The 72,089-nt window shown below is 41.3% G+C and overlaps 3 protein-coding genes across 3 annotated transcripts; 1 reads left to right on the top strand and 2 right to left on the bottom strand.

Annotated features, from left to right (window-relative positions):
- Positions 1-18,979: 18,979 nt before the first annotated feature.
- LOC117511740 (sterile alpha motif domain-containing protein 3-like) lies at positions 18,980-21,767 on the bottom strand. Its single transcript, XM_034171644.1, has 7 exons — positions 21,635-21,767; positions 21,468-21,555; positions 20,887-21,042; positions 20,601-20,807; positions 20,359-20,530; positions 19,360-19,439; positions 18,980-19,090 (listed from the first exon to the last, which is right to left on the bottom strand). Exons 2-7 carry the CDS (start codon positions 21,516-21,518, stop codon positions 19,001-19,003), a joined length of 756 nt encoding a protein of 251 aa, XP_034027535.1. The 5' UTR covers positions 21,519-21,555; positions 21,635-21,767; the 3' UTR covers positions 18,980-19,000.
- Positions 21,768-23,668: 1,901 nt separating this feature from the next.
- LOC117511739 lies at positions 23,669-34,616 on the bottom strand. The gene is made up of 4 exons (XM_034171642.1): positions 34,479-34,616; positions 29,768-30,779; positions 29,343-29,430; positions 23,669-23,791 (listed from the first exon to the last, which is right to left on the bottom strand). The coding sequence occupies exons 2-4, from the start codon at positions 30,493-30,495 to the stop codon at positions 23,732-23,734; spliced, it is 876 nt and encodes a 291-aa protein (XP_034027533.1). The 5' UTR covers positions 30,496-30,779; positions 34,479-34,616; the 3' UTR covers positions 23,669-23,731.
- Positions 34,617-39,513: 4,897 nt separating this feature from the next.
- cbln4 (cerebellin 4 precursor) lies at positions 39,514-63,127 on the top strand. Its single transcript, XM_034173406.1, has 3 exons — positions 39,514-39,995; positions 45,454-45,570; positions 62,789-63,127. The coding sequence occupies exons 1-3, from the start codon at positions 39,729-39,731 to the stop codon at positions 62,984-62,986; spliced, it is 582 nt and encodes a 193-aa protein (XP_034029297.1). The 5' UTR covers positions 39,514-39,728; the 3' UTR covers positions 62,987-63,127.
- Positions 63,128-72,089: the final 8,962 nt, after the last annotated feature.

The raw sequence follows: 72,089 nt of genomic DNA, 5'->3' as shown, positions 1-72,089 counted from the left end.
CGATGTGTTAGGCTCTTTGCAGTGTGAGCTCACTTGGGCCAGGGGTTAACTCAGTGGTCTCCCTGGTGATCCCAAAGGCTTCAGGCAGCTCGTTTTACCGACAGGATGGCTGCTTGCAGTCAGGTCTGCCATAATCAGCTTGTTGGACCCCAGAGGTGGAAGGCGTTTGTTGAAAATGGGTTCTGGTAGCTTTTAAAAAGTTTGTTGGAGCCAGATTAAAAATCTTTGTGAATTTAGAAAAAAGGTGCAAACTTTAATAGCAGCATTGTAAAATACAGAAAACGAAAGTCGCTTTTCTGTAATTTCGCTATTATTTTGAAAAGTTCAGATCAGAAGTTCTCTTAAAAATCTAAAGTCTTGACGAACTTTAAAAACTTGTTAAACGTTATCAAAGGATAATAACGAATAGAGCAATGAATGAAGCCACGTGGTAGCTTAGCTTATGCTAGCTTGGGGCCTTGTTGACCCCCCCCCCCCCTAAAAAATTAAGCGTTTAAGAACGTAAGAGAGAGAAGAAGAGGCAGAGCGAGAGATGCGAGAGAGAGAGAGAGAGCAGAAACTCTGTTCTAACTTTTTAAAGGGGACTTATGTCATTAAACTCCGCCCAATCAGGGTGTGTAACTGTACAGAAATCTTCATGTGCTCAGAAAGGCAGACAAAGAAATGATTCAATTGTTTAAACAGATTAACTATTTTGGCATGCTATTTGTTCTAAGACAATTTTGTGATGATTATAACGTTATTAAAGGCTTATACACATCCTTTGGATAAACACAATAGTCCACTGTTATCAAAACATGGATAAGTCAGAAACATCACATTTAACACACATCAGTTACAAGGAACACATGTCAATTAAATGGAATACATGCAAAGCATTTACTTGAAAAAGCAACACAGACAACATTAGAAGTTTTATATATGAATAAAAGAATACTGATGCAATTTTTTTATTTTAAGCAAATCTCTTGTTCTTCACTTAGACCTAAAGATAATAGCTGGTTGTCAAGGCTCAAAGTGTATGACCATGTCTTATCATGGGATAGATCCTCTTGCACTGTCTGGAGAGGTTCTGGCCTTGACGTGACGCCATAAAGGTGGTTTCTCTCAGCCTGGGGAAGTTCAGATTCTGATGTGAAGCATTTATAATGCCATGTAATTCACAGTGACCAAAATGTAACCGATAAGCAAAGGCTCCTTTGAAGAATTTTGAGTTACAGTTCTGTTGTGATGTAAAGCCACAGTGGAGGCCCTCTGGGGAGGTGTCCAAAGCTTATCTCCAGATGGGCCCAGGAATTTCTAGTTAGGAGTGAAAGGCTGTCTTTGTTCTTAGCTCAAAACCTCAGGTTTTTGTTGAGAAAGCATTAATGTATTTATTTAATTACGGCGAAGCGAGGCCATGTGCTACACCCTTGTACTGGGTTGAACCTTCTTGTGTCTTCAGAATGGCCTTAAGTAGCATTATTTCCACATGGCACTGGTTCCACAAAGTGCTGGAAACATTCTTTGGGGTTGTTGGCCCATATTAATGGGATAAAGACTTGGGTTACCAATATGTAGACTTGACTTCAATTCCCGGTCAAGCTGCCTATGTCCTTGGACAAGACCCTTCATCTACATTGTCCCAGTTCCCCCAGCTGAAAGTGGGTAGAGCCTTTGGCAGGTGAAGTAACCTACATCGGAGAGACACGTCCTCAAGAGGAGTCATAGGCTCTCATCCAGCCTAAAGGTGTCATTATAGGCCACAATCATATATATATATATATATATATATATATATATATAAAATGGAACTCATACATATTTTGGTGGATTCAGCAATAATCAGTGACAGTCGTATGCAAGCAGATATAAAATAGTGATTTATACAATTTTTGTCTATTTAAAAAAATTGGGCCTGATTTGGATGGAAATTGGGCTCAAAAATTGACAATGGGAGACCACCCTTACACAACTGAATGAGCATATTTTATTCTGTGTCTGCATCTTTTAAAGTGCAATGTAAAATAAATAATAATAATAATAGACTTCACAATCAAGTTGCTTATGCTTTGCTGCTAATACAGGACCCTGGTGATCACTGTTACCTGTTTGCGTTACTGGTGCCTTTATAGCAGCTTGAACCAGTCCTGCAATTTATCTCTCTCCTCTGCCATCAACAAGGTACTTTCATCCAGAGAACCTCCACCCACTGGATGCATCTTGATTTTTTTGACCATTCCTCCTGGATCAGCCTTTCTGAAACAGTGGTCCGCGGACAACTGGTGGTCGGTGAGGGACCGCTTGTGGTCTGTGAGCATATTGCTTAAGTGATGCTGACAGATCACAGTTGATCTGTGATCTGTATGAACTGATCCTCATGGTTAGGAATGCATGTGAACCAAAAATTAATTGCAAAGTTCATACAAGTGTGATTTCATGCAATGATGACTTGTTTTTAAAGTACGAGGTCTGTCCGTAAAGTATAGGTCCTTTTTATTTTTTTCAAAAACTATATGGATTTCATTCATATGTTTTTACGTCAGACATGCTTGAACCCTCGTGCGCATGCGTGAGTTTTTCCACGCCTGTCGGTGACGTCATTCGCCTGTGAGCACTCCTTGTGGGAGGAGTCGTCCAGCCCCTCGTCGGAATTCCTTTGTCTGAGAAGTTGCTGAGAGACTGGCGCTTTGTTTGATCAAAACGTTTTCTAAACCTGTGAGACACATCGAAGTGGACACGGTTCGAAAAATTAAGCTGGTTTTCAGTGAAAATTTTAACAGCTGATGAGAGATTTTTGAGGTGATTCTGTCGCTTTAAGGACTTTTCACGGTGCGAGACGTCGTGCAGCGCTCTCAGGCAGCGTCATCAGCCTGTTTCAAGCTTAAAACCTCCACATTTCAGGCTCTGTTGATCCAGGACGTCGTGAGAGAACAGAGAAGTTTCAGAAGAAGTCGGTTTCAGCATTTTATCCGGATATTCCACTGTTAAAGGAGATTTTTTTAATGAAAGACGTGCGGGCGGATTGCAGCATCGGCTCGCAGCCGCCGCGACGCTCCGTCACAGGAAAAACACCTCTGCTGGAAGCCTTAAGGACAAGTTGGAACATCTCCAGCTGATAAACAATTTCTCATATACTCACTCCACTGAAAGCTGTTATGTGTCGGACGCAGCCCGGAGAACCGACCAGCGTTTGAAGGACCCAGTATAAAATAAGCAGAGCACGGTACAAAAGATAACAGAGTTTAATGAACATAACAGTGCTGTGAAAAATATAAAAGTGTGCGGTCTGGCGTGGTGGATTGCGGTGCGCTCCCAGCAGCGCTAACGGTCCGGAGCCAGAACTGGTTCGGACCCAAGGACCCCGCCAACACCCCCCAGGTGGCCGCGACAAACCGAGTCTGTGAAAGAAGGAATCATTATGCGAGTCCACACTCAACACACAGAGAGAACGCTCAAAGGTGCACAAACAGCAAACACTTCCTGGCTTAATTACTAATCAGCTTCCCACCCTGCAGGCATGGAACATCCAGTTCACAAACTCACTGCAGCGGAAGCTGATTTAAACGACCAACATACAGCTCAATATAATAAGGTGTGAGGGACACCACATTTACTGACTGTATAAATGTTAGTCACAAAATCTAACGTACCTCAGGAAGTGTGCTGACGAGCGTGAGACCTCACCCCCTCCTCTTTCACAGACCATGCATCAAACCTGGACGTTCTCTGCATCCGCTGATGATGAGATGGCTCCCGAGACGACAATCTCACCCGTCTGGTCACAAGGTCGAGTCTCTGGCAAATACACACTGTGTACTCCAGTCTTAAATGCCACCATGTTCCAATCCATGTAGATGCACCACAGCTGTGAGTCCTGACGAGCGGCAGGTGATCAGCCTCAGGTGATCAGGGTGAGGTCCTGATAAACTCAGCTACACAGCCACTCAGTCCCAAATGCAAGCCACCTGGAAGGAAAAACAAAAGACAGAAACAAAAAGGCAGCCAGGCCCCCCAGCCATACAACAGAAAGCCATCAAAAGCCAACTGGATTTTAACAAATGGTTATCAACACGGAGGTGTTTTTCCTGTGCCGCCGCGCCGCGTCGGCTGCGTCCCGACGCGCGGACCCGCCCGCACGTCTTTCATTAAAAAAATCTCCTTTAACAGTGGAATATCCGGATAAAATGCTGAAACCGACTTCTTCTGAAACTTCTCTGTTCTCTCACGACGTCCTGGATCAATAGAGCCTGAAATGTGGAGCTTTTAAGCTTGAAACAGGCTGATGATGCCGCCTGAGAGCGCTGCGCGATGTCTCGCACCGTGAAAAGTCCTTAAAGCGACAGAATCTGTTATGTGTCGGACGCAGCTCGGAGAACCGACTAGCGTTTGAAGGACCCAGTATGAAATAAGCAGAGCACGGTACAAAGGCTAACTGAATTTAATACATAACAGTGATAATATAACAACAAAAGGTGCGGCCTGGCGTGGTGCGCTCCCAGCAGCGCTAACGGTCCGGAGCCAGAAGTTGTTTCGGACCCAAGGACCCCGCCGACACCCCCCAGGTGGCCGCAACAACCGAGTCTGTGAAAGAAGGAACCATTATGTGAGTCCACACTCAACACACAGAACACTTAAAGGTGTACAAACAGCAAACACTTCCTGGCTTGATTACTGATCAGCTTCCCAACCTGCAGGCATGGAACATCCAGTTCACAAAACTCCACCGCAGTGAAAGCTGATACATGACTAACATACAGCTCAATACAATAAGGTGTGAGGGACACCACATTTACTGACTGTATAACTGTTAGTCACAAAATCTAACGTACCTCAGGAAGTGTGCTGACGAGCGTGAGACCTCACCCCCTCCTCTTTCACAGACTGTGCATCAAACCTGGACGTTCTCAGCATCCGCTGCTGATGAGATGGCTCCCAAGACGACGATCTCACCCGTCTGGTCACAAGGTCGAGTCTCTGGCCAATACACACTGTGCAGTCCAGTCTTAAATGCCAACATGTTCCAATCCATCCAGATGCACCACAGCTGTGAGTCCTGACGAGTCGCAGGTGATCAGGGTGAGGTCCTGACAGCCTCAGCAACACAGCCACTCAGTCCCAAACGCACGCCACCTGGGAGGAAAACCAAAAAACAGAAACAAACCGGCAGCCAGGCCCCCCCAGCCATATAACAGAATCACCTCAAAATCTCTCATCAGCCGTTAAAATTTTCACTGAAAACCAGCTTAATTTTTCGAACCGTGTCCACTTCGATGTGTCTCACAGGTTTAGAAAAAATTTTGATCAAACAAAGCGCCAGTCTCTCAGCAACTTCTCAGACAAAGGAATTCCGACGAGGGGCTGGACGACTCCTCCCACAAGGAGTGCTCACAGGCGAATGACGTCACCGACAGGCGTGGAAAAACTCACGCATGTGCACGAGGGTTCAAGCATGTCTGACGTAAAAAGAAATCCATATAGTTTTTGAAAAAAATAAAAGGACCTATACTTTGACAGCCCTCGTAAATTCTGATTGGTACACCAGGAGCAGCACACACTGAACAGAAAGAGTATGTGGTGTAAAACGTGTGCCAATTCCCAAAGCGGGTTAGAGCTGCATGTCCTCGTGGCAGATGTAGCAGTGTTGAAGACGATGCTAATGCACAGAACGACAATGTTACTTAGTTTTGTATCTGCAAAACCGATCAGTGCCAAAAACGGGTTTGGCTTGTTTTTGGGATCACTGAAGTTTGTTTTGGCAGAAATCAGCTGTGAAACTGTGAGACTGAAGCGTGGCACTAACACCCACTGCTCTCTGCTGGCAGAGGAACAAAACAGACAAACAGGTGTGAGTCTGGCGCTCTTTGGGTCTGTGTTTTTACTTTGAACCTCCACACACTAAATTATCATTTGGCACCTCAGGAAGAGCTCTAAGGCCGTCATTATAGAAGTGTTGTTTTCTCCTGAGTGTTTGCTTTACAGCTTTGGTATGTCTGATACTGTCATGGGAGATTGCACAAACTTACAAGTACTTGTAACTGTGGTGTTACTGAGCTTTCAATGCAAACAACACTGATTTAATTGAATCTGCACATGTAGAGAAAAGCAAGAGTCATTAGCAGGAAGGATGCAAAACATTAAATGATTCCTGCCCATCTTATTTTGATACTTCTAAATAAAAACAGACACTGTGCAAATGTTTTCCCACTTTGTGTGTGTGCTGTATTGTTGCATCTTCCACATTGACAATCTTTGGATTGCATCAACTGGGCTCTTTAATTCTTTTTAACTAATTCTCCAGTTTTGGGGGGTGTTGTGCAAAAATACCAGTTGAATTTATGTTTTTTCCGGCCACGTGTTTTTATTTAAAACTCTGTTTGTAAAACTACAAGCTCCAGAAACCTTGATATAGTTCCTGTTTCTTAGCTCACTTTTCCATTGAGTAAAGCTTTTTTTTTTTTTTAAGATGTTGCATTTATTTAACATTCTTGTGACTCACCGATATTTGTGAGCGTTGAGTCTTTCAACTGATTAACAAATTGCTGTCAGGAAGCTCTAAGTGTGAAGGTTTTGAACATTAATATGAGTGATAATGCGATAAGGGATCTTGTCAGAGTTGCATAAAGAACATTTGAAAAAAAACTGAAACTTCTGTGACTCCAATGAGTTGACCCAGACAAACTCATAAATCACCCCTAAATGTATGGAATGTACCGTATTTTCCAGACTATAAGTTGGACCATAGTATTAGTCGCAACTGTCCAAAAAATGCATCACGAAGAGGAAAAAATATATTGACGTCTCACTGGTCTGAAAATTGGCCCAGGAGACTGCAGACCTCCTTGTCCACCATGTCGTGCGTCTGCATGGGATTCCATCCAACATCGTCTCTGACCATGGTCCCCAGTTCTCCTCACAAGTCTGGAGGAGTTTCTGCAGAGAACTGGGGGCCACAGTAAGCCTCTTGTCCGGATATCATCCCCAAACGAACGGACAGGCAGAACGGGCGAACCAGGAGTTAGAACAAGCTCTCCGCTGCGTGACCTCTGCGCACCCGACGGCCTGGAGCAACCATCTGGCCTGGATCGAGTACGCCCACAACAGCCAAGTATCCTCTGCAACCGTCCTCTCCCCGTTTTAAGTGTGCTTGGGGTACCAGCCCCCACTGTTTCCTATGGTGAAGGGAGAGGTCGGTGTCCCCTCAGTCCAGGCCCACCTTCGTGGATGCTGTTGGGTGTGGTGCACCGCCCGCTCTGCCCTGCTGAAGGCCCGGACGAGGGCCAAGGCCCATGCAGACCGCAGGCGTTCTCCGGCTCCTGCATATCAGCCCAGGCAGGAGGTGTGGCTTTCATCCAAGGACATCCCCCTCCAAGTGGAATCCCCCAAGTTGAAGGACCGCTACATTGGACCCTTTTGAATCCTTAAAGTCCTCAGTCCAGCCGCAGTGAAGCTTCAACTCCCAGCTTCACTGTGGACTCACCCGGTATTCCATGTTTCCAGAATCAAACCTCGCCACACCTCACCCCTCTGCACTCCCGGGCCAGCGCCGCCTCCTGCCCGGATCATCGACGGGGAGCCTGCCTGGACTGGTCGCAGGCTCCTGGATGTCCATCGTAGGGGCCGGGGGTTCCAGTATCTGGTGGACTGGGAGGGGTATGGACCTGAATAACGCTCCTGGGTGAAGAGGAGCTTCATCCTGGACCCGGCCCTCCTGGCCGACTTCTACACCTGGCACCCCGACAAGCCAGGAGGCGCCCGTTGGGGGGGGGGGGGGGGGTCCTGTTGTGTGGGCCGCTGAAGAGGAGGTACTGCTGGACCACCACCAGAGGGCGCCCTGCCTGAAGTGCAGGCTTCAGGCACAAGAGGGCGCTGCCGCCCTGCAGAAGCAACAGGGAGTGACAGCTGTCACCCATCATCATCTCCAGCTGTCACTCACCACCACCATAAAAGCCGGGCAGCATCTCCACCTCGCTGCCGAGTTATCGACTACCGCTTAAGGTAAACCTCTCAGCCGTGATTATGCCAAAACGCACGTAATTTTCTGAGTCTTTGCAGGAGTACCTGAGGATCCTACTTGCAGCTGGACGCTGAGTTTGGGAAGCGTGATGAGTGACGGACTTCATTCCGCACGTCAAACTAAGAGAAGTAGCTCTCAGGCTCTGCACGAACTGTGTTACTGTGTTTGAGGTGGAGGTGTTTTTCCCACCTAAAGAACTGTGCTTGCTGACTGTTTACTGGGTGTGTGTACACACACACACACACACACACACACACACACACACACACACACACACACACACACACACACACACACACACACACCATTAACTGTTTCTGCCTCCTGCCAGCAGTACCAAGTCTGACAGCTGGAGACAGTGGCCACCTGAGGACTCAGGACTTGGCGGCTCCGGTGTGCTTCAGATCCGCTGGCAGTGGAAATCGTGTGGGACCCGGCTCTTCTCTGGACAGACGTCTTCTATCCTTGAGCCTGCCCACACGTCACCTTTGTACATTGATTGAATACAAATTCTGTGATTATCTGTATTTCGTTGTGCACTTTCACAACAGTAAATTGTTGTTTTTTGGCTCATCCATTGTCCGTTCATTTACGCCCCCTGTTGTGGGTCCGTGTCCCTACACTTTCCCAACACTATCTATCTATCTATCTATGTCTCTCTGTCTGTCTGTCTAAGGTTAGACCTTTCTTGTGGCAGCTTTGTTGTGATTTGGCACTATACAAATGAAATTAAAATTTAATTAAAAAGTGTAAAAAAAACAAACAAACAAAAAAGCAAAAAACAAACTGGATGCTACACCATTGTCTCCCGCAGACAGACAGATGCCAGGAGGATCTATCTATCTAGCTATACATACATCAACACATCTACTCACCAACTCATTCATACGTCTATCTTCCATCACATCCATCCCTTTATCCATTCATTATCACTCCATCCATCTACACTCATATCAATGCACCAATCCATTCATCCATTCACACATATATTCCTCCATTATCCATTCATCTATCTAGCCATCCATCCATACACATACATCTATTCTAAAACTTATTCATACACCTATCATCCATCCATATGGGGACAAGCTATGTATATATAATTATCTACACATCCATCCATCATTGAGTCATCTTTCCATTTACACACCTATCCACATATCTATCCATGAGTACCTTCATCCATCAGTCCGTTATACATCTATCATTAACCCATTCATCCACTTGCACATCTGTCCATCCATCATCCATTCATCCAACTATCCATTATTGATCACTTATCCAGATGTGCAGCATGGTGTTAAAATTGCACTTCATCAGAAAACATCTTCTTCCAGTGATCAACATTTCCTCTGCGACTGCGTCTAACTTATCGCTGATTATAATGCAACACAGGGGCAGTGAAAAAGTCTACATAAGGACTGGCTAAAAAAACAGTGTGGTGCCATTTGAAGATTACCAAAGCTGCTCCTGAGGAGGAACGGGGCCATCGACAAGACCAGTCTGCAGAATGAGTAGTCTTCTTTCTCACTTGACTACTAATTAAATTCCTTCCAGACATATTTTTAAAAATCAGCAGTTGGTCTGAATTTCTTCTTTTGAGTTTTCATTTTGTCCTTTCCAGCTCCTCTATAGGGTGCACTGAAGTAACTGCTCAGTGAAGCCTATTTACTGGATCTGACACAGTTTGTGCTGATTGACCAGCTGTGCTGTGCTGCACGGTTGGGTAGGTTACTTCCAAAATGTAATACATTATAGATTAATAGTTATTACTATTATTTCAAAGTAATTTGTTACATTACAGTATTACTGTCTCTGAATTGTAATGTCTTACATGACACCAGCATTACGTTTGAGTTACTTGCACAAAAATAACTGCAGACGTAGGACTTGGTGCGAAAATGTAATTTAGTGCAGCTCATTATTCATCCAGTGGAAAGTGATGTGGTGTAGCATAATTACTGTGGGCCCTTAAGGCTATTAACAACAATATGATTAATATAATTGGTACAGTGAATGTTCAAGTGCAATACAAGTAACAACCACAGGATCAAAGTCTGATAAAATAATGATAGAGATCATGTGAATATTTAAAGTTTTGGCCAATTCATATTAAACACAAGAGCCATAGAGCGCGCTATAATGTAACCTATATGCAATATGTACACAATCTTTTTCTTTTCATTTCTTCTTTGAATCCAAAATGTTCACAGCTCAAAACTGGTATGCACAAAGCTGGCATGATAGACATAACTTGTGCTTTATCAAAATTTATACAGCGCACTTGGTGCATTAGCCGTCAGCCTCAACAGATATAGGTCAGTTATTTTAGTCCAACTTCATAAAAATGAACATACAATAATGCAGTTTGAATCATGTTGATCTTGGTACAGGATTGGTTTTGACTGAGCCCACTGAATGGAGCTTGCACAGCTGAGTTGGCTGAAACTCCACAGCTATGGCCAGAAGATGTTGTACAATCACATGCTTTCATGGTAATAATTAACACTTAAAAAAAGCCCTTCCGGGATCACGTCACAGGGAAATTATATATATATATATATCTCTATCAGAGGTGGAAGAAGTACTGAAGTTTTGTACTTAAGTAAAAGTAGAAGTACCCTACAAAATATTTACTCAAGTAGTACACCAAAAATGCACTTAAGTAAAAGTACTAACTTTTAAATTTACTTTTGAGTACAAAAGTACAAGTACTTGCACAATGGGCTGTTTCTCCGTGTCTGCTGTGCCATTATGATACTTAATTACATACCTGCAGAACCGCCAATGTCACTTCTAAATGCTCACAGGCAATAAACAGTATGTGTACTGAAAAGATTGGTGTGGATATTGTGTGTGATTGGCAATACAGTGCATAGTCTTACTTATAATTCTGTGAATGACAACACATTTACTAGTTTACCACTAACGGATATATTAACTTAAGTAATTTCCTTGCCATCATATTCTCCAACACTGCTCTGTTAAGAGCAGTAAAAGGAAAACAACAGCAACTTATGACAAGTGCTATGCCTTTTAATTTTTTAATCAACAACATTCTGTTACCACATCCAGCAGCATGCACAACAAATATGGCCTAATGTATAGTATGTTGAAGGAGAGAAACTATCTGTGTCTATGTTGGTGTCTTGCGTGGTGCAAGAGTAAGAAAAGTAAAGACCATACACACATGCTGAATTATCAGAAACTGTATTGGAAAGGAAGGCCATTCACAAAACCAACATTTCTGGATTTAACCAGTCACCCTTGTGTCTAGTTATATAAAAAAAAAAAAAAAAAAAAAAGATTATGAGTGTGTGTGCATTTACGTGTTATTTAGATGCGATTAATAACTTACTTTGATACATAAATGTATGGCAGGACACTCCATTTAGTTTGACCAAATTAGTTAAGTTCCACTGTTTTCCCCAGTACTTTATAGCTAAGGTGGCCACCTTGACAACTAACACCTACCACCTTGACAAGGTCCCTGAAAATTGGAAGATTTTGTATTACATATGTTATTACTGCACAACATAGCCTTTCCAATAATGATAGTCACGTTTCTGATGAAGGCGAACCCCAACCCACCTTGACTAAGAACTTTTATGATCATAATAATCAAATCAAATCAATTTTATTTATATAGCGCCAAATCACAACAAACAGTTGCCCCAAGGCGCTTTATATTGTAAGGCAAGGCCATACAATAATTACGGAAAAACCCCAACGGTCAAAACGACCCCCTGTGAGAAAGCACTTGGCGACAGTGGGAAGGAAAAACTCCCTTTTAACAGGAAGAAACCTTCAGCAGAACCAGGCTCAGGGAGGGGCAGTCTTCTGCTGGGACTGGTTGGGGCTGAGGAAGAGAACCAGGAAAAAGACATGCTGTGGAGGGGAGCAGAGATCAATCACTAATGATTAAATGCAGAGTGGTGCATACAGAGCAAAAAGAGAAAGAAACACTCAGTGCATCATGGGAATCCCCCAGCAGTCTAAGTCTATAGCAGCATAACTAGGGGATGGTTCAGGGTCACCTGATCCAGCCCTAACTATAAGCTTTAGCAAAAAGGAAAGTTTTAAGCCTAATCTTAAAAGTAGAGAGGGTGTCTATCTCCCTGATCTGAATTGGGAGCTGGTTCCACAGGAGAGGAGCCTGAAAGCTGAAGGCTCTGCCTCCCATTCTACTCTTACAAACACTACACTCTCAGAAATAAGGGTATATTATGAGACCATTTATGTACTCATAGGTACAAATCTGGAACATTGTAACTTATATGGTTCATTATTGGACCTTAGGATACATAATTTAGCTTTTTGGGAGTAAAAATGGTACAACATACATTTTAAAATTCAAAAAGAACATAAATGTACCATTTAGGTCAAAATGGTACAAAAAAGTACCCCACATGGTTCAAATTTGAGCATAGAGGGTACAAAAATGTCACCAAGTTGGAACTATTTTGAATTAATGTGCATTAATACATGAATAGCAGTACCAATGAGGAAGGATACTGTCTGTTGTGCTACGGTCTTCTAATCACTTTCCCGGGTGAGGACACTGGATTTGGATATCCTTATGGAGGCCACTGTTTTACGTGCTCTTTCCACCGAAGAGCTTTTGGGAAAAATTATTCAGTCCGGGATAGCTGTGTCCGAGGAGGAAGCCAAACGATTCAGCGGTAAGTTTGAACAAATTGTGGACTAAAAGTTTTATTCTTTTGTAAATTACACTGCATGAAAAGTGACTCAAATGTCGTTTAAACCATGGCTGGTGTATGCCCGTGTCTGGGTCAAGTTATTATTATTTTTTATGTGGATTTTATGTATAATGGACGTGAAAAGTTACGTTAGCATTAGCTTCTGTTTGCGCGGGCACTAGCCATCTTTGGGCGGGAGGCTACACACTGAATACAGGGCCTTTCACACTGAATACGTCAGACGCGTCAAATGCATCAAAAAAGCATTATTTTCAATGAGACGCGTTGCTTTTAAGATGTGCCGCGTCAAAAGCCGAGCTAAACCGACGCTTCTTATGGGAGCGCGCATCGCCTTCTGTCAGCAGGCTGACGCAGTCAAGGTTCAATCCAACTTCCAACACTCTGGGCTGTGACGTAGCTTCGCACTGTCCAATAGGAACGACGCGTCGGGCCAAAACACGGAAGACTAGTGACAGAAACCACTGATCTATAAAAAACGGATCGGTAACCACTGATCTCTACAACACGGATTGGTAACCACTGATCTATAAAAAAAAACAGATCGGTAACCACTGATCTCTATAACACAGATTGGTGCAGAAACCACTGATCTATACAAAACAAACCTGTCGCAGGACTGCTCATTTTATAGAGCAGTTTTCTGAAGAAAAATCCTTGGAAATGTTTTTTGTTGTTGTTAACTCAGAATTTCTGATTACTGTTTAAAAAAAGTTTAGAACACTTGTACTTAAAATAGCTAAATAAATTAATAAATGGTTCTTTAGAAACCTTTCATCAGTAAATTAAAACCACCTTTTATTTCAGATGAGATAATTTCTTGTTTAACACAAGGAACCTTGGACATTTATTTTTAGACAAATAAAATAGCATGGAAACTTTTTAAGTCTGGTAGATAATTTATATCTCATTCCAACCAAAAAACAGACACTGTAAATAAATAGTTAAATACAAATGTTTATTATAAATGCAACAGGAAATAATTTAACAGTGTGATTGTAAAGTAGGATTTCTGTGACAAACCTCATGATGAATTTTTTTATAGTCATTTCAACTTGTAATTTTGTCAAAATATGTAATTGCCTTTAATGTCATCAGGACAGAGTCATGTCTAAAATATGAGTTTGAGCACAATAAGTGGAGAGCTTCTACAACACTTGTCCAAAATGTCTTTTGACTTGTGTTGCTGAAAAGCAGAGATGTTTTCTTTCGACTGGACTTCGTGGTGTTCAGCTCATCAATGGAAGTTTGGTTGTCTGCACAGCAAATGTTCCTGATTGGGACAAATAAAAATATTTCTTTAAATATAAAGAAACACTAAACGGTTAATATATAAAAAAAGGGGGGGAAAACGCCCGAAAAAATAAGTTATTTCAAGTTGAGCTTTTGTGGTCTCTGAAAAAAGCTGTAGCTTTATTTGGTAAAAATAAGAGACTGAATCATTTACAAATTAAAGTGTTCACTCAGATCAACTGTGCTAAAAGGCTACGCTATCGTTAGACGATCATTAAACCTTCACAGCAGTTCAGTAAACGTCACGTTTTATTTTTACATTATTCTCACCTCGATAAAGCTGCAGAGCTAAACTCTGTTGAGCAAACTGGGACTTCGCATATATCCAAAAAGTGGGAGATTTTGGACTGAGTGGGTTTGCTCCATCACCCCGGCTGCCTGCCTCGATCTGCCCAGTGATGATGTCTGAAGGCCGGCTTCTCCGTGTGGGTTGGCTCGCTGTCGCGGTTTGATAGATATCCCACCAAGTCGTCAGTCCTCCCTCGGTCGGAGTCACTCCGAAAAGTAGCTGGGGGGGAAAAAAAAAGCTTCTCCCATCAGGGTGATGGGAGAATTTTTTGTGGTTCAGGCGACGCAAATTCAAGATGGCGATCGCTGAACTTTTTTCAGGCTGTGGAAACAGCCAGAGTGTGACATAGCAATCTCCGCCCCCTTGCCGCTTCTGAAGCGAAGCGTCTTGACGTCATGACGCATTGGAAACGCATCTGGCGGATAGGGAAGCGTTGACGGATTGGCCTGCAGTATTCAGTGTGAAAGGCCCATAAGCTAGCGTCAAATCCTGCTCAGCTGCAATACAGTGCTTTAGTGGCTCAAAATAGTGCGATGCTTTTGCATCTCCATCAGTCAGCAAGCCTCCTCATATACAAATACATTTTAAATATATCTTCTTTATTTCATTTGCATGCTTGAGTCGAGCCGTGAAAACAGCCAGTGTGGGTCTAACCCAAGTCCACTCCTGCAGCACCGCTTTGCGCTTATGAGAGGAGCTGACAACAGCTTGCTTACAGTCCACTCTCTAATGCTTTGACGTTTTGGTGGAATGTTGCTGCTAGTTTGGTCAAATGAATGATTTGGGATAAGATGGCTATTTTTGTGGTGTTTTTGTAAGTAAACAACTGCTAGCTTATACATATTTGAAATGCCAATTAAATTAGAACTTTGTGGTTTCTGAAATAAAATGCAGTCTAAACTGAAATTTTACTCACTGCATTGCCTATGAGTTGCTAACTTTGTGTGATCTCTTTTTTTTTTTGTAGAAAATGAGGTGGATGGAGAGACTGTTCCAACCAGTCCCAGCAGAAGACTGCCCCTCCCTGAGCCTGGTTCTGCTGGAGGTTTCTTCCTGTTAAAAGGGAGTTTTTCCTTCCCACTGTAGCCAAGTGCTTGCTCACAGGGGGTCGTTTTGACCGTTGGGGTTTTACATAATTATTGTATGGCCTTGCCTTACAATATAAAGCGCCTTGGGGCAACTGTTTGTTGTGATTTGGCGCTATATAAAAAAATTGATTGATTGATTGACTGTTGACTGTGGCTTGACAGAAAATATGATTGCTTTTTTGTTTCAAGGTTCTTTCAAAAAACAACTTATATTCAAACAGTTTGTAAACAGTCTTAAGGAGACCGTTTTTACACTCACACTTGAACCTGTACCACCACAGGATTTGCAACAATCACCATCTGGGACATCCAGGTATGAGCACATTCTACTTTATGATCACTTTGTAACTATTTCAGGGTATATGCCTGATCTTATAAAGTATTAAAGGTTGTTAAATTAAACTATCTAAATTTCAGGCCCCTAAAGTGTGTGTGTGTATGTATGTGTATATATATATATATATATATTTACATTTTCATTGGTAACAATTGTGGAGTATTAACGTTTTGTTAGAAGACACATATTAATCAGACCTAATTACAATTAACTGATGTTATTGAAATATGACTTTTTGATTCCCCCCCCCTCCAAAATGGGCTTAACATTCGGTCCATAAAGGATAAATAGAGGAGGAAATGTAGACTTAGTTCATTCAAAGACTGGCGCCAAAAGCCATGATGTTACAATCCAACTGTAAAAAACTTGTGAAAATAATAAAACTAATTAAATTAAAGTCTGTTCTTTACTAAAGTAAATTAGAACAATGAAGCAGTGGGACTTATTGTGTGGAGAAAAGATTATGTTGTTTTGCCCCTGTCTTAAAGTAACCCTAATGATGTACTTGTTATTATTACACTGATTGCACAACTTTGTTTTTGTAGCCACTAACGACTGGGAGTGAAGCATGCTGGGGTCATTCTGAACTGGGAGTGAAGAGCTGGGGTTATTATGTTTTTGCAAGAGGAAATACCTTTTTGATGCCTGTTGATTAAGGAATTATGTGCGCCAGAGAGTTTGAGATGGCCACTCACCCTCCCTTCGCGCACACACTAGAAAAGAGGGGGCAGAGCCATGCTCCGATAGAGTCTGCTGCAGGTTTCGTACGAACGCCCAGCTGGTTGACAAGCGCACTCTACCGAAAGGTGTTGGCTCTCCACCTTAAAGGCGTCACGGTAAGAGAGAAAGAGATATTTTATGCGCTGCAACCACTTGTGTTTGATGTAACTGCTTTTGTGGGAATAAATATACGCCTGTTTGTTCTAGCAAAATGCAGTCTGTGTGATCATTTCTGTGTGCCGATCTGACCGAACCTTGTTTCAAAACACTTATCAATTCTGCATTTTTGAACAGGAAGTAACTAGTTTTTAGCGAGTTTGGGATCGAAGGTTGTAACTTCACTGTTAACATGGAAATTCGCCATGTTTGTGGTGCAAGACAACATTTTTCATAGACTAACATTGGCTAAAAACAATATAAAAAGTAGATAAAAGAGCTGAGGAACAACTCCGTTAGCTTCCAGGTCACTATTGGTAAATATATGTAAAACACTGTGGTGTCAAAATGTGTTTATGTGAACGATAACTCGTGTTAAATCTAAAGTGGCTTATTATTGAGGAATGCGCGAGAAATCCCAGAAATCGTAGCGTTGCAATGACCCAATCCCAAGCTCTATTATTTCTCGATCATTAATGGACTTCACAATGAACAAACTGTAAGATATAGGTCGATGTTTTACTTTAGTATTGGAAGAACACGAAAAATGCACAATAGGATCCCTTAAATGTTACATTAGTATTAAAAAAAAAAGTCTTAAAGGTATTGCATTTCTCTTGAGGCTGCTGCATACACACAATGAATTTCTCATTTACTCAATTACAGATTGCCAACAAATTTTGAAATCTCATCATTCCCTGCAAATCTACAGACCAAACTCAGTAACAAAGAACCATGTCATAGGAACTCAAAAGACAGACACACAATTGTGTGAGCTTTACCAATAACCAATTTCATAACCAATGGAATCACACCTTCTAACAAGTCATGCATGATATCTGGTGGAAATGCTGTGGTTGTGTCAAAATAATCAAGGGCTTCAAAAGGAGATGGCTGATTAATACCATATGTTGCTCTGTCATCAGAAGTTCTCAAAAGAAAGTCTTCTCTGAACATTTCTTTGATGTTTCTATGTGTTGCCATGCAGTATCTGCATATTCTTCCAGAGTTAAATGACATTTTAAATCCTCCAAGCATATGTGCAGACAAATTGTCACAAGATATAGTTGCAAGACCAGCAAAAAATGTGTGTTCCTTTTGATCAACTGATACAGTAAATCCATGACTTGCTAGTCGTTTTAGATCATCAAGCAAAGGTTTCAAAACAATGTCCCAACCACATTTTTTCACAAATGAATAGCGTACCAACAGAGCCAAATGAATATGCCGTTGAAGTGACCAATATTTTTTGTCCAAATTGCCAGTTGTATAATACAAGCCACACAGTTTGTTTTTCTTTTTGCTCCTAAAGGGTTCACCACTTCAAATTCATCTTCATAGAAATGCAAACGCAGAGCATTTGGATGATCCTTTAAAAAATGGTGCTCTTTGAAAATATTCCCATCACAATAGTCAGACAGAAAATTAGAATCTGGTGTATGGCTGGAAAAAATAACATCCTTAATCTCCTCATTTGAACAGTAGTTTTTGAGGACCTTATGAATTGGCACGTATGAACAGCTACCTATTACTTTTCCTTTGTCATCTGTTAGTTTCTAATCCACCGGCTCTGTCATTTGTAGTGCATTTTTGCAGTGTTCAGTAATGCAGTACGGGGATTGGATTGCCTCTGTTGCTTTTTTGAAAAAATCATCCGACTGGATCACTCTAGCCAACTCAGGAATTTCAGAAATATTAAAACCGTTACTTTCCAAATGATGGGTTATAAAAGCATCATAGTTTCCTTGAAAAAAACAAAAAAGGAAGTTAACATCCTCAACAATCTCCTTTTGTACGGACACAGGAAGGTTTTTTTCTCGACATTTTAAAACGAAATTAAACAAATTGTTTTTAAAGTCTTTTGAAAGTGCATCAATCGAAGGTGCAGTTTTTGCAGCAGATGGGAAATGTTCATTTAAATCTTCAACAACTGATGATACCTCAATGTCCCTCTCAGTAGAGTCATTTCCAGCAAAGTCCTCCTCAGCACAGTTATTTTCAGGGTCACCATTACAATGCTTGCGATATACGTGTCGTCTAAATGATTCAAATATTTTGAAAGAGGAACAACAGTTATTAATCCACATGAAATTTGGAAGTTGGGCTCATGGGCATGGATTAGTCCAATGTTAGGATTAATTTAGTTAGTGTGAATACTCTGCGGGAACACTTTGGACATTGATATGGCTGTGGCATCAATAAAGAAGATTTATTTTGCGGCTAACAGTTATTGGCCAAAGCTTGGTCCCCTTCCCAGTGATATTTTCGCATATATCGTTGAAGGAAATTTAAAGTGTTCTTGAGGCTGCGTGGATAATGAATGTTGAAAATGAAGTATACACAGAATACAGCCATGACTCCATCCTCAATGCCAGAACAACGGCACACCTCAACGCTGTCCACTTAACCACATTTGGGACTCTGATGGTGAATGTCTTTTTTCCAGTCTTCTTCCAGCAGCTGAATAGTAGGATATGGATGTACTGGGTCTTGCTGTAAAAGAAAATATCAAAAGTTATGTTATATACCGTATTATATCATTTTATGACTGACTAGGTCTTAAGATGTCGATTTTTATCTTTACATGTTTCAGCTGTCATCAGATGAAACATGTAAAGATAAATAAAGTTCAGGTAAGTCGAAGAAGGTACTCAAATGAGTGGTGAAGCATCTTCACATTTGAAATTTAAGCCCAGTTGACACAATTCAATGTATTTCTTTTATATATTAAAAATATCACTGAGGAAACATTTACTACATACCTCTCCAAGAGTAATGAAATGATCAATCTTCTCTTTGAAAAATATTGGCATGAAAATGGCAGTTGCTCGTAGATTGATATCTGTGGAAAAATATATATTACATTAACAACGATAAAGCTGGTATCAGAGCACCAGGACATTACGTTGCTATATGTTGCTGACACTGCTCCTTATATTCATGAACTTTTGAAACAGTTTAAAAATAACTTGTTCAATTACATTTTAAATTGTCCAAAGAACAATTTCCTTTCTGTTTCTGTACAAAAGCAGATTGTTGAGGATGTTCACTTTGTTTTTTTCAAGGAGAGCTATGATGCTTTTCATTTTGTCATTTGGAAAATAATGGTTTTGATTTCTGAAATCCCTTAGTTGGCTAAATGGATCCAGTCAGAAGATTTTTTTTTTTTCTCCAAAGAAGCAACAAAGGCAATCCAATCCTCTACTACTAGTGCATTACTGAACACTGCAAAAATGTCAAAGTCTGATGAATATAAACTAATAGTTGGTTCAGGGAGTTCCTGACACTTTGATTGAGAATGCTTTGCCACCAAGCATCATACTGAGTGAAAATGTCAAGTATTGTTTAGTAACAATATTTTGACAACAAAAGAACCTACAAAAAAAAAAAAAAAAAATCATAATTGAATTTGTATAATGTATATTTTTAACCACTGGCTGTATCCCATTGTAAAATTATTTTCTATAACCATGATCTTTCATATAACCAAAAGCTCTTGGTTATATGTAATTAATTTCTATTTGTGATTATATTTGATTGAAGCATAATCACATAAGTAAAATGATTACCTCACCAAATTAAAGGAGTGTACCTCATATAGTTTATGGAATCCTCTTAGATCTCTGATGGCACTTCAGCTACTTTCTTCTATACCACTTAACTTGTTAGCATTTCTTTAAATTGATAGCAATTAATCGATTAACCAGTTAATCATGAGCACCCTTACTCCCTACTTCCCACTGCACGCCACTGAGTCATACCTTGTGCATTTTCAGTCAGTGCTTCATCTTTGGCATCCTGGTAGTGATCAAAGATTGAAGTCTTCCCTCTTGTGTGCTCAAGTACTTTTGCACTGATGAATTTTAACTCGTCTTTAAACTTCTTTGATAAGTTTCCCACTTCTGGATGGATACGCTCCAACTCATCAGCCAGCTACACAGAAGTTGTAGAAGTCAATGATTAAAGAGCAAACTAAAAGTGATAATGTACAGACAACACTTACTCCATTTGTGGTTCTTAAAAAGGGATACTTTGTCAAAATGTCCTCCACAGACATTCCTTCAGCAATCTCTTTTTGACGCCATGCAAATGTTTGTTGCATGCGATCTTGAACTACTGCATGATCAGGAATCATCTTTTGGTACTGGCTATTTAGAATCTTCACGTGAGCATCAATGGATGTTGCATCTTCTGTAAGTGTGACTGGTTCCTAAAAGTTAAGGAGAAACAAATTTATAAAACACAACATAATACTTAAGTGAAAAGATAGGCATGCATTGAATACTGACCATGTGTTGTCGCTTTGTGGTTCCAGATGCAGAGTTACAGGACTTCTTTGAATTTTGATGACCAAACTTCCTCTTGAACTGTTGAACCTCATCACATTGGACCAAAGGCTCCCGCTCCATTTTAAACTTATTTTTTAATGACGCGTGCCATGTGTGCTAGTTGAGAAAGAGAGAGAATGCTTTTATTTACAGTGCATATATAATCATCCAAAACAATTACGGCCACTTCTTCATAGGAAGCCCCTTTAGTAAACCCTCTACAATTTATGAAATCAGTTGTTTCTTGATTTGTCGCTTTTTGCTGTCAGCAAATCATCAACCATTTTTTGCTCACGTAAATTTACACCAGTCAATAGGGTATGCATCTTTGCAGCATAATTTGGCTTTAAAATCATGATGCCTGTGCTAGCCTTGCAAGTTTTTAGAATATAATAATTATTTAAAGCCCTCTTAATTTATCAAAACCCAAATGAAAATTGTATTTTGTTTTTATTGTGCAGATTTCAACCTCCAAATTACATAATTCTGGATGCAGTGTAGCATTATTTCATTTATAACAGTAACTGAAACAAAACACTTACATAACCATTTCCTTCAATGTCCTTCAGGAAAGGATATTTCACGATGAGCATTTTTACTACCTGTACATACTCTGAATTTCAGGGATACCTACAATGAAAAGATCCAAATATAAACATTAACACTTTGCCCTTAGCCCAACATTTGTGACCACAATGTACATACTTACAGTGTGAATTGTGCCATAGCCTCATACAAAACTCTCACAATTGTGTGTCTGTCTTTTGAGTTCCTATGACATGGTTCTTTGTTACTGAGTTTGGTCTGTAGATTTGCAGGGAATGATGGGATTTCAAAATTTGTTGGCAATCTGTAATTGAGTAAATGAGAAATAAATTCATCGTGTGTATGCAGCAGCCTCAAGAGAAATGCAATACCTTTAAGACTTTTTTTTTTAAAACTAATGTAACATTTAAGGGATCCTATTGTGCATTTTTCGTGTTCTTCCAATACTAAAGTAAAACATCGACCTATATCTTACAGTTTGTTCATTGTGAAGTCCATTAATGATCGAGAAATAATAGAGCTTGGGATTGGGTCATTGCAACGCTACGATTTCTGGGATTTCTCGCGCATTCCTCAATAATAAGCCACTTTAGATTTAACACGAGTTATCGTTCACATAAACACATTTTGACACCACAGTGTTTTACATATATTTACCAATAGTGACCTGGGAGCTAACGGAGTTGTTCCTCAGCTCTTTTATCTACTTTTTATATTGTTTTTAGCCAATGTTAGTCTATGAAAAATGTTGTCTTGCACCACAAACATGGCGAATTTCCATGTTAACAGTGAAGTTACAACCTTCGATCCCAAACTCGCTAAAAACTAGTTACTTCCTGTTCAAAAATGCAGAATTGATAAGTGTTTTGAAACAAGGTTCGGTCAGATCGGCACACAGAAATGATCACACAGACTGCATTTTGCTAGAACAAACAGGCGTATATTTATTCCCACAAAAGCAGTTACATCAAACACAAGTGGTTGCAGCGCATAAAATATCTCTTTCTCTCTTACCGTGACGCCTTTAAGGTGGAGAGCCAACACCTTTCGGTAGAGTGCGCTTGTCAACCAGCTGGGCGTTCGTACGAAACCTGCAGCAGACTCTATCGGAGCATGGCTCTGCCCCCTCTTTTCTAGTGTGTGCGCGAAGGGAGGGTGAGTGGCCATCTCAAACTCTCTGGCGCACATAATTCCTTTAATCAACAGGCATCAAAAAGGTATTTCCTCTTGCAAAAACATAATAACCCCAGCTCTTCACTCCCAGTTCAGAATGACCCCAGCATGCTTCACTCCCAGTCGTTAGTGGCTACAAAAACAAAGTTGTGCAATCAGTGTAATAATAACAAGTACATCATTAGGGTTACTTTAAGACAGGGGCAAAACAACATAATCTTTTCTCCACACAATAAGTCCCACTGCTTCATTGTTCTAATTTACTTTAGTAAAGAACAGACTTTAATTTAATTAGTTTTATTATTTTCACAAGTTTTTTACAGTTGGATTGTAACATCATGGCTTTTGGCGCCAGTCTTTGAATGAAGTCTACATTTCCTCCTCTATTTATCCTTTATGGACCGAATGTTAAGCCCATTTTGGAGGGGGGGGGGGGGGGGGGGGGGAATCAAAAAGTCATATTTCAATAACATCAGTTATTTGTAATTAGGTCCGATTAATATGTGTCTTCTAAGAAAACGTTAATACTCCACAATTGTTACCAATGAAAATGTATATATATATATATATATATATATACACACATACATACACACACACACTTTAGGGGCCTGAAATTTAGATAGTTTAATTTAACAACCTTTAATACTTTATAAGATCAGGCATATACCCTGAAATAGTTACAAAGTGATCATAAAGTAGAATGTGCTCATACCTGGATGTCCCAGATGGTGATTGTTGCAAATCCTGTGGTGGTACAGGTTCAAGTGTGAGTGTAAAAACGGTCTCCTTAAGACTGTTTACAAACTGTTTGAATATAAGTTGTTTTTTGAAAGAACCTTGAAACAAAAAAGCAATCATATTTCTGTCAAGCCACAGTCAACAGTCAATCAATCAATCAATTTTTTTATATAGCGCCAAATCACAACAAACAGTTGCCCCAAGGCGCTTTATATTGTAAGGCAAGGCCATACAATAATTATGTAAAACCCCAACGGTCAAAACGACCCCCTGTGAGCAAGCACTTGGCTACAGTGGGAAGGAAAAACTCCCTTTTAACAGGAAGAAACCTCCAGCAGAACCAGGCTCAGGGAGGGCAGTCTTCTGCTGGGACTGGTTGGAACAGTCTCTCCATCCACCTCATTTTCTACAAAAAAAAAAGAGATCACACAAAGTTAGCAACTCATAGGCAATGCAGTGAGTAAAATTTCAGTTTAGACTGCATTTTATTTCAGAAACCACAAAGTTCTAATTTAATTGGCATTTCAAATATGTATAAGCTAGCAGTTGTTTACTTACAAAAACACCACAAAAATAGCCATCTTATCCCAAATCATTCATTTGACCAAACTAGCAGCAACATTCCACCAAAACGTCAAAGCATTAGAGAGTGGACTGTAAGCAAGCTGTTGTCAGCTCCTCTCATAAGCGCAAAGCGGTGCTGCAGGAGTGGACTTGGGTTAGACCCACACTGGCTGTTTTCACGGCTCGACTCAAGCATGCAAATGAAATAAAGAAGATATATTTAAAATGTATTTGTATATGAGGAGGCTTGCTGACTGATGGAGATGCAAAAGCATCGCACTATTTTGAGCCACTAAAGCACTGTATTGCAGCTGAGCAGGATTTGACGCTAGCTTATGGGCCTTTCACACTGAATACTGCAGGCCTTTTCGGAGTGACGCCGACCGAGGGAGGACTGACGACTTGGTGGGATATCTATCAAACCGCGACAGCAAGCCAACCCACACGGAGAAGCCGGCCTTCAGACATCATCACTGGGCAGATCGAGGCAGGCAGCCGGGGTGATGGAGCAAACCCACTCAGTCCAAAATTTCCCACTTTTTGGATATATGCGAAGTCCCAGTTTGGCCAACGGAGTTTAGTTCTGCAGCTTTATCGAGGTGAGAATAATGTAAAAATAAAACGTGATGTTTACTGAACTGCTGTGAAGGTTTAATGATCGTCTAACGATAGCGTAGCCTTTTAGCACAGTTGATCTGAGTGAACACTTTAATTTGTAAATGATTCAGTCTCTTATTTTTACCAAATAAAGCTACAGCTTTTTTCAGAGACCACAAAAGCTCAACTTGAAATAACTTATTTTTTCGGGCGTTTTTCCCCCCCTTTTTTTTTTTATATATTAACCGTTTAGTGTTTCTTTATATTTAAAGAAATATTTTTATTTGTCCCAATCAGGAACATTTGCTGTGCAGACAACCAAACTTCCATTGATGAGCTGAACACCACGAAGTCCAGTCGAAAGAAAACATCTCTGCTTTTCAGCAACACCACCAGAGTTCAAAGCTGCAGAAGAGACCTTCATCTGGTCCAGAGAATCTAGCATAACATCACCTGCTTCTAAATAAAAGGCTGTTTCAACAGCAACTATTTTATGATTTTTTAAAAAGCTGTTTCATTTTATATTTTAACAATAAATGAACGGATCATTAAAAATGTCCACGAATCAAAGTCAAAAGACATTTTGGACAAGTGCTGTAGAAGCTCTCCACTTATTGTGCTCAAATTCATATTTTAGACATGACTCTGTCCTGATGACTTTAAAGGCAATTACATATTTTGACAAAATTACAAGTTGAAATGACTATAAAAAAATTCATCATGAGGTTTATGTCACAGAAATCCTACTTTACAATCAGTGTTAAATTATTTCCTGTTGCATTTATAATAAACATTTGTATTTAACTATTTATTTAGTGTGTTTTTTGGTTGAAATGAGATATAAATTATCTACCAGACTTAAAAAATGTACAAGTTTCCATGTTATTTTATTTGTCTAAAAATAAATAAATGTACTGATGAAAGGTTTCTAAAGAACCATTTATTAATTTATTTAGCTATTTTAAGTACAAGTGTTCTAAACTTTTTTTAAACAGTAATCAGAAATTCTGAGTTAACAAAAACAAAAACATTTCCAAGGATTTTTCTTCAAAACTGCTTTATAAAATGAGCAGTCCTGTGACAGGTTTGTTTTGTATAGATCAGTGGTTTCTGCACCAATCCGTGTTGTAGAGATCAGTGGTTACCGATCTGTTTTCTTATAGATCAGTGGTTACCAATCCGTGTTGTAGAGATCAGTGGTTACCGATCCGTTTTTTATAGATCAGTGGTTTCTGTCACTAGTCTTCCGTGTTTTGGCCCGACGCGTCGTTCCTATTGGACAGCGCGAAGCTACATCACAGCCCAGAGTGTCGGAAGTTGGATTGAACCTTGACTGCGTCAGCCTGCCGACAGGAGGCGATGCGCGCTCCCGTAAGCAGCGTCGGTTTAGCTCGGCTTTTGACGCGACGCATCTAAAAAGCAATGCGTCTCATTGAAAATAATGCTTTTTAGACCGATTTTTGATGCATTTGACGTATTCAGTGTGAAAGGCCCTGTATTCAGTGTGTAGCCTCCCGCCCAAAGATAACTAGTGCCCGCGCAAACAGAAGCTAATGCTAACCTAACTTTTCACGTCCATTATACATAAAATCCACATAAAAAATAACAACAATAACTTGACCCAGACACGGGCATACACCAGCCACGGTTTAAACGACATTTGAGTCACTTTTCATGCAGTGTAATTTACAAAAGAATAAAACTTTTAGTCCACAATTTGTTCAAACTTACCGCTGAATCGTTTGGCTTCCTCCTCGGACACATCTATCCCGGACTGAATAATTTTTCCCAAAAGCTCTTTGGTGGAAAGAGCACATAAAACAGTGGCCTCCATAAGGATATCCAAATCCAGTGTCCTCACCCGGGAAAGTGATTAGAAGACCGTAGTACAACAGACAATGTCCTTCCTCATTGGTACTGCTATTCATGTATTAATGCGCATTAATTCAAAATAGTTCCAACTTGGTGACATTTTTGTACCCTCTATGCTCAAATCTGAACCATGTGGGGTACTTTTTTGTACCCTTTTGACCTAAATGGTACATTTATGTTCTTTTTGAATTTTAAAATGTATGTTGTACCATTTTTACTCCCAAAAAGCTCAATTATGTATCCTAAGGTCCAATAATGAACCATATAAGTTACAATGTTCCAGATTTGTACCTATGAGTACATAAATGGTCTCATAATATACCCTTATTTCTGAAAGTGTACCCCTAAGAGGACAAATCCGTACCTTCATTTCTGAGAGTGTAGGAACTACAAGTACGCCTGCAGTCTGAGAGCGAAGCGCTCTATTGGGGTGATATGGTACTATGAGGTCCCTAAGATAAGATGGGACCTGATTATTCAAAACCTTATAAGTAAGAAGAAGAATTTTAAATTCTATGCTAGAATTAACAGGAAGCCAATAAAGAGAGGCCAATATGGGTGAGATATGCTCTCTCCTTCTAGTCCCCATCAGTACTCTAGCTGCAGCATTTTGAATTAACTGAAGGCTTTTCAGGGAACTTTTAGGACAACCTGATAATAATGAATTACAATAGTCCAGCCTAGAGGAATAAATGCATGAATTAGTTTTTTCAGCATCACTCTGAGACAAGACCTTTCTAATTTTAGAGATATTGCGCAAATGCAAAAAAGCAGTCCTACATATTTGTTTAATATGCGCATTGAATGACATATCCTGATCAAAATGACTCCAAGACTTCTCACAGTATTACTAGAGGTCAGGGTAATGCCATCCAGAGTAAGGATCTGGTAGACACCATGTTTCTAAGATTTGGGGCCAAGTACAATAACTTCAGTTTTATCTGAGTTTAAAAGCAGGAAATTAGAGGTCATCCATGTCTTTATGTCTGTAAGACAATCCTGCAGTTTAGCTAATTGGTGTGTGTCCTCTGGCTTCATGGATAGATAAAGCTGGGTATCATCTGCATAACAATGAAAATTTAAGCAATGCTGTCTAATAATACTGCCTAGGGAAGCATGTATAAAGTGAATAAAATTGGTCCTAGCACAGAACCTTGTGGAACTCCATAATTAACCTTAGTCTGTGAAGAAGATTCCCCATTTACATGAACAAATTGTAATCTATTAGATAAATATGATTCAAACCACCGCAGCGCAGTGCCTTTAATACCTATGGCATGCTCTAATCTCTGTAATAAAATTGCATGAAGCTTGAAGGCGGTGCAGTTTCTCCGCCAGAATGGTGATTGTTGGCACCAGCCATCCCATGTGGATACCCTTATGAAACAAACATAAGGATTTCTTGGAGTCATTTTTGATCAGGATATGTCATTCAAAGCGCATATTAAACAAATATGTAGGACTGCCTTTTTGCATTTACGCAATATCTCTAAAATCAGAAAGGTCTTGTCTCAGAGTGATGCTGAAAAATTAATTCATGCATTTATTTCCTCTAGGCTGGACTATGTAATTCATTATTATCAGGTTGTCCTAAAAGTTCCCTAAAAAGCCTTCAGTTGGTTCAAGAATGCTGCAGCTAGAGTACTGACGGGGACTAGCAGGAGAGAGCATATCTCACCCGTGTTGGCCTCTCTTCATTGGCTTCCTGTTAATTCTAGAATAGAATTTAAAATTCTTCTTCTTACTTATAAGGTTTTGAATAATCAGGTCCCATCTTATCTTAGGGACCTCGTAGTACCATATTACCCCATTAGAGCGCTTCGCTCTCAGACTGCAGGCTTACTGTGAGTTCCTAGGGTTTGTAAGAGTAGAATGGGAGGCAGAGCCTTCAGCTTTCAGGCTCCTCTCCTGTGGAACCAGCTCCAATTCAGATCAGGGAGACAGACACCCTCTCTACTTTTAAGATTAGGCTTAAAACTTTCCTTTTCGCTAAGGCTTATAGTTAGGGCTGGATCAGGTGACCCTGGACCATCCCTTGGTTATGCTGCTTTAGACGTAGACTGTGGGGGGGTTCCCATGATGCACTGTTTCTTTCTCTTTTGCTCCGTATGCATCACTCTGCATTAATCATTAGTGATCGATCTCTGCCCCCCTTCACAGCATGTCTTTTTCCTGGTTCTTTCCCTCAGCCCCAACCAGTCCCAGCAGAAGACTGCCCCTCCCTGAGCCTGGTTCTGCTGGAGGTTTCTTCCTGTTAAAAGGGAGTTTTTCCTTCCCACTGTAGCCAAGTGCTTGCTCATAGGGGGTCGTTTTGACCGTTGGGGTTTTTCATAATTATTGTATGGCCTTGCCTTACAATATAGAGCACCTTGGGGCAACTGTTTGTTGTGATTTGGCGCTATATAAGAAAAAAGTTGATTGATTGATTGATTTGTATAGTCACAATACTGTATCGCGGTGCAAGAAGGCAGTATCGTGATACGCCATTTCAAAGTTCTGTTACCCTTAAGTCCAGAAAAAAAAACACATGATATGATGTGATAGAGCTTCCAAGCTTCAAATCATCATTATTATGTTTAAACTTTTTTAAAAATTATTAGTAGCCTCTTGTAACCTTTTCTACCTATAAACTATCATAGTTTTTATTTATAATTTTATTTTATAATGTTGGCAAATGTGAAAAAAGCAAATTAATTACTTGAAAAGATACATTTAAAAAATCGTGGGGTGTATTGAACTGTAGGTCAAAGATCGTGACACGAACCGAATTGTGAGTTGAGTGTATCGTTACAGCCCTAGTACATCCCCATATATAGTATGACAAAGTTACTTAAAATATAGCAATATATAGATGGCCAACTTTTTCTAATACATTAATTCATACAGTCTGAATTAGGAACTTGTTTGAATATCTATATATTCACCTCTCCCTGCAGGATATTCAGTGCCTTAGAGACAGGGTTCATGACGGCTGCATACTCTGTCAGGAATTCAAGTTCTGCAGGGCTGAACCTGTAATATACAGCACAATAGAATGCAATATGAGTAATGCAACACATATAGATATACTGTGTTGTTACACAAGTCATTAAACCTTATCCTCAACATCTGTTTTGCATTTCAGATTATTAGTAACAAGTAAAAATAGCAATGTGGTGAAAAGGACATGTAGAAACGGAATGGAAAAAAGATGTAAATGATGAATATCTCAGCCATGTTTTAGAAAATCAATCTATTTTAAGGTTATTCTTGGTCGTACCACGACATTTTATAGAGGTTGTAGCCATTTCATGTACATAAAAAAAAAAACACTACAACTGTAAATATATCTGATTCGAGTCATACTTACATGGGGACTTTAAGAGCAATGGTTACTGCTCTGATGGCTCCTTCCCCACTTTCTCGCACTATTCTCAGTAGCCGCTCAACAGCAAGGAAGTAGGAGTTCCACCTGGTCTCAACTGGACGAACAAGTTGCAGTTTGCACTCTTTTTCAATGACCTCTGCAGCAGCAGCTGAGTGGGCACTCTTATTCCAAAGACCAAAGCACTTGGCAAAAGCTGAGCGAGATGCGTTCCTGTACGCAACATTTGTTTCCACTTTTTTTGCATCGACAGTTGCAATCAAATTAATGAGATCACAGGCGCAGCGGTGATGTTTGGGGAGTTGATACCAGAAGGAGTCATCTTCTACCTCCAACAATGCCTCAATGTCAACAGCTTCAGTCTCCTCTTCTGGATCATCATCATCTTCCTCACTGTCCACAGAATTGTCATTTTCAGAGGCAAAAACTCTGAAGGCCTTCACAAAGTTTGAGGCGTTATCTGTAGTGGTCCTCACAATCTTCCCACTGATGCCGTACTCGGTGTGTATTTCATTGAGACAACTTGCTAACATGTCGTGTGTGTGAGCCCCTTTAAGTCTTCTGCACGCCAGAGCAGCAGACTCCCTCTGAAGACTGTCTGGATCAATCCAGTGGGCAGTGATGCCCAGAAAACTTTGCCTGTGGGCCGTCCAGCAGTCGGTTGTGGTGGCTATGCAGTCAACATGTTGCATCATCTTCACACTCTCTTTCATTGTCTTTGTGTGCTTGTCTATCTGGTGTCGCAGTGTTGTGCGGGATACGACAGTGTAGTTGAGGGGAGTTTTTGCAGTTATTTGATGAACGCAGGTTGCTCCACTACTCCAAAGGAGTGCAAACCATCAACTACGAAATTCACGACTGCAAGGTCCATGGACTTCTGGGAGGCTTTAGTGTCCTCAAGTCTCCTCTGTTTCGTGGGGCCCTCAACCCCTGAGGGTATTGCATGTCTTTTTTTCGTTGCCTCCATGTAGTCTTGGAGCAGAGATCTGTGTTTTCTCTATAAAGACAGTAACATTAGTCAGTAATGGTGATACTACCAATAAAACACAGCAATAGTAGTAATAGTAATTTAAGAATATAAATTTAATACATTTGCAAGGATGCAAAAGTACTAAATACAGTTTTCACAACATGATTATTACTATAAGATAATATTACAGTGTCATTTATTTTCCAGCTTTGATAAAATGGTAATTTTATAGATACAAATTAAGGCGAATGCATAAACTGTGGAATAAAAAACTGACACATGACACAAAATCCTCAAACGCACCACCCGTGACTGCTGTGCCATTTGGAAGTGTCCAAAGGATTATTAGAGAGGAAATTCATGTTGCGCACCATCGGAAAACGTTTATAACCAACAAAGACAAACGGTTTCGAGGTTGTGTGGCGAATTTGTGTGGCGGGAAGGGACACGAGTTTGCGAATCCCATAATAGCTAGAAGCTAGGGAGGGCAGAACTGAAGCTAGTCATTTACGCTAATTCTGAAGAAAATCCCAGCAATGTTATAATGATTATGCATACGAGGTCTGTGATAAAAGTAACGGACCTTATTATTTTTTTCAAAAACCATATGGATTTGAATCACGTGTGATTACATCAGACATGCTTGAACCCTCGTGGGCATGCGAGAGTTTTTTCACGCCTGTCGGTTACGTCATTCGCCTGTGGGCAGTCTTTGAGTGAGGAGTCGCCCACCCTCTCGTCGTTTTTTCATTGTTTAGGAATGGCTCAGAGACTGCTGCTTTGTTTGATCAAAATTTTTTCAAAACTGTAAGGCACAACTGAGTGGACACCATTCGATAAATTCAGCTGGTTTTCGGTAAAAATTTTAACGGCTGATAAGAGATTTTGGTCTGGTAGTGTCGCTGTAAGGACGGCCCACGGTGCCTGACAGCGATCTGCGCTTCGAGGCGGCAGCGTCTCGCCGTTTCCACATTTCAGGCTCTGTTGACCCAGGAAGTCGTCAGAGAACAGAGAACTTTCAGAAGAAGTCGGCATGAGGAGTTTATTCAGACATTCCATTGTTAACGGACAATTTGTAATGAAAGAACGTGCGGGCAGAGTCGCATGTCGGGCCAGACCCGACTGCGGGGGGTCGCGACAGAAAAAACACCTCCGTTGGAAACCTTAACGGGCAAGTTGGAACATGCCCAAGCTGTTAAACAATTTCTCAGTTACTCACTTGTTGAAAGCCATCAAAAGCCGCCTGAATTTACAAATGGTTTTCAACACGGAGGTGTTTTTCCTGTTGCGGCGCACACAGATTTGCTGAGTCGTCACGGAAACGACTCGGCGAATTTGCGCGCACGTCTTTCATTAAAAAATGTCCTTAAACAGTGGAATGTCCGCATAAAGTCCTCATGCCGGCCTCTTCTGAATCTTCTCTGTTCTCTCACGACATCCTGGGTGAATTAAGCCTTAAATTAGGATGTTTTCAGGTCGAAACAGGCCGACGACGGCGCCTGGAAACACTGCGCGATGTCCCGCTCCGTGGGAAGTCCTTACAGTGACAGAAACACCCCATAATCTCTCATCAGCCGTTAAACTTTTCACCGAAAACCAGCTTAATTTCTCGAATAGTGTCCACTCGGATATTCCTCACAGGTCCAGAAAAAATTTTGATAAAGCAACACGTGCCGTCCGCAGCGGCTATTCAGACAAAGATTCCGACGGGCGGGGTGGAGCACTCCTCACTCAAGGCCTGCCCACAGGCGAATGACGTCACCGACACGCGTGAAAAAACTCACGCATGTGCACGAGGTAAAAACATATGAATCAAATCCATTTATTTTTTGAAAAGAATAAAAAGGACCGCTTTTTTCATCACAGACCTCGTATACCAGTGGCGGATGCTGGTCTTTCAAGGAGGGGAAGCTCAATTTCGGCCTACATCATAAAATGTGTCGGTTTATTTATATGTAAATTCTACCCTCTGTTCCTTTTCAAGAAAATTATCTGTGACCCTACCAACAAGGCGTCTTTTCCAGGGACTTGACTAGTGTCCTCTCAATGGCCAGCAGAGCTAGGCTGCTTAAACGGCCTTGGCCCATGGTGTTGCGTGTGTAAGACTTGAGCTGCTTTAAACAGGAGAAGCTCCTCTCTACACCTGCAGATGTAGCTCCAATCGTTGCCACTAATGACAATAGTTTGTACACTTGAGGCATTGCACTGTCCAACTCCATGTCTTTCAGAAACAGCAAGAAATCACACAGCTTTCCCCTGTTGCCCTGCAAGTCCTGGTTTGAATATAGGACTTGAAGTTCAGACCTCAGTCTCCCGGAATCAAAGAACTGGCCAAAACTTTTCAAGACACTCTGAAATGCCTCCTCTGGAAACACTTGTCTCATCTCATCAAATTTCCCTGGATTGACCAATTCCAAGAAGCGCAGACCTGTTACTTTCCCCACCTTTTGCACCAAATTAATCTGAGGAGTTGATCTGCCCTGCTGTTTAACTAAGTTTTTCTTCGTAAGGAAGACTATCAAATGGCTTCGCCAGAATCTGGTCCACAACATTCAAATTGTCTGTCATCATGTGCAGCTTGCTACCTAGCTAGCTCGCTAGCTGGGACTGGCGCGAGGCTCGTGTGAAGTTTGTCCGCCTGTGAGCGCTTTGTGACGGTGGAGGAGCTCAGCAGCACCCGCTGCTCGGTAGGAACAGAAACTGAGATGACAGAAAGAGTGATAGAAGTCAGTCTCCAAACACAAGCAGCTACAAAAAAACCCCACCAGAAATAGAAGCTCGATTTGTCGCTAGTCGTTTTTAACAAAGAAAATGCCACTAAGAGGATTAGGAAAGTCTCCGGTTCAACTCAGAACAGAATGAAAATGCTCCCACAGATGGTTACACCAAAAGATCGCCGATTCGCTCATTTCGCTGTCAATCAAAAAGGGATTCAGCCTCAGACAGATCATCCAATCATCATGCAGAAGCTGAGCGTCCGGGCCAGCCGAAGCCCGCCCACTGCCCCATAGACCCCCGGACACGCTGAGCGTCCGATGGGCGGGACAAAGCCCAGCATTTATCCAATGACTCGTCTCGTTTCGCTACATGCTTTGTGTCGCTATTGAAGTCTGTTTAAAGCACTGTTGAAGCTGCGGGTTTGAGTGAGAGGAAAGCCGCGTCGTTCCCAGTGATAAGAAGCTGATTCTGAACAAAAGTTTAGCGCGTTGTAGCACATATTTAGTCAATGACATGTACACACAACAGTATATATTTGATCACTTATTTTCTGACATTTTAGGGGAAGCTGAGCTTCCCTTGCTGTCCAGCAATCGCCTCTGGCATATACTTTGGTTGGCACCACATGTGGGCTCGTATGATAATTTCCTCACACCATGACGCAGATGGAAAAGCGCTATATAAATGCAGTCCATTTATCCATTTACCATTTACACCACTAGGCGTAGTTGGTAGGCGAGGTTTGAACACAGCTACGTTTCAACTGCTTGCAGGATGATTCCAAATGGCTGAGGTAGTGTTAGCACTAGCTGCCACAGTGCCACATGTGAATGAAATCCTTTAATTCGACAAAAAAACACATTGAGGAAACGTAACGGAGTTTGGAGTTCAGCTATAAGTCTGTATGACTTAATGTAGTTGAAACAGATTCTACCTTTGCAAAATCAAATCTTAATACTATTTTAAAATACTGGGCTACATACCGGCGAAGCATACAGTTAGCCTTACCTCAAGATGCTCTTTCAAATTTGATGGCGAATTTTTAAACGCCATCACTTCCTTGATCTTTGGCCTGCATGGAACACACCTAATGTTGGAACTGAAATATTTTCTCTAGGTATGTGGCCACGGACTTGTGTCACCTGTCTTCGCGTCCATTTCTGAATTCTGAATATTCATGCAATATGCTTTGAGTGGGCGGGTTCTGACCCGTCAGATACTTACCTGATTGGTTGAAATGTACAGTAGCAAATATCCAGGCAGCACAACAGGAAAACTTTTTAAATCCTTGTCAGGTGATGTCAGCTGACGTCTGGTGAGTCTGTAGGAAAGTTGTGTACATCCTTTAAAATTTGAAAAGCCATCAGAGGACTTTCCTGATAGTTGTTTTGTCCTGTACTTGTTCGTAGTTTGCCAGTGGATGTCCAGTTGACGTTAAGGTGCTCTCTCACATCGGCGGCATAAAATCCGTCACAACAGAATTCCGTCTTAACTTTCACAAAACTAAGCATTGTGCCAAAACACTGCCTGTTTTCTTGGACAAGACTCTTTCAAAATAAGAGCACATTTCAGCACAAACTTAGATTCCACTACGAGTGCACACTGATGATGTCGTTACAGGTAAGATACGGAAGACATGAGAAAAACGTCATGAAAACTGATTCTTTTTTTGCTTTGTATGATGTGTTGGGGTCGTGAAATTAATTTATTTAAGGGTGGGCATTTAATAAACTTTAGTAAAAAAAAAATGATTTAATTTCAGGGGGGCGTTAAACCAACTTTCTTCTAAAAAGGGGGAGGGGGTGGCCTGATGTGTGGGTATGGTATTATTTTTCAAAGTAGTAGAATCTGGTTAATATTATTATTATGATGATAATGTTGCACACAAACGGTCTTCAAAAGTGGACCATTAAGGGATTGGGGGAGCAGCTTTCTGACCCCTCACCCCTGTGGGTCGGCCCTTCCATTGGTCAGTGTAAGAACTGTAGAACAGACATGAAAGGAAAGAGGGTTTGGTGGTTGTTTTTAAAATCACTGTATTGGCTCTGCGAGTCCGTGCAATCAAAGAGTGAAACAGACTCACATGGCTGATTACCAGAAAGAACCTTATTACATATATAAAGCACAGCAGTGTGTTTGTATATTTTTTAAAAACACATGGTGCTGTGTTGATCTCTGCAGCAAACACAGGCTGCTCGCTCCACCTTGCACACAAAATTGAGAGGAAGCAAGCAAATTTTTACCGAATCGAGTTCAACTGACTAATCAAAAAAAAAAAAAAAAGGCTTTATTGGGCTGAGTCTCATTCGATCCCATCAGAGTTTTGATCTATACATCTGCAGGGTGCACAGCGGATTTATCAATGCAGCTTTTGAGGAAATCAATGCGACAAAGCCGCACTCTACAGCCCCCACACAAGGCTGTTTTCTGGTTAAAAATGTGTTGTAATGCACGTTACTGAAATATGTAACAAGCATGATATTGCTGAAAAATGTATTAGTAATCCCTTACATAATAATAATAATAATAATAATAATAATAATTTATTAATTTATATAGCGCCAAATCATGAGCAATCGCCTCATGGTGCGTCACAAACATCATTTAAAAGCAGAATAAAATGAAATAAGATTAAAACAATAAAAAAAAGTAACCATAAAAAGGTAAAAAAAAAAAAGTAAAATAAATACAAGGAATAAAAAAAGACACACAATCATATAAAATACTAATGATAAAACAGGGAGAACAAATGTGTCTTCAGCCTGGCTTTAAAAGTCTCCACAGAGTCCGACTGTCGTATCAACGCAGGCAGATCATTCCCCAGAGCTGGGGCGCGGTGATAGAAAGCTCTGTAACCCGCTGACTTTTTCTTCACCCTCGGGACACACAATAGTCCTGCACCCTGTGAACACAGAGCCCCAACCGGCACATAGGACTCAACCAGGCCGGACAGATAGGAGGGTGCCAGTCTGTGAACAGTTTTGTAGGCCAATAGTAATACTTTAAAATCCGATCTCAAAGAGACCGGAAGCCAGTGAAGGGATGCCAGAACAGGCGTAATATGATCAAACCTTCTGCTTTGTGTTAGAAGTCTGGCAGCAGCATTTTGAACCAGTTGAAGACCCCTGATGTTGGACTGTGGTAAACCAGAAAATAAAGCATTACAATAGTCCAATCTAGAAGAAACAAAAGCATGAATCAGAGTCTCAGCATCAGCCATAGACAGGATGGGACAAATATTTGCTATATTTCTTAGATGGAAGAAAGCAGTCCTCATAAAGTCCCTAATGTGGAGGTCAAAGGACAACGTAGGATCAAAAATTACCCCAAGGTTCCTCACTTTGTGATGTATAACACATGAACCCAGGCTAAGCACCTAGGTTAGACTAGGCGCTCAGCAAAAAGTAATACATTGCTGTGCTGTCATTAAGCCGGGTGGATTTTTTCAGTGGCTGTGTTGAACTTTATTCACACTATTCCTTCAACAAATGTAAAACAATGAAAAATGGATCAGAAGGATGAAAAAATGACTTAACTCCAGGTTTGCTCTTTTCCAGCCTGGATCCACAGTATTCACAATATTTATGTCTATTTATGTCCACTTTAATGGAACGTTTACCTCAGGGTGATAAAATATCCTCCACGTCCTGTTGCACACTACAAAGGTTTCTGGTTTTAGTTTTATAATCTGCTAATTACAGTTTCTGTTGAGGATTTTTGTTTTCTCAGAAAATGGCCTTGTAGCTATGAGACAGTTGTAAAAAAAAAAAAAAAATTAAAGAACATATTTTAGCAGTGTTTAGGAAAAAAGTTTCCTGTCATATTATAATTTACAGTGTTTCTTTTATGAACATTTTATTGCCATGGAAACATATTGATATGCACAACATTTGGCATGGGACCATTTGTCAGAGCTGGGTGTGTGATGACACAAACTTCTCACAAAATAGCAGCTATTCAAATGGAAATAGTCATATTTTCAGAATGGCTTCCATTTACAGATGGATTGATGCCTAAAACAACAACAGTGTCTGACAAATTATGCCAGATTTCCATTAGCATTTACCCTCTCAAAAAAAAAAGCAACAAATGTCTCTATTTTGCAAACGAAGATCTGATCTGTACATTAGTTTTTCCATTAGTCCTCAAATTTGTATCCAGATCACAAGCCTTAATTAATTCTTCCATTTTAACCTTCCACCAAGTTTCATAAACATTGTTTAATGTCACTGAATAACCAAATATATAACAAGAGCAACAAAACAATGCATCAGTCAAGATAGATAGATAGTTAGAATATATTGCACAATCTGAGTTAAAATCTGCAATATATGTATCTTGAAAAAGGCATTGCTCTTATTTCTAAACTGATTTATGTTACAACTCAAGAACACATCAATAACACGATGACGCATGTTTGTTATCCAAGTTTAGTGTCATCATCAGATACTGTAATTAATGCTATATGTGTTGTGTTGTTGTGCTGCATTTACAAGTCATTCATAAGACTCCCGTGAGAATATCGCCAAGAGATTAGATACATGAGCGCATCACCTTTGTCCTCACGTCACTACAGGCTGACGTAAAAACAACTGATCAATTTGAAAATCCTTCTTCAGACGCACAAAGTGCTGCTGCTGCTGCATGATGCAAAAAGAAAGTACCTGTCAACCACTGTGAAAATAATACAAAAACAAACACACAAACACTAGATGGGGGACAGACAGGTATACCTGGACAGACAGGTCTGTCGGCTGCCCAACCTATAGGTTGGGCAAGTAGGCAGACAATCAATATCAGAATCAGAATCAAAATTATTGCCAAGTAAGTTCACACATATAAGGAATTTGATCTGGTGTTATTGGTGCATAAACAATAAAGAAAAGAAAAGAAAAGAAAAGAAAAACACTTCTGTTAGAAGTGAAAGAGTTAAATAAGTAAAACTATTCACCGTTAAATAAACATAACCTAATGAAATGGACTGTGCAAAAACAGGTGACTGGAGCACAGATGTTCACCTTTCAGTGCAGCAACGACCAGTCTGTCTTATGGTAGTGGGGGGGTGGGGGGGTAAGAGGCAGGGTAAGTGGGGGGCTGTGGTGTTGTTTATAAGTCAAGCTGTGGATGGAAAGAAGCTCTTTTTGTGTCTTGAGGTTTTGGTCTTGATGGACCTCAGCCTCCTGCCACCTGGGTGGGAGGGATTGGACACTATCTTCACAAAATAGATATTTCTCCTCAGTTTCTATCTGTGGGTCATTTGGTGCTTGGGAGTCCACCATTGGGTGTGTCCTCCTGGCGCTCAAACTTGCATGTGGCTGGTGTTTTTGGGTGGGGGTTGGGGCTTCTCCTGTGCTCCAGGCAGGAGCACCGCCAGGGATTGTGGGCCCCGTGAGAAGAAATTTTACTGCCCCCCCCCCCCCCCCCCCCCGTATTATTTTGTCAGTATTATAATTGTATTAGGGGCCTCTCTGGGCCCCTGTCAATCATGAGCCACTAGAATCCTTCTCCTTATTCTCCCCTTTTCAGCGCCCCTGGCTCCAGGTGGGGCTCAGCCATGTTTGGGTTACCTGGTCTTCAGGTTCCCTTCATTGGGATGCCTGTGCCCCCACCTGCATCTCGATGAGTCACTGCGTTTAAAGCAGTGGACTGTCCAGGATAAAAAAAAAAAAGAAGTCCGGCGTAGATCCTGCAGAGCGCAGAAATTATTATTATTATTATTATTCTTTAAAAAATAGACATGCAGGATAATTCATTTTGCGTATTTGACAATGATTCAGTGTGCATTGAAATTAATGAATAAGGCTTGTTTCAGCGCGGTTTAATGGAGAATTTAAGCTTTATCTAGGGGACAGGTAATTATTTCCCAGCACATGTGCGTGCGTAAAGTGGATGGCTGTGCGCGCACAGACGCAGCGCATCATTGCGGTTTCCAGCTGCTGTCAGACACGGAGCGGGACTGAGGCTATGGACCATTTATCGGCTGATCGGAACCTCTCAGACCGGATCAAGCTTATTCTGTCAAATATCCTTAAGGCTTATTTCGAAAGTGAAAATGAGGCGCAACCCTGCAGGTGGGTTTGAAAAGAAGATTCGGTTTTGTTGACGCCTCGCTCGGATATGGCACATTTGTGGATGCACTAAAGAGAGATTTCTGAGCAACGCGCAGCTGAGGAACCCGCGGAAACTTGGTACAGGAGACGGAGTCTCCTTACGCGTCGTGCGCCGCCGCAGCACCAGCCGCCGCCGCCGCGCAGCGCCATGGTGAGCTCCATCATACTGGTGCTCAGCTGGAGTGTGATGTCCGAGGTGGTCCGGGCTCAGAACGACACGGAGCCCATCGTGCTGGAAGGGAAATGCCTCGTGGTTTGCGACTCCAACCCCACCACGGATTTGAAGGCTTCGACCTCTCCGCTCGGCATCTCCGTGCGCGCCGCCAACTCCAAGGTGGCTTTCTCTGCGGTTCGCAGCAACAACCACGAGCCGTCCGAGATGAGCAACAAAACCAGAATCATCTACTTCGATCAGGTGAAAAAAAAAACAAAACAAAAAAAACAACAACAACACAAAACACATTTTCCGAGCGTTAAAAATTGCGCTTGTTTTGTGTTTTCCGGTGAGTTTCCTCCTCCGGTTCTGTTTTATATTCACTTTGCACCACAGGCTTTAGTTTGTATATTTTTTTTAAATTTATTTCTTTTTGGGTGGGGTGGGTGGGTGAGGGGTCATCTGGATGAGCGGCTGTGCAAGTGCACAAATCCTGCGCGAGCAGGTTGGACTGGATTAAGTGTGAGGGCGCGCGCGTCCCTCAGAGCCTGCACGCGCACTCAGGTTTGAGAGGCACCGTTTGTCTGGTACGCACGCGCGCCCACGCCCGCACCTACACGTGCACCCAAAGATGTTTGAGTCACACACAGCAGCAGCACCCGTTTCAGTTCCACAACATCGATATATACAGTATACACACACACACACACACACACACACACACACACACACACACACACACACACACATATATATATATATATATATATATATATATATATATATATATATATATATATACATATATATATATATATACATATATATATATATATATATATATATATATATATATGTTTGCTTTGAAAACGCTCATCAAAGGTCATTTGACAGGTGGGACGAGCTTTTTTACTGATTCCTACAGTTTGTGCTGCAACTAACTAATAATCAACATCACCTTTTTATTTTTAAACAATTCATTGTTTGGGGCTGTGAACTGTTTTAACCAAGTTTATTTCAAATTTTTGACCAGTTTAAACGCAGTTCAAAAAAAAAAAATTAACAATGGTTGAAAGGAATTTAAAACAGTTCATATCTAGTTTCAAACCAAACCAGTTCAAAGAAAAAAAAAGAAGCAAAAATCAGTTAAAAGTATTTTAAGTTCAGAACCATTTAAAACAGTTTATTTTTAGAGTGGTTTAACACATGTTTTTTAAACCCATTTTACTGTAATTCCTAAATTAAACTAAATGTAGTAATTACTGCAGGTTTAGAGTGAAAGGGATCAGAAGGTGCTCAACACACCCTGCAATATAAATGTACAAGTAAATATACGTCTGTAATGGTGTTTTTTTTTTTTACTCTATATGACCTCATCACAAATATTTTGCTGATCAATATATTCTTTAGATCATATAGTATATGCTTCTTGGTTGTTGAGATATACAAAAAGGTGTTTTTTCACACCATGTTTTCCTTGAACTTTGACCAAAATCACTTTGAGAGTCACTCATAAAACTGTTTCCTTGGATTTAATTTAAAACGTTATGTCAAGTGGTTCCAAGAAACTTTCAAATCTCCTAAGATACGAAACATTCTTAGAGCTGAATATAATGCATTTTATTTAGGAAGGTTGTATTGATTCAATGAAAAGTTTCTGAGTTTAATCTTAACCTTATAAAATAAGGCAGTTAACATAATTACACCTTAAAAAACTGACTTTGCTCAGTAAATCTCTTATTCTTTAACATCAGCAAAACACACACACGCAGAAAAAACACTGCCTTGCTTCATTGACACGCAGAGTAATAATACGTTTAAAATGGTCCAAAAGGAGGCATCATCTGGTTTTAAAGTAGTTTCAAGTGAAAATTAGTTGAAAATGTTCTAACCATAATGTCAAACATGTTTACACATGTAGGAACATTTAAAGCAGTAAAATAATAATAAAATAAAAAAAAATCCACATTTTATTGTAATTCTTAATTAGCACTATTTTAAGAACTGCAGACACCAGTGATTTAGAAAAAGTTTGAAACAGCAAAACAAACAAAAACAAGGTGTTATCTTGTTTTTAAGGAACTGTCTCTGCATTTACACATTTTACAGCCTTTGCAAACATTTTAAACATGTTTTTAAAAAACTTTCTATTCTTCTATTTTTACTTTTTTTTTGAACATTTAAACATCTTTGTGTGTTTTTAAACATCTTTGACATAACTAACACATTTGATCATAAATAATATCATCCTCTACTTTATTCTTTTTTTGGTTGCCCCAAACGCTGTCTTCTCACTGGTAGATTTCACAGTTTGAAAAGCACTGGTTAACCCATTCTATTGTAGGTGCTGAAGAACTTAAAAACAATTAAAACATATAACATTTCTCATTCTGAACTGCAAACATTTTAAGACATTTTAACCATCAGTTTGTTAGAGTTCAAGATGATACAAATGAAGGCACTATCTACGTACTTTAGAGGAAACTTTTATATGTTCTAAGAGCAGATTAACACTCTAAGGCAGCTAAAAATGACCTAAATCTGCATTTAACCCACAGAACTGTTTACAGTTTTTGCCGATTGCTTACACACATTTTGCAAAATTTGGCTGGCTGTGTCAAAACTCTACACATAAGCAAGATAAGACACAACACTTGCTGTAAAACACCTCACAGCTCTGTCAAAATGAAACCCTCCAGTCAAAACCTAAAACAATCCCTTCTGAAAATGTCATTCTAGCAATAAAAGAATACACACAGGCACCATTTTGAAACACTTTCACATCAACAGCAACACACTGATGTGTTTTACACAAAACACTGAAGTCTCACACACACACACACACACACACACACACACACACACACACACACACACACACACACACACACACACACACACACACTCATCCTCAACCACTTAGTGCAATTAAGGGTCGTGGGGGGCTGGAACCTATTTCAGCAGTCATAGAGCTTGAGGTGGGGTTCACCCAGGACGGGACACCAGTCTGTCACAGAATCAAATCAAATCAATTTTATTTATATAGCGCCAAATCATAACAAACAGTTGCCCCAAGGCGCTTTATATTATAAGGCAAGGCCATACAATAATTACAGAAAAACCCCAATGGTCAAAACGACCCCCTGTGAGCAAGCACTTGGCAACAGTGGGAAGGAAAAACTCCCTTTTAATCAATCAACTTTTTTCTTGTATAGCGCCAAATCACAACAAACAGTTGCCCCAAGGCGCTCCACATTGCAAGGCAAGGCCATACAATAATTATGAAACACAGTCTACGTCTAAAGCAACATAACCAAGGGATGGTCCAGGGTAACCCGATCCAGCCCTAACTATAAGCCTTAGCGAACAGGAAGAAACCTCCAGCAGAACCAGGCTCAGGGAGGGGCAGTCTTCTGCTGGGACTGGTTGGGGCTGAGGGAGAGAACCAGGAAAAAGACATGCTGTGGAAGAGAGCAGAGATCAATCACTAATGATTAAATGCAGAGTGGTGCATACAGAGCAAAAAGAGAAAGAAACAGTGCATCATGGGAACCCCCCAGCAGTCTAAGTCTATAGCAGCATAACTAAGGGATGGTTCAGGGTCACCTGATCCAGCCCTAACTATAAGCTTTAGCAAAAAGGAAAGTTTTAAGCCTAATCTTAAAAGTAGAGAGGGTGTCTGTCTCCCTGATCTGAATTGGGAGCTGGTTCCACAGGAGAGGAGCCTGAAAGCTGAAGGCTCTGCCTCCCATTCTACTCTTACAAACCCTAGGAACTACAAGTAAGCCTGCAGTCTGAGAGCGAAGCGCTCTATTGGGGTGATATGGTACTACGAGGTCCCTAAGATAAGATGGGACCTGATTATTCAAAACCACAGAGCCACAAACAAACACATTCACACCCACTCACACACCTATGGACAATTTAAAGATTCCAATCCACCTAACCTGCATGTCTTTGGATGTGGGAGGAAACCGGAGCATCCGGAGGAAACCCACACAAACAGGGGGAGAACATGCAAACTCCACACAGAAAGGCCACAAGGGGGAATTGAAGCCATGACCTTCTTGCTGTGAGGCAACAGTGCTAAGCACTAAGCCACCGTGCTGCCCACACTGAAGTAAATATATTTTTATTTACTGTTTCTCAAACAAGAGCTGAAAGCTATAGTAGTTAGCAACAATTTTTAATTTCAATTTCAATTTATTTTCATTTATATAGCTCCAAATCACAACAGAGTTGCCCCAAGGTGCTTCACACAAGTAAGGTCTAATCTTACTAAAACCCTGCAATATGTGCCCAAGGGGTGCTCTAAAAACGGAGACAAGCAGGGGGCCTAAGACGGTCTTAATGAGAAAAAATGATGTAACAATTTGCATAGATTTTCTTAAGTTATTTTACTGTAACTTCACTACATAAAGTTATTTCAACTTACTTACGCATTATGAAATAATTCAATTGAAATAAAAGAAAAAAATGTGCAAATTGTTACATCATTTTTTTTCATTGAGACAGCACCTTTTTTAGAGTGCAGCTTCCCTCAATGTGATGCTGTGGTTGATCACATGGTCCACCAAATTTGCTTGAATTTCATTTGAAACATTTCTCCTTCTTGCTCTTCTTTATCTTTGTCCTAGTCCACATATCTCTCTTTGTCTTCCTTGTCTTCTTCTTCTTCTTTCTCTGGGTCTTATCGCCTCCACAATTACAGATTTGACCAAATATCTGAGCTCTATTTGCGGCGCCAAATGTCAGACTGATTGGTGGTGTGTTTTCTGTATGAGTGTTTTCATATGTTTGCATAAGTATTTTCAATTGCCAGATGTGTTTTGCATTTTTACTAAAAGTGTTTTTCCAATGATAACAAGGCATTTTATCTTTGAGTTCAGTGTCCAATGTAGGAAACTGTGTGTGATGTTCTGCAACAACTGTGTTGAAGAATTGCAAACAAAGTACAAAGCAGAAATTGTGTTTAAGATATTGTCAGATTGTGTTTTAACTATTGTTACAAAAAGTTTTGGATTTGAAGTTTTAGTGTAAGCATTCACTTTTTGGATGGAAGCAGTTGGCGAAAACTGTAAAATGATTAAATAATCACAACTATCACACAAAATCAAACCAATCTGCACATTAAAGATGCTGCAACTTGTGAAAAATAGTTAATTTTTCCTTGGTAATTTTACTATACTTATGCACTTTATTTCCTGTCTTATATAATTTAAACAGTTTTAAGCTGGCTGATGTCTTTAGGGTGAGTCATTTTAATGCAGTAAGAATTGAAGTCATTTATTTGTGGAACAGGTATCGTTCATTAGCTTACTGGTGTCTGCTGCAGGCATCATTTGGACGAGCAGATCTGAAGCTTCTTTTCACTCAGCGATGTCATCGACCTTTATTTTCATTACTGAGTGTCCTGTAGAGAATCAGTTCTTTTTATTTATTTATTTTTTTAAACCCCATATTGAATCTATTCATCATTTTAGAAACTTAAATGCTGAGTTTGGGTCAGTTGGGGAACAATGAGCCAAGGTTGAATAAAGTGAATGTTTTATGTCAGCAGTTTGTTTGCTCTGTGTGTGTGTGTGTGTGTGTGTGTGTGTGTGTGTGTGTGTGTGTGTGTGTGTGTGTGTGTGTGTGTGTGTGTGTGTGTGTGTGTGTGTATTACAGCTGATGGTTTCTCATTTACACATTTCATGATGTTTTTTTCTTTTTTCTTCAGGTTCTCGTGAATGTTGGAAACTACTTCACATTTGAATCAGTGTTTTTGTCTCCCAGAAAAGGAATCTACAGTTTTAATTTCCACGTCATTAAAGTGTACCAGAGCCAAACCATACAGGTATTATTTCTATTTTATTTCACATTAAGTACCAGATTCAGTTATTTTCCATACTATTAACATAGTTGTATTTCAAACATTGTGGCTTTAAGCATATGTTCTTTTATTAAACATTCTTTAACATGTTTTCACATTATTTCATGAAGACAGGTTTAAATGTTGCCGTTAAGATGCCTGTTGTTGAGGTCAAATTTTCCTGCTGCATTGGTGCACTTCTATGTTGTGTCTGTACTGTGCAGAGAATTCTGGGTAACCAAACAATGTAGAAGCTTGTTGATGTGCAGTCCTGCCAACATTCAACATTGTGCTCTCTCTGTTGCACAGCAGGTCAAGTCAGGTCAGGGAGCATGCAAGGGTGTCACATGACACTGTATACACTGCACCACCTAATACTCCTATTTCACACAGCACCGTTCTATTATGATCCCCCACGATCCAGAATAAGTGTAAAAAGAGGATGAAATGGCTTATTCCAACATGCCTACTATCAGGTTGGCTTATAAAGTGCAGGTCTGGCAACTGGCTGGCTTAAAGCGCATAACTGGCAACCTGCTTGAAAACAAAAGTAACAAACGCTGCTTTTGCTTCAAATTTTTCCCTGATGGAGCACTATCAACCAAGTTTTATGCTGTACTCATTAGGACTAGACCGTTTAGAGATGTTTGTGAAGGTGCTAAGACTATGAACACCTGAAAGTGACTATGTAATAAGAATAACAGTGGTGGGCACAGATAACCAAAAAATTAACTTCAATAACATAAAGATAAACCGATAAACCACCCAAAAATGTATCGTAAGTTACAAATAATCGATAACCGATAATTCCGGTGTTGTCTATGGGACATTTGCAGTTACTAAAGAGCTGAAATTGATTTTTAACGCAATTGCTTTTGAAAGCATCAAAAGCGGTAAAAGATCTAAAGAATAAGCAAGAATGTTTGACCATGGTGCCCCCTGCAGGAAGCAACACAGACAAATCCTGAGAGCATCCACGAAATCAACTATTTACTAATCATAATCATTTTTCTTTCAACATTTTGCCACTGCTGGAAGCTCTTGTTTAAAACAATGCTCCCACCACAGAGACACACCAAGCGCAACCATAAGACCAACTCCCTATCAATTTCAACACTCCGGTCAGGCGGAGGTCTTGAAAAATAAAGTCATACTAACTTATGGTTTTTTGAAAATACTGATAGAATAACTCAATTAATGTCAATTCTGTCATTTGTACAAAGTTAAAATATAACATATATCTTTTAATGTTGAATAAGGCACTAACTCTAAGGTTTTGTAACAAACACAGACGGCAAAGCATTCTGGGTAAAAGTGCTAAACAGTGATTGGTTCAGTAATCCATTATGTAAACCACCACGTTAATGTGACGTGTGTCGTGTGTTGGTTTAAAGATAAATGTGCTTTTGTAAAATATTCCATTTTTATTTGTAAAAACAGGCATTTTTACGGAGCCCTGGAAGTGTCATCGCAATTGCATGTTTTAAAACTTTTATGATGTTGTAAAACGTGCACTCAGTATTAGTAAGTAAGTAAGTAAATTTATTTATATAGTGCCTTTCACAGACATAAGGCCATGTACACACGTTGTCGGTATTTGTAAAACCGAATATCTTACCCTTTCAGTTTGGGGAAAAAACTTCAACCACACTACGTCGTATAAAAAAAAAATCCATCCACATCGAACCGTATAAATGTGTTGTAATTAGTCTGCCACACCTTTGGGTGGCAGTACTGATTAAAATTCTATCCAATCAGGAGCCTTATTCTCTTGTCGTCACTTCCACAAAAACTAAAAACATGGCGCCAACCTCGTTCGTGTGGACCGATAAGGAGTCGGAAGTACTTCTAACCGTAGTTTTAGAATACAAAGTTAACATATATGCACACAAAAAGCGCCTGGACAATGGACAATACCAACACTTTGAGAGCAGCCATGTACCCAGACGTTTAATACTGCCATGAACACTCCTGGCCAGTAGATGGCAGTAGCAGCCTTGAAAAAATGGCAAACAAAATTCCAGATAATCCGTGTCTGCTACATTTAAGATTCGTGGAATTTAACAAACGCAAATACACTAACGTCTATAAACTCAGAGAATATATTCCCGAGAGTTTTAGGCACTAGAGTTTAATGCTGTTATCTGTGGACCCTGAACAGTGTCTGAAATGCATTTGTCCTGTCGTGAACATCTGAGATTACCTTATGCTACCCATAATGCATTGCTTCCTGGCACAGCATGTGCTCACAAAACCTTAAAAATTAGCACATTACTTTAAAACGAAAACATATATCTGATATTTTCACTTTATAAACTTCAGACATGACAATAATTTTAAATAACTTGTCTAAAATAAGTGGTTAAAATTTGAACCATAAGTTAAACATGTATGCCTCTGGATGACTTGGTGACATTGCGATTATATTAGTATGGTGTTAAAGGAAATGACATCGGAAGATAATTAGTCCGATGATGGTTTTTAAATTTATCTAAAAAGATAATCTGATAATGAAAACATTATCTTCGATAATTATCTGTTATCGGATTATCGGAAGTGTGCCCACCACTGAAGAATAAGAAGAACTTTATTCATTCTGAAGGAAATTGTTTTGCCAAAGTGCTGAAACAGCAAACAGTAAACTTTGTTTTTTCAGTGAAAACAGTGAGTACAACATGTTTATGACTGAAGACACTTGCACAAGATGTTGACAGTATTGCACGTAGCTCTGAGTAACTGAAAAAAAACCCTGATTATTATGTATTCATCCTGCAGAAGAGGGAGGAGTTATATAGTCTGATTGCGACAGGTAGGAAGGACCTCCTGTGATGTGTGGTGCATCTTGGTGGCCTTAGTCTTTGGCTGAAGGTGCTCTGACAGGACATCACTGTGGCATGCAGGGGGTGGGAGATGCTGCCCAGGATGCTGAGCAGTTTCCTCAACATCCTCCTCTCTGACACCCCCACCACAGACTCAGACAGAGCCAGCTCTCTTGATGAGCTTGTTGAGTTTGTTCATGTCAGCTGCTTTCAGCCTGCTGTCCCAGCACACTACACTAGAAGATGTTGCTGGAGACCAGCGAGTGATAAAACATTTGCAACATATTTCTGCAGACATTGAAAAATCTGAGCCTCCTGAGGAAGTGCACTCAGCTCTGACCTTTCTTATACACAGCATTTGTGTTACAGTCCAGTCCAGTTTGTCGTCTGTGTGGACACCCAGGTACTTGTAATACTTCACACTGTCCACCTCAGTTCCATTAATGGTAACTAGGTTTGGACGGGTCTTTCATCTTCTGAAACCCACGACCAGCTGCAGGTGGTTGAGTCCACACCACTCCACAAACCTGTCCACCACACTCCTGTACTCAGCCTCCTGGTCACTTCTGCAAGTGGCAGGACTGTGACCAGAACCTGAAGTCTGAGGTGTAGAGTGTGAACAGGAAGGAGACAGGACCGTGCCCTCCCCTGTGGTGCCCCCATGCTGCTCCTGTTGGTGTTGAGCGGCATTTTAATGACACAGATTTGGTGAATCGGGATGAAATTTTTGAAGAGCTTGAAAATTTCACCCCAATTTCAAAACTGGTGCCCATGATGGCTGCAACTACTGCGCATACCAAGTTTGTTCAAGATTGACAAAAGATGCCTCAAGAAGTTACTGTGATGCTTCAAAACATACCCCGATTTGATATTCGGGATAAAACGGGAAGGAACGGCGCTCTGTGGAATAGGGGTATAATGGACTTGGGTTCTGGATGGCATCCAGCCAGTCATACATCCGGTCCATCTCCATTTCCTCAAATTAACCATCTCTCTGCTCCAGCAAAATGAAATGTGGGTGTGTCCTTGATCTGCTCCATGCTGTGGTGTCCTCTGCTCTCAGACACCTGTGTGCTGGATCCTGCATAGAGAAACTTGCCACATGTCTGATATGTTGTAGCTGTTGTTTCCTCACAATGCAAGTGATACTCCTCATCTTAGTCTCTGCTTGTTTGACAGAAAGTCATTCGAGCAGTACCACGAATCCTCTGAAGAGACCTAGTACCAAAGACATGCAGTTGTTGACTTAGTTCACTGGTTAGCATCTAAGTCTAACAACCATGCAGTAAGCAAGGCAGCACCAGGGCCCTTATTTATCAATCATTCACACGCACAGATGTTTAAACTGTGTATGAACATTTGTACCCAAAGTACAGAATTTACCAACTTGTACTCAGGAATGTGTTTTATGCATGGATGCAAATGCAAAGCATCTAGTGATCGTGATTTCTAAATGAATTTTTCAATTTAATTTAATTTTCATTTATATAGCACCAAATCACAACAGAGTTGCCTCAAAGCGCTTCACACAGGTAAGGTCTAACCTTACCAACCCAGAGAGCAGAGCAACAGTGGTAAGGAAAAACTCCCTCTGAGGAAGAAACCTCAAGCAGACCAGACTCAAAGGGGTGACCCTCTGCTTGGGCCATGTTACAGACATAAAGTACAGAACAATTCACAAAACAAATATACAGGAAATGCTGTTGGTGCACAGGACAGGAGGGTCTCCAGCACAGGTACCACACCCATGTCTGGATGGAGCTGCACCTTAAACAGAGAGAAAAAACTGAATCAGGCATCAGAAAGACAAGAAATACGAGGTCTATTAGAAAAGTATCCGACCTTATTATTTTTTTCAAAAACCATATGGATTTGAATCACGTGTGATTACATCAGACATGCTTGAACCCTCGTGGGCATGCGAGAGTTTTTTCACGCCTGTCGGTTACGTCATTCGCCTGTGGGCAGTCTTTGAGTGAGGAGTCGTCCACCCGCTCGTCGATTTTTTTCATTGTTTAGGAATGGCTCAGAGACTGTTGCTTTGTTTGATAAAAAAAATTTCAAAACTGTAAGGCACAGCTGAGTGGACACCATTCAATAAATTCAGCTGGTTTTCGGTAAAAATTTTAACGGCTGATGAGAGATTTTGGTCTGGTAGTGTCGCTTTAAGGACGGTCCATGGCGCCTGACGGCGATCTGCGCTTCGAGGCGGCAGCGTCTCGCCATTTCAAGTTGAAAACTTCCACATTTCAGGCTCTGTTGATCCAGTAAGTCGTCAGAGAACAGAGAACTTTCAGAAGAAGTTGGCATGAGGAGTTTATTCGGACATTCCATTGTTAACGGTCATTTTGTAATGAAAGAACGTGCGGGCAGAGTCGCATGTCGGGCTGGACCCGACCGCGGGGGGTCGCGGCAGGAAAAACACCTCCGTTGGAAATCTTAACGGGCAAGTTGGAACATGCCCAAGCTGTTAAACAATTTCTCAGTTACTCACTTGTTGAAAGCCATTAAAAGCCGCCTGAATTCTACAAATGGTTTTCAACACGGAGGTGTTTTTCCTGTCGCGGCGCACACAGATTTGCCGAGTCATCACGGAAACGACTCGGCGAATTTGCGCGTACGTCTTTCAATAAAAAAAATGTCCTTAAACAGTGGAATGTCCGCATAAATTCCTCATGCCGGCCTCTTCTGAATCTTCTCTGTTCTCTCACAATGTCCTGGGTGAATTAAGCCTTAAATTAGGATGTTTTCAGCTCGAAACAGGCCGACGACAGCGCCTGGAAGCGCTGCAGGACGTCCCGCTCCGTGGGACGTCCTTACAGCGACAGAAACACCCCATAATCTCTCATCAGCCGTTAAACTTTTCACAGAAAACCAGCTTAATTTCTCGAATAGTGTCCACTCGGATATTCCTCACAGGTCCAGAAAAAATTTTGATAAAGCAACGCGCGCCGTCTCGAGCAGCGTGTGAAACAAAGGAATTCAGCCGAGAGGGCGGGACCACATCTCACTCAAGGCCTGCCCACAGGGAAATGACATCACCGACACGTGTGAAAAAACTCACGCATGCGCACGAGGGTTCAAGCATGATTGGTGTAATCGCATGTCATTCAAATCCATATAGTTAAAAAAAAAAATAAAAGGGTCGGTTTATTATCTAAGAGACCTCGTACAGTATAATTTGTCAGCATTAAACAACAAGAAAAACAGAAGAAATACTAAGGTGATCACCAGCCACTAGCCCTAAACTTCACTAAAAGACCCAGAATTTAGGTAAAGTTGAGGCCGTGCTCCATTTACAAATAAAATGAATTAAAAGAGTAAAAAGCATAGTAACACACTGTACCAGTATGCTAGTCATACGAAAGGGAAAATAAGTGCGTCTTAAGTCTGGACTTGAAAGTCTCCACAGAATCTGACTGTTTTATTGAAGCAGGGAGATCATTCCACAGAACAGGGACACGAAAAGAGAAAGCTCTGTGACCTGCAAACTTCTTATTCACCTTAGGGACACAAAGTAGTCCTGCACCCTGAGAACGCAAAGCTCGGGCCGGTACGTAAGGTTTAATTAGGTCAGCTAGGTAGGGAGGTGCCAGTCCATGAATAATTTTATAGACTAGTAGCAGAACCTTAAAATCTGATCTCACTGGGACAGGAAGCCAGTGAAGAGATGCCAAAATGTGCGTAATGTGGCCGAACTTTCTGCTTCATGTGAAAAGTCTGGCTGCAGCATTTTGAACCAATTGGAGACCCCTAATGCTGGACTGCAGTAAACCAGAAAATAGAACATTGCAGTAGTCCAATCTAGAAGAGATAAACGCATGGGTCAGGGTCTCAGCATCAGCCATAGACAGGATGGGAGGAATCTTCACTATATTTTGCAGGTGGAAGAAAGCAGTCCTCATAATATTTGTAATGTGGAGGTCAAAGGACAATGTAGGATCAAAATTACCCCAAGGTTCCTCACTTTGTCAGTGTGATGTATGACACATGATCTTAGGCTGAGCATTAACTGGTCAAATTGATGCCGATGTCTCACTGGAACAAGAACCATCATTTCAGTCTTATCAGAGTTTAAAAGGAAGTTTGTAGACATCCAACTTCTCACTGATGCAAGGCAATTTTCTAAGGATTTTATATGAACGAGATTACCAGCAGTTATCAGCATGTATAACTGAGTATCATCAGCATAGCAGTGAAAGGTAATCCTAAAATGCCGCAATATGTGTCCAAGGGGTGCTGTATAAAGGGAGAAAAGCAGGGGGCCTAAGATGGACCCCTGTGGAACCCAAAATTTCATGTCACTAAGGTTAGAGGTATTGTTACTGTACAAAACACAGTGAGAACGACTGGACAAGTATGACATCAGCCATGCAAGGGCACTCCCAGTAATCCCAAAATGATTTTCCATCCGATCGAGCAGAATATGATGAAACATGGCACTATGACTGAATGGTTTTTACCAGTGGTTGGATTCAAAGCTGGTTGTGGACTACTCATTGCCACCTAGTGTTTCCAAATCTCACTGCTCTGGCCACACAAAGGCACCTCCATCTCTGCTTCACAAGTTTCTTTTCTTTGCTATCTTATCCCTGATTCTACAACCCCTGGCAAAAATTATGGAATCACCGGCCTCGGAGGATGTTCATTCAGTTGTTTAATTTTGTAGAAAAAAAGCACATTACAGACATGACACAAAACTAAAGTCATTTCAAATGGAAACTTTCTGGCTTTAAGAAACACTATAAGAAATCAAGAAAAAAAAGATTGTGGCAGTCAGTAACGGTTACTTTTTTAGACCAAGCAAAGGAAAAAAATATGGAATCACTCAATTCTGAGGAAAAAATTATGGAATCACCCTGTAAATTTTCATCCCCAAAACTAACACCTGCATCATATCAGATCTGCTCATTGACATTGACCCTATGTGTCTTTTTGCAAGGAATGTTTTTGCAGTTTTTGCTCTATGGCAAGATGCATTATCATCTTGAAAATAGATTTCATCATCCCCAAACATCCTTTCAATTGTTCAAAATATCAACATAAAGTTGTGCATTTATTGATGATGTAATGACAGCCATCTCCCCAGTGCCTTTACCTGACATGCAGCCCCATATCATCAATGACTGTGGAAATTTACATGTTCTCTTCAGGCAGTCATCTTTATAAATCTCATTGGAAAGGCACCAAACAAAAGTTCCAGCATCATCACCTTGCCCAATGCAGATTCGAGATTCATCACTGAATATGACTTTCATCCAGTCATCCACAGTCCACAATTGCTTTTCCTTAGCCCATTGTAACCTTGTTTTTTTCTGTTTAGGTGTTAATGATGCCTTTCGTTTAGCTTTTCTGTATGTAAATCCCATTTCCTTTAGGCGGTTTCTTACAGTTCGGTCACAGACGTTGACTCCAGTTTCCTCCCATTCGTTCCTCATTTGTTTTGTTGTACATTTTTCGATTTTTGAGACATATTGCTTTAAGTTTTCTGTCTTGACGCTTTGATGTCTTCCTTGGTCTACCAGTATGTTTGCCTTTAACAACCTTCCCATGTTGTTTGTATTTGGTCCAGAGTTTAGACACAGCTGACTGTGAACAACCAACATCTTTTGCAACATTGCGTGATGATTTACTCTCTTTTAAGAGTTTGATAATCCTCTCCTTTGTTTCAATTGACATCTCTCATGTTGGAGCCATGATTCATGTCAGTCCACTTGGTGCAACAGCTCTCCAAGGTGTGTTCACTCCTTTTTAGATGCAGACTAACGAGCAGATCTGATATGATGCAGGTGTTAGTTTTGGGGATGAAAATTTACAGGGTGATTCCATAATTTATTCCTCAGAATTGAGTGATTCCATATTTTTTCCCCTCTGCTTGGTCTAAAAAAGTAACCGTTACTGACTGCCACAATTTTTTTTTCCTGATTTCTTATAGTGTTTCTTAAACCCAGAAAGTTGCCATTTGAAATGACTTTAGTTTTGTGTCATGTCTGTCATCTGCTTGTTTTCTACAAAATTAAACAACTGAATGAACATCCTCCGAGGCCGGTGATTCCATAATTTTTGCCAGGGGTTGTAGTAAGGAACACAAGCAACATTCTCATCATATGTGCTTAATCTTAATTTCTGAATGCAAATGTCCATGAACATGCACAAGCATGAAGTTTAGAACTTGTGATTAATCAGCTGTTGTGTTTATGAATGGTGTGCACATGTGTGATAAATGCAGATTTTTTTTGTACTTAATACTTAATACAGTTCTGCATTACCACTGGGAGAATACAGAACTGTAAAGTGGAAGCGTTACTCACCCGTGTCTGAAAGTGCAGGAATACAGAATTTAAAAAAACGAATGAATGAATGAATAAATTTTATTTGGTGCACGCACGTGCACACACACACACACACACACACACACACACACACACACACACACACACACACACACACACACACACACACACACACACACACACACACACTTAACAAAAGAATCTCATAATACAAAACAAAAGAAAACAAAAACTCAATTTCGAAAGGCTGAAGCAAAAGCTTATAAACTTTCACCCTTTCACCAGTTGCTATATACACAATTATGTACTCATAACAACAAATACCAAAAAAGAAAAAAAAGACCACAAAGACAAGCAGAGACAATATAGATAATCAGTAAACTAAAATATCTGCACACCGCAGAACAAACAGCAGTATAACACACAGATAAAACAGAAGAACAGTAACAAAGTCAGTTAACCTAATTTATCGGACTATATAATAATAAATGACATTGTTTTTATGAAATCTTTTCAAGCCAGCCAAAGTAACAGATCATTTAATACTATCGGAACAGTTATTCCAGATTTTAACACCTTTCAAAGAGATGCAGTGACTTTTTACAGTAGCTTGAATCTTTAAGCTGTCAAATACTAATGTTCCTCTCAGGTGATAACAGGACTCCCTCATTTTAAACAGTTCCTGGACATGTTTAGGCAAGAGTTTATTATTAACTTTATACATGGTCTGTATCGTAATATATTCAACCAAGTCCCAAAATTTCAAAATGTGTAGACAAGCAAACAGTGGGTTTGTTGGATCATGGTATGTTTTTTTTTTTTTTTTACTTATAACTCTTTGAGCTTTCTTTTGTAACAGAAATATTGGGTGTGTGTTTGTTTTATACATGTTTCCTCAAACTTCAATGCAGTAGGTCATGTGTGGGACAAGCAATGAATGATACAGTGTAACCAACGAATGCTGGGAGAGGAAGTATTGTGCTTTATACAGAATCATGATGACTTTTGACATTTTGGATTTAACATAATTTATATGAGTTTTCCAACTTAATTTATCATCGATAAACACTCCAAGAAACTTGGTTTCGGTTACTATTTCAATTTCAGCATCATTCAGTGATAAGTTTCTACTTAAGTTCCTGGGCTAATTTCCAAATATAATACATTTTGTTTTACCCAAATGAAGCGATAATTTATTTGAACCAAACAGTATTTAAATTTTCGTAGTTCCCTCTCCATCATGTCCAGGAGCTGTCCCAAATGATCCCCACTACCAAACACAGTTGTATCACCAGCAAACAAAATACATCTCACAGACTTGGAAACCAAACCCATCCATCCATCCATCCATCCATTTTCTTCCACTTTATCCGGAGTCGGGTCACGGGGAAAGCAGCTCAAGCAAACCCGCCCAGACCTCCCGATCCACACACACCTCCCCCAGCTCCTCCGGGGGAACCCCAAGGCGTTCCCAAGGCAGCCGAGAGATGTAGTCCCTCCAGCGTGTCTTGGGTCTTCCCCGGGGCCTCCTCTCAATGGGACGTGCCGGGAACACCTCTCCAGCGAGGCGTCCAGGGGGCATCCGGAAGAGATGCCCGAGTCACCTCAGCTGACTCCTTTCGATGTGGAGGAGCAGCGGCTTGACTCCGAAATCCTCCCGAGTGACCAAGCTCCTCACCCTATCTCTAAGGCAGCGCCCAGCCACCCTGCGGAGGAAACTCATCTCGGCCGCTTGTACTCGTGATCTTGTTCTTTCGGTCATGAGCCAAATCTCATGACCATACGTGAGGATCGAAACATAGATAGATCGGTAAATCGAGAGCTTTGCCTCCCTACTCAGCTTTCTCTTCACCACGACGGTCCGATACAGCGACCGCATCACTGCAGATGCTGCACCGATCTGTCTATCGATCTCAAGCTCCATCCGTCCCTCACTCATGAACAAGACCCCGAGATACTTAAACTCCTCCACTTGAGGCAAGGACACTCCACCGACCTGAAGAGGGCAAACACCTTTTTCCGGTCAAGAACCATGGCCTCAGATTTGGAGGTGCTAATTTTCATCCCAGACGCTTCACACTTGGCTGCAACTGCCCCAGCGCACACTGAAGGTCCTGATTTGATGAAGCCAACAGAACCACATCGTCCGCAAACAGCAGAGACGAGATTCTGTGGTTCCCAAACCAGACCTCCTCTACACCCTGGCTGTGCCTAGAAATTCTGTCCATAAAAATAATGAACAGAACCGGTGACAAAGGGCAGCCCTGGCGGAGACCAACGTGCACTGGAAACAGGTTTGAATTACTACCGGCAATGTGAACCAAGCTCCTGCTGCGGTCGTACAGGGACCGGATAGCCCTTAGCAAAGGACCCCAGACCCCGTACTCCTGGAACCCCCCACAGGGTGCCCCGAGGGACACGGTCGAATGCCTTCTCTAGATCCACAAAACACATGTGGACTGGTTGGGCAAACTCCCATGAACCCTTGAGCACCCGATGGAGTGTGTAGAGCTGGTCCAGTGTGCCATGACCAGGACGAAAACCACACTGCTCCTCCTGAATTCGAGGTTCAACCATCAGTCGAATTATCCTCTCCAGTACTCTGGAATAGACCTTACCGGGGAGGCTGAGGAGTGTGATCCCCCTATAGTTGGAACACACCCTCCGGTCCCCCTTCTTAAACAGAGGGACCACGAGCCTGGTCTGCCAATCCAGAGGCACTGTCCCCGATCGCCACGCGATGTTGCAGATGCGTGTCAGCCAAGACAGTCCACCAACATCCACAGACTTAAGGTACTCAGGATGGATTTCATCCACCCCAGGAGCCTTGCCACCAAGGAGCTTTCTAACCACCTCGGTGACTTCGGCCTGGGTAATGGATGAGTCCGCCTCTGAGTCCCCAGTCTCTGCTTCCTCTTTGGAAGACGTGACGATGCGATTGAGGAGATCCTCGAAGTATTCCTTCCACTGCCCGACAACATCTCAGTCAGGGTCAACAGCTCCCCACCCGCACCGTAAACAGTGCTGGTGGAGAGCTGCTTCTGCCTCCTGAGGCGCCGGACGGTTTGCCAGAATCTCTTTGAGGCCGACCGACAGTCCTCCTCCATGGCCTCCCCGAACTCCTCCCAGACCCGAGTTTTTGCCTCTGCAACTGCACGGGCTGCGGCACGCTTGGCCTGCCGATACCTGTCAGCTGCCTCCGAGGTCCCACCTACAACAAAGATAAGTAGGACTCCTTCTTCAGCTTGTCGGCATCCCTTACTTCCGGCGTCCACCACTGGATTCGGGGATTGCCGCTGCGACAGGCACCAGAGACCTTGTGACCACAGCTACGAATGGCCGCATCAACAGTGGAGGTGGAGAACATGGTCCACTCGGACTCCATGTCTCCAACCTCCCCCGGGATCTGGGAGAAGCTCTCCCGGAGGTGGGTGTTTCTGTTGTATATTAATGATATAGGTTTGGTTTCCACCTCCACCTCTGGAAACCAAACCTATATCATTAATATAGGTAAATAGCTAGCTATCCAATCAAGGGCCACTCCTCTAATACTGTACTTCTATAATTTGTCCAATAGTAAAGTGTGATCTATGGTATCAAATGCTTTCTGCAAATCAAAGAAAACTCCTACAGTGTATTTCTTCTTCTCTATTGCATTTGTAACTTGTTCAACAAAATCAATTAAAGCCAGTGAACTAGTATGATTTTTTCTAAAACCATACTGCTGTTCACTCTGTATGTAATGTTTAGTTATGAAATTGTTCAACCTCCTCACAAATATCTTTCCCAGAATTTTTGAAAACTGTGGTAACAATGAGATTGACCTGTAGTTTGAAAAGACATGTTTGTCACCAAATTTGAATCATGGTATCACCTTAGCCATTTTCATTTTGAAAGGAAATTTCCCAGTCATCAGTGACAAATTACAAATATATGTCAAGTGTTTAACAATACAATCGATAACATTTTTATCAAAAACATATCAAGGTTGTCACTGTCAGTTGATTTTTTCCCCTTTTAGCTTCTGAACTATGTTAATAATTTCATTTTCATCTGTTTCTTTAATATACATTGAGTCCAGAGTTGTATTAATTATTTTGCTGTTATCCAAAGAGCATGTTTTTGAAGATACAATTTAATTTGATAAGTTTTTACCCACATTAACAAAATAGTTGTTGAAATGATCTGCAATAACTTTATTTTCTTTTACGATTTTGTCAGAATCTGTATGAAAAGAAGATGGATAATCTTTAACAACTTTTTTCTTTAATGATTTCGTTTAAAATTTTCCAAGTGCCTTTAATGTTGGTTTTATTTTTTCCAATAAATTGCAGTAATATTGCTTCTTACATGATTGCATAATGTTCGTTAATTTGTTTTTGTATGTCTTATATTTTCTTTCATCTTATTTTGTTCTGAATTTTATAAAATGCTTGTACAAATTTTTTTTCTTTTACATGCATTCTGAAGTCCCTTTGTAACCCAAGGTTTATCAGTTTTCTGCATTTTATTTCACTTCTTGGCATAAATGGGCAATGTTTGTCATACAAGTTGGAAATAATGGAAATAAATAATTAATAATAATAATAGTAGAGAAGCTTGAATCTTCGACTGGACTGGATTGCTTGACGCGTCAAGCAAGACAGAAGTCAGACCACCAGAGCAAGAATTTTAGCTGAGGAAGCTTCTGCGATGTGAGGCGAAACGTCCTCGCGTCAAGCAACCCAGTCCAGTCGAAGATTCAAGCTTCTCTACTATGGAAACCACCTGGACAACTGAGAGCCTACACAGAAACATAATAATAATAGTAATAGATTTTATTTATAACACACTTTACATTTGAAGCAAATCTCAAAGTGCACAGTACAGAGAACAATAAACAATGAACAATACAAAAACAATAAAAAAGCAATAAAAGTAAACAGAAAAGCAATAGTGGACATGTCTATCTCGGCTTTCAATGCTTACCAGTCGAGTGAGTTATAAGAGAAATTGTGGAGAGCTGGGCTTGTCCGAACTTGTCCTCTGACACGCCGAAACGGAGGTGTTCCTTTGTCTCGCTTGAACAGCGAATCGGTTGTGACGCACAAAGCCTCCGCGCGGCTTTCCACGACAAAATCTCTTGTTAAAAGTGAAATCTGCCGGAAAATGGTTGATGTCCAGCTCTTGTGATAACCAGAGAAAGTGCACACGACGGTCCCAGCTCCACACAGCCATCCTTTTAGAAATGATCCGGTGGTTCGTGCCTGTCGTCGCGGCTCTGAGCGCAGCGCACCGACCGCCATTGTGGGCCATCCTTAAAGCTGTAGTTACAGTCCTTATTCTCTGTGAAGCCCGTAAAATTTCCACCGAAAGCCAGATTAATTTTTCGAATGGTTTCCAGCTGCCAGTCTCTAACAGCTTCTGAAAAAATTCTGATGGAAAAAAACCCCAAATCATTCCGCCATTTCCAGACAATGAAAATCCGACGAGGGGGCGGGACCACTCCTTCCACAAGGCGTGTTCACAGGTGAATGACGTCACCAACAGGCGTGGAAAAACTCACGCATGCACACAAGGATTCAAGCTTGTCTGACGTGAAAACATATGAATCAAATCCATATTTAAAAAATAAAAAATAAAAAGGTACAATACTTTATGAACAGACCTCGTAATTATGTTTTTGATTTTTCACATTTAATTTCCACTGTGATACATTCCATAACATTTTCCAAAAAAATGACATGTTTTGGATAATTTCACTTTGATAATTTGTACATAAAGTGCTATACCACCACCCCATGTTTTATCCTATCTGTGGCCAAAAAAAATAAAAAATAAAAATAAACAAAACAACAAGTCATATCCCTCAAGCTGGACAGAGTCAACCAACTCCTCTCTCAACCAAGTCTCAGTAATTGCAATAATAGAAAAACATTTATTAGATATATTTAAGCAGTCCTGAATTTTTGAATAGTTTGTGAGAAGACTTCTACTATTAAAGCATATAATGGAGAAAATCCCATTTGTCAAAGAATAATAAGTATTTACAGTTATGAGTAATATTTTCACGAAAAAAAACCCAATCAGGATCAATATTATTTTCGATATGAAATCTATATTTGGTGTCTTCAAAATGTTTTAAATTGAACTCCTGTGCAGGAGTAAGTTGCGATAACTCGGTTGTCATATTTAAGGAAACGTAATCCACAGTCTGAAAAAAGCAATACAGCAAAATTAACTTCCCGGTGTAAACCTAAATATGGTGTAGAGTCTCTCAAAATTAGTCCCTTAACAAATCAAGAAACATCCTTATTCAAAGTGTTCCAACTGACTCATGTTCCTGATGCACAGTCCTCTGACATTTTCAGGAGCATCCTTCGGTTTGATAAAAACCCTACAGTTTGTGACCCAGACTGAATTTAGTTTGCCCTGTTTTTTAAGCAGCCTTGCTTTCCTGGTGATGTCTGTGTTATTTTTAGTAAGATGTTCATTGATATAAATGTTTGTGCCTTTCAACTTCCTTCCCTGTCTAAGTATACTCAACAAAAATATAAACGCAACACTTTTGGTTTTGCTCCCATTTTGTATGAGATGAACTCAAAGATCTAAAACTTTTTCCACATACACAATATCACCATTTCCCTCAAATATTGTTCGCAAACCAGTCTAAATCTGTGATAGTGAGCACTTCTCCTTTGCTGAGATAATCCATCCCACCTCACAGGTGTGCCATATCAAGATGCTGATTAGACACCATGATTAGTGCACAGGTGTGTCTTAGACTGCCCACAATAAAAGGCCACTCTGAAAGGTGCAGTTTTGTTTTATTGGGGGGGGATACCAGTCAGTATCTGGTGTGACCACCATCTGCCTCATGCGGTGCAACACATCTTCGCATCATCCGTGAAGAGAACACCTCTCCAACGTGCCAAATGCCAGCGAATGTGAGCATTTGCCCACTCAAGTCGGTTACGACGACGAACTGGAGTCAGGTCGAGACCCCGATGAGGACGACGAGCATGCAGATGAGCTTCCCTGAGACGGTTTCTGACAGTTTGTGCAGAAATTCTTTGGTTATGCAAACCGATTGTTTCAGCAGCTGTCCGAGTGGCTGGTCTCAGACGATCTTGGAGGTGAACATGCTGGATGTGGAGGTCCTGGGCTGGTGTGGTTACACATGGTCTGCGGTTGTGAGGCTGGTTGGATGAACTGCCAAATTCTCTGAAATGCCTTTGGAGACAGTTTATGGTAGAGAAATGAACATTCAATACACGAGCAACAGCTCTGGTTGACATTCCTGCTGTCAGCATGCCAATTGCACGCTCCTTCAAATCTTGCGACATCTGTGGCATTGTGCTGTGTGATAAAACTGCACCTTTCAGAGTGGCCTTTTATTGTGGGCAGTCTAAGGCACACCTGTGAGGTGGGATGGATTATCTCGGCAAAGGAGAAGTGCTCACTATCACAGATTTAGACTGGTTTGTGAACAATATTTGAGGGAAATGGTGATATTGTGTATGTGGAAAAAATTTTAGATCTTTGAGTTCATCTCATACAAAATGGGAGCAAAACCAAAAGTGTTGCGTTTATATTTTTGTTGAGTGTAGTTCAACCTTGTGCCTTCTATTTGCAAAGCGAACGTTGATTACTGGAGTGGACATCTTGTTCCGGGTCGGCAAAGTGTGACATGCTTCGATATTTTTGTTGTTAATGTCGATATGTTTACTATGGAGGAATGCAGTCACCTGTTCCTCCGTGGTTTCCTCATGACCACCGTCCTCCGCAGTAACTCCCCTTACCGCCTGTGAAAAGGACCTCAGTTTGATTTTTAATCCAGAGATGATGATGTTGATGATGAGATTCTGTTCATTCTTGAGTACTGCTGCAAATCGGACACTCGATTTTCCAAATTTTCTGTTCATATTCAGTATTTTGTCACTTTAGCTGTTTGATTTCTCCCAGCAGTTCTGTGATGATGTGGTTCTGCTTTATCTAAGCCATTTCTGCAGATAACATGTTCATGGACTCAAACAAAACAGCCTTTAGAGGGATTTGTTGTACAAAACAGTACAGTCCCTTGCTAATTGTGATTCCTGTTGGGTTGCACAGGTGAACTTGATGTTGAACGGGAAACCGGTCATCTCTGCCTTTGCGGGTGACAAAGACGTTACACGTGAGGCGGCCACCAATGGAGTTCTGCTTTATCTGGAAAAAGAGGACAAAGTCTATCTAAAGCTGGAGAAGGGAAACCTGGTTGGTGGATGGCAGTACTCTACATTTTCTGGCTTTCTTGTGTTCCCTCTGTAAAAAAAAAAAAAAAAAAAAAAAAAAAGCAACAACAAAGAAAAAAAGAAGTTGTAAGCTTACTGACTTTTCCGTAATGTGTTGTGGCTGTATATTTGGAACAGATGGATTAAAAAAAACAAAACAGACATGGACCAACAAACGGAGAAGATATAAGCATTCAAAATTATTAAAAAAATAATTTAAATGTTCTTTGTCGCTAAATATGTGTTCCTGTCACTCAGACAGCATCCAATAGTATAATTCAATCTTCAACATGCTGGAATATGTTTAGTGTGGGTGATTTTTCTTTTACAGCTACGCCCTTTCGGTGTGTACAGGGTTGAGTTCATTGAGTGACGTCAGCAAAGTGAACCGTTATCGCTCGGACAACTGATGAATCGATGATAAAATCAGACCTTCAGATCTGATAACATGTCAGCTGTAATTCTGGTGTTTGCATTTACTCAAATATAAACATCAGTGTAACAGACTGTTGATTGTTGGAGATAATTTGGAAATAATACTTTTGACATAAAAGTTCATGTCTACAGCAAGTAGATGCTATTAAAGGGGAAGTTTGACATTTTTCAACCTGTGCTATATTTTTGGGTTTTTGGTACAGATGGTAGAGCAACAAAATTAATCAGCATTATTGATTTAGAAATCAAACACCATCATTGGCCAACAAGCTAATTATGTAAGCTGAAAACAGTCACAATAAACTGCTTCTTGTTGGGAAGGGTTCACTAGTCTGAAGGTTCACTAGTCCAAAGGTTCATTAGACTGTGTGTGTATTTAGTCCAAATTAAGCCAGACATCGCAGTTCACAGTCACCTGTGAAGGTTGGAAAATTGCCATTTGAATTAAATGCCAAAGTCTTAATTACGAAATATTGTGTATGACATTTACATTGTATGATGTATCTTTATAAACAGCAAAGTTACAAAGTGATGTGATTTTTTTCTTTATTAAAGTAACATTCACTCTCACATCACAGATGAAAGAAATGTCTTTTTAATTGAAACAAACAAACCAAAAACAAACAAAATCACATGTAAGTAGACAGCTACTAGTGCGGCCTACTGAAACTTGGCATTAAAATATATTCATTTATTGACCTGAACCTTCGAGCTAGTGAACCTTCGGACTAGTGAACCTGCATACTAGTGGGTTGTTCCCCTTCTGGCCACCAGTGAACAGAAGAAAGTGTCATTAGAGGTGTCCAACAGCATGGTGATGATCCCTATGGATCATGCCTGCATCACCCAATGTAAAGAAACTTAAAAATGCCCAATTACACATTTAGCCCCTTACCTTAGCCTCCTAGCTATCCTCCCCTGGTGCTGCTTTCCACTGAGTGATTACTAGTCAGGATAGAACAGCTCCTCATCGGCAGTGCCAGGTGAGGATGGCTAGGCTAAGGTAAGCAGCTAACTGTACAATCTGTCCTTTTAAAAACTGATGCACATTTAGTGAGGTAAATGTTCATGTTACCTCTCTGGCATCCGTCTATCTCGGGAGACAATGGAGCTGCGCCGTGGGTCAGTCAGTAGTTGGATTGCAGCACCTGCTATGAATGAAGAGCCCGGTCCTGGATCGGCAGACTCTGTTGCAGGCGCTGCAGGTATAATTTCCTGTTTCTGTGGGTGCTGACTCTGCTCGCTGTCATTGTTGGAGTCTCCTTTCTTCCCAATGCTCCTCCCTCCTCACTTCTGCCAGCTGGATGCCACTCTTGGTGGTAAGCTGCCAGCTGTCACGGTTTGCTGCTGATGTTTCCAGGTCTGTTGGGTTGATGTTGCTCGCTCTGAGGTCACACTTACAGACATCCTTGTAGCATAGTGCAGGCCGTCCTGTGGGTCTGGAGCGAGTGGCTAGCTCGCCATACAGCATATCTTTGGGGATACAGCCATCGTCCATGCGGACAACATGACCTAGCCAGCGTAGCCATCTTTGGCTAAGTAGGGCAAACATGCTTGGTGCTCCTGCCCGAGCCAGTACTTCGATGTTTGGTACATGGTCCTGCCAGGTGATGCCCAGGAGTCGTCTGAGGCAGCGCAGATGGAAGGCGTTCAGCCTGCGTTCTTGATGGGAATACAGGGTCCATGTTTTGCTGCCATAGAGAAGAGTGGTCAGCACACAGGCCTGCTACACTTTCATCTTGGTGTTGGTAGTCAGCATGGAGTTGTCCCACACTCTCTTTGCCAGGCGAGCCATTGCTGATGATGCTTTGCCAATCCTTACGTTGAGCTCGGTGTCAAGGGAGAGGTTACTAGAGATGGTAGAGCCCAGGTAAGTGAAGTTCTCAACCACTTCAAGGGTATGGTCACCGATGGTTATGCGGGGCTGGGGTGGGGTGGGGGGGCGTTACTGACATCTTGACCAATAATGTTGGTTTTCTTGATGCTTATGGTGAGACCAAACTTGGTGCAGGCAGAACCAAAGCTGTTGATAAGCCGTTGTAAGGCTTCCTCTGTATGTGTGGTGAGGGCAGTATCATTTGCGTACAGCAGCTCTCTGATGAGAACTTTCCTCACCTTGGTCTTTGCACAGAGCCGGGCCAGGTTGAAGAGGTTGCCATCACATCTTGTGTGAATGAAGACTCCATCTTCAGTCTGGTTGAAGGCGTGTCTCAGCAGCAGCGAGAAGAAGATGCCGAAGATTGTTGGTGCAAGCACGCAGCCCTGTTTCACCCCACTCTTGATTGGGATAGGTTCCGAGGATGAGCCATCATACTGGACAGTATCTTTCATCTCCTCAAGGAAGGACGTGATCATTTTCAGTAGCTTGGGAAGGCAGCCAATCCCCTGGAGTAAGGTGAAGAGACCTTGTCTGCTGACAAGGTCGTACGCCTTTGTCAGATCGATGAAGGCGATGTACAGGGGTCGGCGTTGCTTAACGGCACTTCTCCTGGAGTTGTCGAAGTGAGAACACCAGGTCGACTGTTGATCTTCCAGCTCTGAAGCCACACTGTGCCCTTTTGGCGAGAGACTGTAGGCAATTCAGGGCAACTCATGCAAAGGCCTTGCCAACAGTGCTGAGCAGGGAGATTCCGCAATAATTGTTGCAATCGTTATGGTCACCTTTATTCTTATACAGCGTGATGATATTTACGTCTCGCATTTCTTGGGGCACTCGTCTTCCCAGCACTGTAGCAGGAGTTCATGGAGGTGTTGTAAGAGAGAGTTGTCTTTGCCAGCCTTGATGATCTCTGAGGGGATGCCATCACTTCCTGGTGCTTTGCCACAGGCAAGGGAGTCGATGGCGTTTTGTAGTTCCTCAACAGAGGGTGGAGCATCAAGCTCCTCCATGACAGGCAAGGGAGTGGTGTTCTCAACTACTGTGTCAGTGATGGTGTTCTCTCTAGACTACAGATCCTTGTAATGCTCGGCCCATCTCTCCATCTGCTTGCTACGGTCTGATGACTTCACCTGTGGCCAACTTAAGGGAAGCGATCTTGATGGTGCTGGGGCCAAAGGCTTTTTTCATGCCTGCATACATGGAGTGAATGTCTCCATGGTCAGCAGAAAGCTGGATGCTTCGACAGAGTCTCAGCCAATGGTCGTTGGCGCATTTCCGAGCAGTCCGCTGGGCATCACTTCTGGCCTTCCTGTAGGCAGCCAGAGTCTTCTCAGAGGGAATGCTTTTATAGTTGAGTTGGGCGGTTCGCTTTGCTGTGATTGCTGGTTCCATTTCGGCAATTCCTGCTTCAAGCCAGTCTGGGTTATGCCTCACTTTCTTGCCAAAGGAGTCCATGGCGGCTTGGTAGGTGGCGTCTTGAATGCGGTTCCACCTCACTTCGGCACTGTCCGTCAGGCAGTTCGTTAGGGCTTCATTGATGGCGTTGGCAAAGCGTGCACGTAGGTCTGGGGCCGATGTCATGGCTGTGTTGATCCGTGGGTGTCCTTTCTGCTTTGAGCGATGAATACAGTTTGAGCCCATTTCTTTTGCATCTCTCGCTGATGTTGTAAAACACATAAAATCTACAAGTTGTCCTTTTGATGTTGTTCCAGCTAAGGTGCTGAAGGAGGTTTTTAATACTGTTGGGGCAGGTCTCCTAACTTTTATCAATGCTTGTGTTAGATCAGGGTCTGTTCCAGCTGCTTTTAAACATGCTGTGGTTCGACCTCTTCTTAAAAAACCTCACCTGGACTCATCAGTTTTATCCAATTTTAGACCTGTGTCTCATCTGCCATTTCTATCTAAGGTTTTAGAAAAGGTTGTCTTTTTACAGTTACAATCATTTTTAGAAGACAATCTCATCCTTGAAAAATTCCAGTCTGGGTTTAGATTGCGACACAGCACTGAGTCAGCACTTTTAAAAGTTCATAATGATATTACTCTGTCGGTGGATGCAGGGAATCCTGCTGTGCTGGTTCTGTTGGACCTCACAGCAGCCTTTGATACTGTGGATCACACAGTACTTGTTTCCCGGTTGGAACATTTTATTGGCATTCATGGTACTGCACTTGAGTGGTTTAGATCATATTTGGCTGAAAGGAGCTTTTCTGTCATGATTGAGGACCTTTCCTCATCAACTGCTCCTCTGTGCTGTGGAGTGCCGCAGGGATCTGTCCTTGGGCCGATTCTATTTTCTTTGTACATTCTGCCATTGGGGTCAATTATAACCCAGCACAATTTGTCCTTTCATTGTTATGCAGATGATCTGCAAATCTATCTGCCTGTGAGGACTAATGGGAGTGATGCTTTGTCATCATTATTTAATTGTATTCGTGATGTAAAGCAGTGGCTGTCCCAAAACTTCCTTTACCTGAATGATGGTAAAACTGAGATCATGGTGTTTGAGCGCACTGGCATACCAAATGTGGTAACACCAAATTTAGGTGCTTTGGCTAACTATGTAAAACCAGCTGTCAAGAATTTGGGAGTGATATTTGACAGCTGTTTGAGGTTCGATCAACAGATAAATTCTGTTGTCAAAGCTAGTTTTTTCCAACTTTGCCTTTTGGCTAAAATAAAGCACTTTCTCAGTAGACGTGATCTTGAGACGGCCATTCATGCTTTCACCAGCTCCAGACTTGATTATTGTAATGCACTTTATGCGGGCATTAATCAGTCGTCTCTTGTGCGTCTCCAGTTGGTGCAGAATGCTGCTGCTCGTCTTTTGACAAACACTTCTAGACGTGAGCATATTGTGCCCATCCTATACTCACTCCACTGGCTTCCAGTTCGTTTTAGAATTGATTTTAAAATTTTAATGTTTGTTTTTAAAGCTATTTATGGCCTTGCACCTCCCTACTTGTCTGAAATTTTAACTTTGCGCACCTACAGTAGGACATTAAGGGCGTCTGGCCAGCTTTACTTAGATGTTCCAAGGTCAAGATATAAACGCTGGGGTGATCATGCTTTCGCGGTAGCCGGCCCCAGACTGTGGAATGAGCTACCTCTTGAGTTACGTACTATTCCTGACCTAGCACTTTTTAAATCTAAGTTAAAGACTTATTTATTTAAACTGGCTTTTAACACTTAGTGGGGAGGTGACATGTTCTGTTATTTTTATGTTCTTTTTTTTGTGTTGTTTTAAAATTTTATTTTATATGTGTTTTATTTTGTAAATTTGTGTTTTTAATGTTAAGCACTTTGGACACCAGTCGGTGCTGTAAAGCGCTTTATAAATAAATGTTGATTGATTGATTGATTGATTGATTGAATATGTTTAGGTTGAAGGCGCACCTTGCTGCAGACCAAGGAGTGGTCAGTGTCGCAGTCAGTACTGTGATAGCTTCTGGTGACAAGCACATGATTCAGTGAGGCCCTTCAGGTGATGACTAGGTCCAGCTTATGCCAGTGGCATGACCTGGGGTGTCGCCATGACACACGATGATGAAGCTTGGTGGAGAAGAAACTGTTTGTGAAACAGAGGTCATAGTAGGGGCAGAGCTCTAGCAGTCTCTGTCCATTCTCATTTTACTTGCCGATGCTGTGGCGGCCAATGCAGTGAGGCCAGGAGTCGTGATCAGCCCCGATACGGGTGTTGAAGTCCCCAAGTAGGAGTAGATGTTCTATTGCTGATATGGCTTGGACTGCGGTCTCAAGCTCATCGTAGAACTTGTCCTTTGCTTCAGGTTGGGAACAGAGTGTGGGAGCATAGACGCTCAGGATGTTAACTGGACCTGAAGATGTTGAGAGGCGGAGGGGGAGGATTCGAGCTGTGCTGTTGGATGGTGGTTCTACCGACATCAGGAGAGAGTTTCTCACTGCAAATCCTATGCCATGTAGTCGAGGCTCTCTTCCGATTCTCTCCCCTACCAGAAGAAGGTGTATTTCTGTTATGAGGCTGCCATTTGAGGGCAGCTATGTTGACGTTCAGTCTCAATAGCTCCCGGTCGATGATGGCTGTTTTTCTGGCATCCTCAACTTGCTGTAGGTCATCGGAGAGACCAGGGGACATGGTTCTGACATTCCAGCTTACCAGTCGTAAGGCTGGCCTTTTTGGTTTTTTGCCTGGTGCAGGGTTTTCAGTCTGCTTGTTGGTGTAGCCCTAAGCTCCAAGCACCCATTGAAGCAGGCAGACTGTGGCGGGTCAGCACCTTACTGGCTGGGGGCTGCCCAGCTTGGGGCGGGTGATGGCTGACCAGTGGGACGTGAAGATCGCTCCCACCGTCTGAGACAGCCCGTAGTGTCCGAGCTTGCGCCAATCAGCTATGGACTTATAACTTGTAACTGCTGTCCCCTGTGTTGGTCTTGCCGCTGAGGCAGTGGCACTGGAGTGACCTTGCCAGGGCGCAGGCCTGGGCAGAGTGTATGGAGATCCTGGGATGCCCAGTGGTCAATTTCTCCTCTCGGCCTTACTGATGTGGTCCAAAGGAATGCAGGGCAATACTTTTGGTATCAGCTTGGCTGCGGGAGTTGCCATGAGACGTGGGTTCCCAATGTCAGCCGCCTTAGGGGCTCCATTCCAGATTTTCTGTTGGGGGTTACTCCCTTAGCCTTGCTCTCTCCCGAGAGACCCACCAAGGCAGTGGAGCTATTTAACCCATAGCTGGGGGTTTGGTTCCAATAGCAGCAGGTTATGTCCTCACTACATAGGCACTACATAGGGCTTGCTGATGGAGAGGCTATGTACTGGCAAGGGCAGACTTACCCACTCAACTGCCCCTTTCACAGCGCTGTGAGTGAACAGCATTGCTAGCCATCTGCGCATCACACCAGCCATTTTGACACACGTTAACATCCATAGAAACACTCTCCTTGCTACCAGGCACTTCCAATGAGATTTTCAGCTGTTCAGTGGTGCCAAGAAGTAGGTTACTCTGAGCACTTTTAGCTGGTTAGTCTGTGGTGGTGCTCAGATTTGAAATCAGTACTGTTTTGTTTTATTTTTATTCAGAGTGAAAACTTCTGCAAAGGGGTCTTCAAAAGATCTAAAAATGGAGCCCAGGTTGTAAAATCCCAGCGTTTCCCTGTAATGTGCAACTTGGTGGTGATGACGAGGAGATGCAAGATTTAATGCAAAATATACAATCACAAGATGGAGGAGATTTTTTTAAAGAGCACAAAGGTAGCAGTCAATTGGTTTGGCCTAAAATATGAAGAAAAGAAAGCACACAGGTGTGAGGACTGTGACATAGAGTGACGGGGCTGTCGGAGCAAAGTGGAAGGATAAAAGACATGTAGCATTAAACGTTCATCAAACCTACACTTTAAAGCACAAGTTCACTTTTTTTTTACAACTTTCATCATATAAAAACAATCAATGTTAACAATTGTGTTTTATGGGATAAATCATGTTTTAGTAAAACATTCTGAAAGGAAACAGGGGCATTAATAACGCACATGTGGCAGAGCTCCAGATGAACTCAAACCAAGTTTTCACTGAACATTAAAACTGTGTACTGTAGTTATTAACACGTTCTTACACGGATAACATAAGCAGCAGTGGCCTCACTGGCCACCAGACCCAACTTAGGAAATAAAAGAATATATATACAGTACTGTGCAAATGTTTAAGGCGCATTTAATGCATCACAAAAGCATTACGTTTATGAAAACATGATACATATTATGAATTTCAACTTTGCTGATAATTGATGTGAACACTGGGTTCTATTTACGTGTGATTTTTGGTATATAAGTTTCACCAGAGTATAAGTCGCAGGACCTGAAAAACTGCTTTTAAGAAAAACAGGACTTAAAATATGAGTAATTGTGTTTTATAATCATTTAAATATTGCATGATCTTTGGCAGCTGTGTTTGTGAGGTATTCTACTGGACAGTACATGTACAAAGAAATTATTATCATTATTATTATTATCATGAAATGAAAATATAGCTGACAGATTCACTTTTGTTGGAACTGATTTTGCATTAACATGCCAATAAAAAGGGTGTGTGTGTGTGGGGGGGGGGGGGGGGGGGGGATATCAAACACTGCTTTTAAAACTCTGGGATGCCTAAAGCTTTTGCACAGTACTGTATATACTGACAACCAGGCTCATTCATTCATTCACCTTCTACCGCTTAGTCCAATTAAGGGTCGCGGGGGGCTGGAGCCTATCCCAGCAGTCATAGAGCGCGAGGCGGGGTACACCCAGGACAGGACACCAGTCTGTTGCAGGGCCACAAACAGACAAACAAACACAGACACACCCACACACACACCTACGGATAATTTAAAGACTCCAATCCACCTAACCCACATGTCTTTGGATGTGGGAGGAAACCGGAGCACCCAGAGGAAACCCACACAAACACGGAGAGAACATGCAAACTCCACACAGAAAGGCCACGGGAATTGAACCCATGACCTTCTCACTGTGAGGCAACAGTGCTCACCACTAATCCACTGTGCTGCCCACAACCAGGCTCAGTTCAGTGTAATTTCAAGCACATTTGCTCTTATTTTCCTATCAAGTGTGTGATAGTACAGATATGCCTGCTGGGTGGTTGACAAGATTTTGCTATATTATACCATTCTTAAACATGCTTTTTGTACTGATCTATTGCATCACAGTTAATCAGTTTGTACTCGTTATATGATCTTTTTGAAGAATTACAAGATGACGTCATGTATTAGTCCTGTGTTATTGGGTTCGTGTGGAGGGGACAAACTCATTCACCCACCGGCCTCTTCACTGAACACAACAGATAGATAGGTGGGCGAAT

The sequence above is a fragment of the Thalassophryne amazonica genome, chromosome 6, assembly GCF_902500255.1.
Source record: "Thalassophryne amazonica chromosome 6, fThaAma1.1, whole genome shotgun sequence".
NCBI classification, from domain to species: Eukaryota; Metazoa; Chordata; class Actinopteri; order Batrachoidiformes; family Batrachoididae; genus Thalassophryne; species Thalassophryne amazonica.
This window is presented reverse-complemented; position numbering and strand designations above follow the sequence as displayed.

Coding starts and splice junctions, on each gene's coding strand:
- LOC117511740 (XM_034171644.1), bottom strand. CDS start 21,518: ATGCTCATCGTGAAATATCCTTTCCTGAAGGACATTGAAGGAAATGGT. Junction 19,440..20,358: donor ACTGACTGAAAATGCACAAG/GTATGACTCAGT, acceptor ATTTTTCCACAG/ATATCAATCTACGAGCAACT. Junction 19,091..19,359: donor ATTTCATTACTCTTGGAGAG/GTATGTAGTAAA, acceptor TTTCTTTTACAG/CAAGACCCAGTACATCCATA.
- LOC117511739 (XM_034171642.1), bottom strand. CDS start 30,495: ATGAAAGAGAGTGTGAAGATGATGCAACATGTTGACTGCATAGCCACC. Junction 29,431..29,767: donor ATTGCTCTTAAAGTCCCCAT/GTAAGTATGACT, acceptor TGTATATTACAG/GTTCAGCCCTGCAGAACTTG. Junction 23,792..29,342: donor TGAATATCCTGCAGGGAGAG/GTGAATATATAG, acceptor TTTTTTTTGTAG/AAAATGAGGTGGATGGAGAG.
- cbln4 (XM_034173406.1), top strand. CDS start 39,729: ATGGTGAGCTCCATCATACTGGTGCTCAGCTGGAGTGTGATGTCCGAG. Junction 39,996..45,453: donor GAATCATCTACTTCGATCAG/GTGAAAAAAAAA, acceptor TTTTTTCTTCAG/GTTCTCGTGAATGTTGGAAA. Junction 45,571..62,788: donor ACCAGAGCCAAACCATACAG/GTATTATTTCTA, acceptor TGGGTTGCACAG/GTGAACTTGATGTTGAACGG.